Below are 62,246 nucleotides of genomic sequence, written 5' to 3' on the forward strand. Positions count from 1 at the left end.
TGTGTAGAAATTTTCCAACTTTTATACTGATGAATGATGATTGATTTTGTTGGAATTTTAGATCTGGAATTGTTGTTAATATTTTTGACTATCAAATGAAACACATAAGGTTCCATCTGTTTGAACTATTCAAAGATTTACATAGAATATTCCATATAATGTTTTTTGGAACAAAGGTTTTTTTAATGACTTCATCATTAGACTCTATGGTGATAAGTCGATATTTATTTTGTAACAACGACCGAAACAATTCATATCAGCGAATTAGACAATGTCATGTGTTACGAAATGGTAGATCTTTGTATTTGTTTTGGCCCAAACACTTCAAAAATTGTCATTTATAAATCAGAAATATCATTTAAAAAGTGTTAAAAAATTGCTTGTAAGGTGTCAGGTTACAATGAATATAGTAAAATTAATCACATCAAGAAAATCCATGGTAGGATAAATTTTATCCGGTTAGGATTATGACAATGATGATAATAATGTCATGTCAATTTAATATGTAATAATATATGTTTTGTTAGGGCGATTAAGATAAGTAGTCTATACGAATTGAGAAAGATAAGTTTGTAAATTAAGAATCGGACATGATGTTACGGCGATATTATTATGTATCAAGCATTTTATTATCGTCGTCAGCTTCTTTGTTTTTATCAGGATTTCATACTCGAATATTTGAATAATAAATAGTCATCGTGACTTTACAGTGCATACAAAAAGCATTACTTGAATAACCGAAAGAAATATATTTCTTGGATTTATATTTAATTACTTTCTAAATTTTCAACAACGCTTATAAACAAATATAAACTTGAATATTATAAGACTGTATCACGATACCACATACTGTGGGAAAGTGTCAGACATCGACAGGAATGATCATTGCTATTGAAAAAACTCATTTAGAACCATCTTTAAATTAGTGGTGTCATATAAATATGATGAATTAATGACCGTTTAGAAATAGATGAAATTAAATAGTACAAATAGGTTCAGTATATGTGTCATCATAATCTTTTGATCATCCAGTGACAGATATATGTAACATTTGTTAACTGTCGACAAGAACAATAGATAGACAAATACAGTTATCAATAAGTTTCGTGACGATGCATCAAGGTCTCTAGTTTTTAGTGGGATCCTAAATGCGATGAACAGGTGACGAATGCTACTTAGAACTAGAACCAATCTTCAAAAAATCTCTTCTGATAATGAGAAGTTTAATATAATTTCTAATTAAAATATTCTGAGTCCTATGAAACAAATTTTTCTGGTTAGTGTTTTTGAGCAAGGTTTCCTTTTACAGGATGAGACTACTAACCCTATACCCAACCCTCCACTTTTATCCGGCTTGGGGAAGGCAGTAACTCTAGAAGGACTCCACGTGGAGTTATACAAAGACTAAGCTGTTTTGATATAAACTTGAACGAATCTGTCTTTACGTGTTTGTTACCTCACACTGGAACGGAATTTCCCAAACCCTTAGTCACACTGACAATACGACTTCCAAGACTTGGATAAACTAGATATGAATATTAGTAAACCACGATGTGTGTTGGTATAGTTTGTCTGGCTACTCATAAGTAGTTTATCTTTTTTGAAAAATGTTTTCATGTTTAGTTCAAGCTGGGAGTTAATATTTATATATATCATTAATGAGATAACGATTTGAACAATGGTTAATCTAATAAATTCTCGTAATGACCATTTGATTTGTATTACATCTTCCTCGCTGAACAGGCATTAATTATTATGATTGAAGTTTAGGATTTCCGCCCAATTTGAGCACTAATTAATGGTTTGATGCTGGAAAATGCTCACAATTCGCCTGTTTACCAGTAAGAAGGCTTAAAAAGATAAATTCATTTTAACTATTTATTTATTTTATCAATTCGATCCATATAGTTAATAAAGCCCGGAATATGACTTGATGGCAGTATCTGTAACTCAGCATTTACACATATGTTAACCCAACAATTTATGAACCTAATGTATTTATGCCGGCGCAATTCCTGAAGCCGCGTATAGTGGCCAGTTCATTTCCGTCAAAATACTCTTCTCTTATCAGACTTTTTTAAAGAAAAAACTCCAAAAATTTTATGTAGCAGTACAAATTTCCAAGCCGGTATGAATTAAGCCGAATTATCTCTGAGGGTTTGAACCCTTCCTGTAATAATTGTCTAAGATTATTGCACATTAAATGATTTCATTTAAAATATGAGACGATTTAACTTAATGCCTATTCAACTAAATGTACGTGACTATCATATATGATAAACTGAATTTATTAATAATGAAATTATCTTTGAAAATACAAACACAACATTACTTGTAGAATAAATGAACTCCTTCTATTTCAGTAGTTATCTAACATCTGAAGTCCTTTTAAATTTACAATGAATAATATGATGCAAAACAAAAGTTCGATGTCATTTCGTCAATGACCTCGAGATGGATACATGAAAAATGGTCAGAAAATTAAGAGATACAGTTAAAGAAGAGACATTAAACGTTGTATTTGAAATTAATTCATATTTATATGTAGACGTTGAATACATATACCTGTAGAAATAAAGTAACTTCTATAAGTTCCTGTAGTATTTTAACAGAAAACCTATTCAAATCTAGTTGTAAGCAGTTTTTAAAAAAATACTTAATCGAATCCATTCAAATAATATTTTTAATAAAATCAATATTTGCTAATTCGTCTAGGCTTAAGTAATTGTGAGAGACAATTGTCTTCCCACATGTCTTAACATCACCGCTTGAGGGGCAGCACGTCTGAAAGGGATTGATTATGAACTTCTTGGTTTTTCTTATGTAATTTCTATTAACTGATAAAAAATTAAGTGAGACTTTAGAGCGCTATATTAATGAAATCGATAGATGGTTACTTATCCAAAAATGTTCAAGAATCAAATGTACTGTATGCCTAATCATTTAAGATAAATGGCTATTTTTGATCGAACAGCAGTTTAAGTTTTCCCATTTGGAACTAACCTACGTTAAAAATGAGTTCTCAGTTCTCTTCAATGAAACTGTTTTCAACTGCTTCCGGATAAAAATTCTGAAGAGATAGTTAAAGGCTAAGTATTTAAGATTTATATGGGATCATGAATGTTGTAATAAGATGAATAAACAGTTTGCCGTTTTGATTTAGGTAAGTGTCACTTCTGTGATACTCCCTCATGTTTGGTTCATATATACGTAATGTTATTAGCTTCTGAAAATTTAAATATCTTGTGTTTTAGTTGTGGTACAAATATCAGTAATAGCATCAATAACAATGAAATATGGGTTTCTGTTTTTATCGCTAGCTAGTACCAAATATAGAATAAATGTGACCATCGATAATATAAAGCGATCTTTCATGCTAAGAAAAAGTGATTAACTAATATCGAAAAGACTGTTTTAAATGTCATCAGTCCTAAATTTGCTTTGATACTTTATGATTCAGTGTTTATGAGTTTTTAATGCTGGTATGACCTACACTACATCGCATTGAGTTAACTTCTGCTTGGTAACATTAATTTTTTTATGCATGAGTCAATTGTTAGTTGCATCCCTTGAATAGGCTCTTCAAAACTAAAGATCACATTTACTAAATCCAATATAAACCTTTCAGCATTCATAAAACTAATTTGAAACAAATAGAACTCATCTTTAGGATCTACTAGGAATTTATTACCAGTTAGTGCCAAAATAAATAACTCAACTCCAGATTCATCTTTAAGGAAAGCTGACATTTTACATCACAAGACTTAGAGTTAAATTTGATTAGAATAAGTATTTATTCATGGTAGAAGCTAATATGACTGATTTTACCGTAAACTGTTTTAGTACCACACGAATGGAACACAATCAATCATAATTTTACAACTAAAATTCATCGCTGATCATTTTCCTGTTGAATATCACTTTAAAATATCTAAATAATAAAATGACATTCTCATTGGAAGTATTTGGTGGCACATTCCTTCTATGTACCGAAATCTAAAGAATATTTTATGTAAAATCAGAAGATTGGAAAGATGATTGAAACAAAATAAGATCACTCTAAGCAAAGATGGATAGTGGCTAGCAGTGGAATCCAGGACGCACATTTCGTCCTATTTGGGACTCGTCCGCTGGATGTACCTGCATCTCAGAGTTGATGTTCACTCTGGGACTCAAACCCATTATCCCGTTATCCACTTAGCTAGTAAGTCCTGATCATCAATTGCTTGTGCAGTGGGGACGCGTCCTGGATTCCACTGCTAGCTACTATCCATCTTGCTTATAATGTTGTTTTTTGTTTAGGTCACTTAATATCTTTTCCTTAAAATAAATTCACAAGATTTCTAAATGAAATTTTTTCGACTAAACTTTAAAATCTATTGTTATTCAATCTTCAAATTTATTTAGATACTATTGTAAACTCACTATATATTTATTGATTCCTGAGTATTATGACTACCAGATAACATTTCCTATACTGAATGATTCAGTTGTCTACAATAATTTTATTTAACCAGAGACATAAACTATTCCTAGATAACTTTCTATAAATCGAAAAGTGAATTTAAGTTGCTCAGTAGGACGGTACAAATTCAGTGTGGATTTCTTTTTTTCTTTTTTTGTAGCTTACATTCTCATTGCCGCCATCAAAAGACAGAATTTATATTTCAGAAAACAACTAGTATTTGGTTGCTCAATCAAAGTTGTTAATGTGAAAAACACAAACTGTAAACATTACTGAAATATATATGGAAACTAGAAAAGAAGCTGATATAAGATATGTATTTCACTAAGATGGACAAGAATCTTCAAAATATCTTAAATGTAAATGAACATATATAAGCTTATAATGCAATATGAAACAGTCTGATGGTCACTTTATGAATTATCACTACGGTTTAAAAGGTAGCAGCTCAAAATGCAATTTCTATCTTTTATATTTATTTCAACATATAATAAAAACGTGCTAAAGTTGCTTAGTTTATTATCCACTTTCAAGCAAACCCAGGCGGTTGAAAACAACCAACAATATTCTCTCGATTTCAGAGTACGACAAATGAAGTTTGTGTGGAATATGTGTTTCTTATCCAAAATTAAAGATACTTTTAAATCTAGATTGTCCAAGCATGATGAATATTCCTACTAATTATAGATGATAAAGCTATTGACAATCATTAGTTTTTTTGACTATTGCTTGCAACCTGTGGTAATCTAAGTGTTAAAACAAATGGAACATTATGTGTTTCATTTGATAGTCAAAAATATTAACAACAATTCCAGATCTAAAATTCCAACAAAATCAATCATCATTCATCAGTATAAAAGTTGGAAAATTTCTACACAAACAATGGAATATAGACAAACAAGTATGATTTTTATTGTGAAATGTAACAGTTGTCAACATGTCACTGTGTTCACAGTACAATCATGTTCCTCATACACAACACCGTATTTATCACTACGATATAACAAATAAGATTGTCACCGAGCTAGTAAATTATATTCATTTACATATTGGTGACACGAATGATTAATGTGATTGCTTGGAAACTGAGATCATGATTTCCTCACCAAATTATTTTCTTTTCAACTTCAGTGAGAAGAATGCGTTTGAATACTGGTTAATGGCTTTTATTCCGAATTCAATATTTTATCCGTTAGTAAACACACAACCATACGTATACATATATTCTATATGTATTTACATATACTAATTTCTCACTCAACTAATTTCTCACTCAACTAAACCTCTCCTATATGTTGTCCACCACCACCTAAGCAACAATGTGATAATGCACACCGATCACGATGATTAGGATGGATTTGATGGTTGCATTACATTGTTGATAATTTGAATCACGATTCTATTACTAAACGAATGAGAATATTCACACAAAGTAACTTGTTGACAAAATTCCAGACATAATCATTGGGTGAAATGTCAATGTGGAAATGCATTCAATCCATTTCTGCATATGTTTGCTTAAACAACATGGTAGACCAATCCATATTGAGAGGTAGTATATAATGTAATATAACAAAACATGATATTAGGAAATTCGTAGAAAGTGAGGAGAACCAATGATTATTTGATTGGATGACGTGTCACTCACTAATTACGCATTGTTTCATACCACACGAGATAATCCACAACCTGTACATTACTCTACATTACACCTTAGTGACATGAACAGAATAAGCACGGATGGATGTGTGGATGGATGAATGACTGTGTGAGTGAGTGATTGAGTGAATGGATGTATGGAGATGTTGGTTGAGAAATCGGTGAAATAATGTGTTGATTTCTCTTTATTTACTGTATGAAAATTGACTAATGAATTTCAATGGAAATATGTTTTCAACTATTGTTGTTTGTGTGTGTGTGTGTTTGTTTGTGTATGTTGTTATGAGTGTGATCTGTTTTATAGATTTCGTCTGGATTTGTGGAGTGGAGAGAATTATTTGAAGCGAATAATGTTACTAATAACTAAATGTTACTGTTATAATTACACAGATAATGAATGATTTCAATTTGTGTTATACAAAATGAATGGATTATCTGTGTGATGAATGCCAAGCATGTAATGTTCATATTGGGTAGAATAAAATAAAGCAGATCATAATGATAGTCATAAAATTGTATAAATGTGTGTCATAGTCATTTGGATGAATATTTGTCAGTGTGACATACATCATTTTGCTAAATCTTTGAAATTCAATATGATGTTCATTCATTGAAACCTTAAACAAAAATAATCTTATTCTTTGCTTGTTGAGTATATTTCATTTTCCATGTTAATAATTTGCAGCTGTCTATTGAATTACCATGTTGTTTCATACTCATTAATAAATTGGATCTGGAATCTGTTGTCAACTTGTATGACATTCAAAATTAAGGCTTATTTTAATCAACTGCTCAAACCGAAATCATGAGAGTAAATTATTGTCAACAGTCTATGAAGAATAGAAGATATAATGGAATTTCAAAAGATATGATATTATAATTAATATCAGAAGGGGTTTTGTGGATGTTATAGTAATTTTAATAATTGAGATCATGAGTTGATTGAAGCTTGACCACTGTAGATGCACACTGCTAAGGTGTCCCATCATAGGACGAAACGGCCGTTCAGTGCTTCCAGGTTTTCCATGGTGGTCTAGCTTCAATTGATTCATGATCTCAATTATCAAAAATATAATTGTTTGTTCATATTATTTCCCATCTACCCTCTATTTAAACTTTGTACAACTTTTATCTAACTGCGACTAATAGATTATCGGTTTATAAAAAAAGTAGATATTCTTTCAAAACATTTTAAACAATTTTGTAATCATATTTTCTTGATGGAACTAATTCACCAAACTGTAGATAAATCCATCAACTTGCTTGGCGTCTCGTTGGAACTATTTAATTTCAGTCGGTGGAATTTCAACAGTTATAAACTCTTTTTACCTGTCTTCTATATATTTTGCATCAATCTTTTGTGAAACTGTTCATTTAAATGATGTCTAAGTTTCACATAAATGATTTAGTGATCAGCCGATAATCATGGTTAATGCGTCCTAAATATGATACTTGAAATGTAATGGTAGTTTATGTGTAATCGATTATTTGTTTTACTAACGGTTATACGGTTTTTAATACATTGTCTTTGAACATCTGGTCTTGATAATTACTTTTTATATGAAGTGGTAGGTAACAGGATTACATCCACACACTTAAACCCGATAAGAAAGTAAATTTTCCTTGATCGTCTTCAATTCGATGTAGTCTGCCCCCCTTCATAATCATAGTTCACTAATGAAGAAACTTTCGAGAGTATATCTGTCCTTAGATGCTTAACTGAAAATAATCAAGTTACTATCTTCTCTCAAATAAAAGGTTGTTAATACGCATGATTAACTAACTAAATTTTATTCCAACTTCATTGATTGAACTGTAACAACAAGAGAGCCTAGTAACGAATATTAAAAGAAATGGGGTTTGGAAAATCGTTAAAATTTTTGTTAAAACGGACAGCTTTTATAACACATTTTTGGTGAAGTATCGGAAAATTTGTTAAATTTTCATTAAGATGAAGAGTGAAGAAAAAACTAATGAGTGAAATAGAACTGGAGTTAAATAACTAGTGTCACTTTACCCTTTTAAAGTGTAAAATACGATTGCAGAGGTAGAACAAGAGTTTTTTTAAGGAGCTCGATAAACCTAAACACTACATTGAGTGAATGTATAGAAGACGTAATTTTTTTAAAGACATAAACATACTGTAGTTAGTGAGAACACTATTGAGGACAACCAAATGTATTTAAACACAAAATTACAGAATCATTTGGTAAAATATGAGAACTATACAATAAATACTTCATTTGCAAAATATCAATCAATTGTCTCAGACTTGGTGGTTCCTTCGTTTCCACTCCATCCATTCTCTGTTCTCGTTCTTTTTTCTTCAATTTTCATAATCTTCTGCCGCCAGGGATTTCACTTTCAATTGATGATACATACTATTTATATCTATCGACATCAGTAGCACTTACCACACTACAATAAACCATTAATAAACGAAACAAATATTTATTTACGTAATCATCGTTAACATTATAAATTAAATGCACACATATACAACTTTTTAATCGTGGATACAATCGGGATTTTTATTTATTTATCATAGTCGGTAAAAATGACAACTCTAGATTTATACCTGTCGTTTGCGGTATGAACTTAGACTTACTGAAGTTTGGCCATGAAACTCCTATTCACAAATATAAGTTAATCCAATATAACGAACAATTTACGTGCAAGTCTTTAAATTGTAAAACTTACTCTATATCAGTTAACAATAGGTTTCAATTAATGATTTGAATGTAAAGCACTCATTCACACTGAAGTAGTTGGTAAATTAAACTATTATTCAAGTGATCTTGTCCCTAAAAATTTCATGAAATACTAAAATTCACAAAATTTATTCATAGACAGATATCAACTATACCTCTTGTGTATGTGATACCGAAATTAAGTGTAATTAAGTTCAATAAATCAATGAGAACGAAGACTGAGCTTATGTCCAAGCATCATTTCAGTTGCTGCCTGGATAGCATGGTGATAAGTTGCTGACTTTGAAGCTGTGTGACACGAGGTTGAATCTGTAGTAGTCGGTACTATGTCAATTCCACGTAGGCTATTCTAACTTCTGGACAGATTAATCTATTCATTTTTCTCAAGCCAAATTTTTATTTTGTCACTTATTCGCTTGTTAACCCCGACTATTTTTTGTATGATCGTATGTGTGTTAATTACTTACCCCACTCATTATGTGTCTGTAACTTAATTTTGGTCTAACTGTAAATATTGAGTCATGTTTGACTGAATTGAGTTGGCTCACATGCCTTCTCTAATCCGTTTCGCTTCGCTCTATCCTCTTCGCTTCCTACGCTGCATTTTCCTGAGTGTCTATTTAGATCAATGGTTGTATGAAATATACATGTTAAAAATCCATTTTACGTGTTTGATTTATTTTAATTCCCTTATTCACTAACGTGAGCTAAGTCGATGATTATGTACGAGGATTGGAGGCATGTACATAATCGATGACAATTATAATACAATTTAAATGAACTCAGATACATGAACCACTAAAAATCTACCAGGGTGCATTAGTACCAGATTACAGTCATAGCCTACTGATAAGTGCTAATCGACAAAATGTCTAGGTCAAGGATTTTCTGTCGACTACTTCCAACCACCACCTTACATCTCAACATAGTGCATTCGATGTCGAATCACTTAGACCAGTAGACACACTGCAAGCCGATCGATGGCATTCGATCATTACTAAGAGGAACTTGAAATACATGATACACGTCATCACTTAGTAGTCAATTAGTTATAACATAGACACGTAATATAAGTCTGAAACAATAACCGTACATCAAGATATCTAGTCATTTAGACTAGATGACCACATTGCAACATGATTAACAAAATTCAACTGTCACCAACAGTTATACAATATAACATCAATTAATCCCAATTAACCAACTTATGAATAACGTTCATATAATCGATAAACCCTTTGAATGATGAACATATTCGAATGGGTTTATTTTTCTATCATCATATATTATTGTTTTAAAATATTGAATAGCTAATTAGAAAAAACTAAACACTTTCTGTTGTTAATTAAATCGTGGCGGTTAAAAAGGGAGCCTTTAATTTTGTTTATTTGTTCGTTTGTTTTTCTTTTCTTTTTCATCATCATCATCATCATCATCATCAAACTTTTGTTATTCGATTTCTTTGTTAAGTTGTCTATCTAATAAGTAGTAAATTTATCAAACAGATAATAATTCTCTTATTTCATTTATTTTGTCATTATCTTACCTTACATTATTTTCAATCTTACTCATTAAAAAAAAAAAAACAATTTCCTATTATTGTTGTAATAATATATTTGACAATGAATAAGGGAGAAATAAATTGTAATTAGTAAATTAGAACTTTATTGTTTTAATTATTTGAATGAAGAATAAAAGTGATATGGCAGTTTCAAGTTATCTTGTTATTAAAATAGTTAAATCTTTGATTAGGAAATAGACATAATCAGAAGGGGTTTTTGTGGAGATTTAGTATTTGCATAGTTGAAAGCATGAGTCAATTGAAGCTAGGCCACCAAGATAAACCTGGAAACACTGGACGGCCTTTTCGTCCTGTTTTGGGACTCCACAGCAGTGCGCATTCATGACCTCGCCTCGCGAGATTCGAACCCGAGAACCTACCAGTCTCGCGCCAGAGCACTTAACCGACTCATGCAAATAAACATAACTTTTTTTTTCTCTTAAGATAGGAAATGCTAACAGTATGAAAAACAAACAAGCAACAAACAAATCTTACTATACTTGACAGAAATCTGAAAACTTGTTATGACTTAGATTCTGAATTGTCAACAATAAATAATCAACGAATTTGTCGTATAGGTTTAGGTAAGGATTTTTTTGTTGTTGTTGAAACAATGATGGGCAAGAAAATATTTTATAAATGGTTCTATTTCACAATTGGACTTCTAGTAATCGATTTTTATTTGTTTTATTTAGATTTCGTAATTAGATGAAAATAACTAGTGATTTTCAGTCAGCTACAACGTAGGACCAGGCACACTTATGCATCGGTCCAAGTTGCCATACCTCATTAGCACAACAAGATGAACACCGAATTTATAGAAATAGTTAATTTAGTGATGGTAATATATAAAAGAAAGGTTGTATAAAAGAATATAGTACAGGAAGAAAGACAGATATAAAGCAATTTTAATTTCAAGGTTTAAGGGAAGATAAAGAGTGTATACACCTACGCCATTGTCATCGATTCTGAGCCATGTCACCTAGGGTCTCCAACCATTGATTACGATAGCCGCACGGACCCCAACCAAGTAGTCTGCATCTAACGATATGGCTCAGATTAGAGGTTAATGACTTTAAGCTCTGATGCTACGTTTTGGTTTGGCCGCCCTCAACTTTCTTCTAACCATCCCCAATACTACTCAGCATTGCGCGTCGTGATAACCGGTGTTCAGGCATACGTAACACGTGGCCCAACCATCTCAGTTGATTTACCATTATTCCGTAATACCCTGAGTCTGATCTCACTATTACTTACCTGGTAATCCCAGTGGATGCAAGCAATATTTCTTAGGCCGATCTTCTTTCGTCACTCGGATCTAGTTGTATATGGTGTTTCGATAAAAAAAAATTGTGCTACGAATAGTCAAGAGTGTAAGATCAGTAAAACAATACCAGTGATTTTAGTGTAACTCATATTGTTTTACTGATCTTACTCTCTTGACTATTCGTAACACTTTTTTTTCTCGAAACACCACATACAACTAGATCCGATTGAAGAAAGAAGATCGGCAAATGTAAACCTATTTCACATGAAAAAAAGTCAGAAATCGTATCACTGATTTTTATAGACTTATTTAGTGTTCATTAATGGTTATCTGTTGGGTAAACTTTGAGTAAATGGTACTCATTGCTTAAGAAACGATACCTTAACGTTTTAGTAATATCCGAGTTTCTACTTCTGATACTTGACCATCAGAAACCACTACAATTCCTACGACGAATAGTAAGAACATGAAAGAATGATACAATAAATATTTACTGACTCCCAATATACTGATTTTACATAAGCATCATATAAATGAAAAGATACATGGGGTTACAGTAAAACATTCAAAGTTCATACAAACTAACATAGGTAATATAGTTATCACATTGGAAGTAATTTCTCACTTGTCATATTGGACAAAATGTACACTGAATTAATATGAAACATATTGATCTGAGATAATGTTACATTGGAGAAATATAAACTCAGTATCGACTAAACTCAGTACCGACTAAAGTGTTACGCTGAGGTTAAAAGTAATATTAAAATGTCACTGTGAATAAAACTAATGTCATGACATGTTATAATAAGTAAGAAAAAAATATGAACTTGCCTACTACTCTCAACTTATCAGTCTTTGATTTACTATTGTAGTAAGAGTAAAATCATCATAATCAATATGTATGACTGATTTAATAAATCTCTTCACTACAAGAAATATTAGCACTAACGAAATTTACAGTTCTATCTATGGTCAATTGAATATATAACAACAAATCATATGATATTGGTGTAGGTTTGTTCTCTGAGCTGGATGGTTTTGGTCAGCTCAGAGAACAAACCTACACCAAAATCACCCACCTGAACTACAAATCTTCTCAACCATCTCAAAATCATATGATATTTTGTGAAGGACAATATGTTACTCGGGTACACAAAGAAAAGTTTAACAATCAAAGAGTAGTTACATGAAAAGAATAAATGAGTATATTTTGTTGATTTAGCCTCATCAACATGTTTTCTAAGGCTTCGTGACTATTAATAAAATCCTTATGACTATGACTTATTATTATTACTATTTATTATCATTATTTATCACTACTACTATCATTAGTAGTAGTATTATCTAAGGTCAACATTGATGACTAATCTTATTGTGTTGATCTGTCAATATACCACAAATTGTATAAATAAACCTTAAGAAATTAACAATAACTGTAAATAGTTTGTTACTCAAAATATTTATATAATTTTGAGTAAATAAAGGAAATTTAAAGGATAAACAAATATGTACTATCATGGTTACATTTAAACGTAGAAATTTATTTCTAAAAGATTGGAACAATGAGACATAGACAAACAAATGGTTAGTGTAGAGAAAAATTTGGAAGCTTTAAAAGTCAAAGTCAATTAGAAAGTCACTTCTGGTAATAATGAACTGATTGAAGAAGCACTAATCACTTTCTACAAATTTTGATAGTAACAAAAATGCTCAGATGTAACATTATTCCCTAAATCACTGAGTTATGTAAAAATAGGTCATTTAATTAACATCAATTCTCAAGATACTGCATTTATCTCTAATCCACAAGAATACTTTCAGATAAGATTAAACATAAATTATAAACTTTGATAGTACTGAAAATAGTTTTCGACACAGTCAGACGCTGGTTGAAGAATCACTGATAATCAGGAGTACTAGAAGGATATTTTGTCCTAGTACGCAACTCCTCGGCAGTGCTCACCTACAAGCCCAAGTAGTATTGTTTCTACGACTTACTGGTCTCACAATGAGCTTAGCATATTTTGATTTTGGAGTCGAAATCTAATCGTTCATATCCCTAACTTTGCTAGTTTTATGCGACCCGTATCTAGAGTAATCTATAATTTTGTGCTTTACACCAGACTAGATTAACTTTGTATATCAGAACTTACCACTTGAATTAACACTGCTAACGAGTCCACTGAGTTCAACACTAATCTCAGCAACAAGTTCGAATAGCAGAATAAAGAATAAATCTCTGTAGACAGTCTAAAGAAGATTCAAGAAAGGAAGAACAAGAATACAGAAGTTAATAACAGTCGAACAAGAACAAGGAAAGTTAAGACACATGCCGAATACACTGAAGCAAACAAGCAAGTGAGGAGGAGAATTGAGGCTAACAAGTAGAAATACGTAGAAGACCTAGCAACGACAGTAAAAAAAGCTGCAACAGAAGGAAATATCAAACAACTATACGACACAACACAGAAACTAGCAGGGAAATATTGTAAACCAGAAGGACTGGTCAATGACAAACAAGATAAGCCAATCACTGAGACTGAAGAACAACGGGACAGGTGGGTAGAGCACATTAAAGAACTCTTGAATAGACAGACCTCAATGAACCCACCGGACATCGAAGGAGAACGCACAGACCTTTCTATAGCTATCAGTAACAAGAAGAGTTTTCAATAGAGTGTTGTTGAAGCGAGATTAAGAATCCGGGTTGCGTAACGACCGATCATGTACCAGGCAAGCTGTAACAGTAAGGATTAGTTTCGAATGATCAGTTGAATGAAACATCGATATGCATCAACTTCTTTGATTATGAAGAAGCATTTGACAGAATGGATAAGAGAACCGTGTGGAATATTCTTCAACACTACAGAGTGCTGGATGAGATCGTTATCATCATGAAGAACTACTACGAACTTAACTGAGGAGTCGTTCATGAATGGTAGCACATGTATCCATCCAAGTAAAGAGTGGTGTCAAATAAGACTGAGTATTCTTACCTTTTTTTTCAGGTTTTTGATTGGATTATGAAGACACCTCCGTCTCAAAAAAGTACAAAATACAGTGAACCCCTTGGAAACAACTGCATGACCTGAACTTTACGGACGACTTACCCCTGTTATCCTACATAGTAACCAATTCAGACGAAGACTGGCACCGTAGCGGTAGCTTCTACAGAACTAGGCCTCAACATTCACGAGGGAGAAAGCGAAACCCACAAGTACAAAACAGTGAGTACCAAACAAATCACACCTGACGACAAGTGAATACTCACTGCTAAACAGTTCCATACTAGGACGGACAAGTTGTCCAATATTTTTTGGGTTTTACTATTTGCTCAACTAACACTATTCCACAATGCTAACTATGATATTCATTAATCTCCACAACATATGTAACAATGAATTATTTGTACACCCTAAAATTCATTTTCTCCAATAAACCAATAAGATCCATAACCGTTTTAAATGTTACAACGATTGGTTTAGAGATTAAAAAAAACCTGTTTTTCTCTCTCCCTATTCATCATTTAACCTTGAAATAAACTTGCATTAGAAAGTCTATAGAATAGGTAAATTTACATGCAAATTTATGAAAACATATACAACACATACTACATTTCATCAAAATGGATTAGTGATAACGACTTATTCCAGTCTCATCTATCAGTTTAATTAACCTGAAACTCGTCTATTCTATAATATATTTATATTATGAATAATATATGATATAAAATTACCTCAATTTAAAACTTCATCGGTAAATTATTTATTAAGCAAATAGATTGTGGACATATAAAATTATACAAAATCAAATCTATTCAATGAATAATCTTGAACAAAATAATAAAGAATATTTAGATCCATTCAATTGTAATACAGTAAGTATTTGAATTATTTTTTTTCTTAAGATTAAAATTTGCTCTTTTTTTTCTTATTATCATCTTATGAACTTTAATTGAGATCATGAACTGATCGATGTTAGACCTAACAATTTCCACAACCCTATACTGATATTATGAGTTGTTGCATAGAATTACAGATCGTAAGATTTCATCGATATGATGGACGAAACGGCCATCTAATGCTTCCAGGTTTTCCATGGTGGTCTAGCTTCAATTGACTCATGATCTCAACGATGTAAAATTATACAATTGTTAATATTCTCCTGTGGAATATTTCCATTACCATTGTTGTTATTATTACCGTTATTAAATTGACATAGCCTATCTGTACTTAGTAGAAAATCAACTAATACTCATGTATATGACACAATTGCTTAAATAATTATAGATATGTTAAGAGACTTGGATATAACCTGAGTGTATTATACTCTTTCTAATGAAAAGTTATTTACTTCCAGCATAACTGAACAAACGTGAAGTTAAGACAATGAACACCTCGATATTAACTCATTTATTCCAAACTACCCATAAAACCAACGACGATCAGTTAAAAATGTTCTTGCACGTTATTAGTGATGTGCTAGAACGGTTAGGTGTAGAGTCCTTCAAATGTAAGAAGTAAGAATTATAGGGGTTAAAATTCGAAACTCTAAGTTCAAAAGGAACAAGTTCAATTTCTTATATAATTCTGACCATTTTCAGAGCCAATTAGTAGTATTCTCAACTAGAAGATAAACTAGCCTCCCTATCATATACTCATAACTGAAATCTACTTGATTCAGTTTCTATTTTATTGAATAATTTGTGAAAACAACTAATGTAAAGACGGTTTTTTTCATGGATTAACACTAACTGAGGAATTATTGGGGAATCAGACAGTATTTAGTAGCTGCGTTTCCCAAGTGTAAGAACTCTTGATAGTACAAACTCACAATTCCTTAGATGATTGAACTTAGGACCTCCAGTTAACATAGAGAGCAGATCACCTAAATACCACCGAGTTGGAATACAATGGTTCTCATTTTCAACCTGTTCTATTATTATACATTTGAACGATTTATTTGAAACTCATCTCATTTTAACATCACTCAGTTCACATCATTGCATCATATTTGATAGAATGCTCTGTCTGGTTATCATCAAATTATTGATTATCTCTTTTAACGTTGTCCATATTTATTCGGTTTCATAAAATTATCATAGTTGAAAGCGTGACTCAATTGAAGCTAGACCACCATAGAAAATCTGGAAGCATTGGACGGCCGTTTCGTCCTATTGTGGGACTCCTCAGCAGTGCGCATCCACGACCTCGCCTCGCGAGATTCGAACCCAGGACTAAATCTCCACAAAAACCTCTTCTCATAAAATTATGATTTTTATGATATCTATGACCTGATTCAAGCATATATTTGTAGTAGTCATCAGAGTTTAAGTATTCTAACAAACTTATTTTAACAATTGTGATGTATTTCAAAATTGTAACTTTATCGAAAAGCTATATGCTGAGTTTTGACTCATTAGTTGGAACACAGTCATCGCATTGAGAAAACTGAAGGTTATAAGCTATGCCTTTGGGAAGGTAGTGAGTGTGAAATATTCCAGAGTCGTAAACCAGGTTTGAGCGACTATCCAAGCCTCCTTGGTTTCCAATGATCCTCTGGTTGGAGTCGAATTATGGAGAGGACAATCTTCAAGTAATTTAAGCATACGACTGTTTTAAAAAAATAACTTATTTAGTCTGAGATTTTCTATGATAGTATCAAAGATAACTTACGATCGAATTGGTGTTAATGTTAGTTTAAACGTTGAGAGTGGTATGACAGATAAGTGTGATAGATAATCGGTTGCCTTATTAATGTCATTTTCATCTTTAAAGAATGAATGATTATTTAATCATTCATTCTTTAACAAACCTTTCCGATAATTAATATAATCATATGCTCACTAGTGACTTCGAGAAGTATATCTAGGAGCTCTAGTGAGAAGCAGTGACCAGTGGAGTTCAAAACCACGTCTGTTGTGAGATAGGAACTCACTGAAGACAATTGGTGAATGGTTGCTCAACTTCGTGGATCAGTTGAAGTTAGACATTAACACCGTTGGATGCCAGCTCAGTGGTCTATCGGTTAAGGGCTTCGGCTCGAGACTGGTAGGTCCTGGGTTCGAATCTCGTGAGGCGGGTTCGTGGACGCGCACTGCTGAGGAGTCCCATAATAGGACGAAACGGCCGTCCAGTGTTTCCAGGTTTTCCACGGTGGTCTAGCTTCACTTGACTCACGCTTTCAACTATGCAAATACTAAATCTCCACAAAACCCCTTCTGATAATTAAACCTTAAAATGTTGGTAACATACTCTCTCTCTCCCCATCTATAACTTTTGATTTCCGAATGAAAAGGATAAGTTGATCAGCAGTTCCATCTTATGGTAAGTATTCATTTAGGGTTTAGAAATTGCTTCTTCAATTAAATTATTAGTCCTACCATTGAAGTCATTCCAGTACATTTATCAAAACAGTTAAGCTGACGTAACAGAAGATATCCTCAAACTGAATTGTATTATTTCAACAACGAAAAATGGCGACTGAATATATTCGTAAAATACTAATGTTAAGTGCTTACCCAGACACTTGTGTAATAAGTTTGCTGTTATATGTCAATAGTGTTGACTTTTCAATGAAATATAGAATGACGTCTTTAGCCCCTAGGTTAGGACATCACAATAGCCTCACTTAAAAATCAAAAGATGCCTTACCGAGCTAAAACCAATTAAAAAATTAATTTTCATATGGTATTCACAGTAATGAAATAGAGTCTTACTCGGTCAGTCAGTTACAAAATAGGACTGGACACGTATATGTATCGGTCCAAGTTGCCACACCTCATTAGCACAACAAGATGAAAACCGAATTCATAGTAGCAGTTACTTCAATGGTAGTAAAAAATTAACATTTCATATAAGGATATGATACACGGAGAGAAAACTAATTAGTAGAAAGAAAGGTATTAAGCAATTTTAATCTCAAGGCTAAAGGGAAGATAAAGAGTGTATACACCTACGCCATTGTGATCGATTCTGAGCCATGTTACTTAGAGTCTCCAACCATTGATTACGATAACCACACGGACCCCAACCAAGTAGTCTGCATCTAACAATATGGCTCAGACTAGAAGTTCGTGACTTCGAACACTGATTCCACGTTTTGGTTTGGCCGTCCTCAACCTTCTTCCAACCATCCCCAATACTAGTCAGCATTGTGCGTCGTGATAATCGGTGTTCAAGCATACGTTACACGTGGCCCAACCATCTCAGTTGATGAAGATTCATGACCTCATCAACTGATTTACCATCATTACCTAATACCCTGCTTCTGACTTCACTATTACTTATTCGCTGATCCCAGCAGATGCGAGCAATATTTCTAAGACATCTGTGATCAAATACTAATAACTTACGAGTATCTTCTATTCTTAATGGCCACGTTCCGCAGCTGTAAAGTAGAGTCTCACTAACTTAAGTTGTAAGTTCAAGTGAAACACGGTAATAAAAAAGTAACTATGATGAATGCTGATTGAAAAACTTATGACAGATGAATATCACCAATCTGGGTATCACTTATAATTATAATAAGATTTATGATGTAAGCGAATGATTTCATTCTAAAGATAAATATTAAAAAATCCGCTTTACTTTTTAATGTTAAATACTTTATCTCCATCAGTTGAATTGAGAATAGCTAACTAGGTTGCAACTGAAAAACAGTACTTTCCGGCACTTGTTGATTTTTTTCAGGTTGAAAGTAGTACATATTACATCGGACCTGTTGACTTAAAAATGCAATCAATATTCATGAAAGCTAGAATAGATCCAGAAGACAGTAAATTTATGAGTATTTGTGAAAGTTTAAGAAGACGATTCAACTTAAAATGACTTGGATTATCCCGTTGTTGATATTCTGACTGAAGTTTGATCGGTCTTAGTTGGAATATGGGCATCTTGTGCAGAGTGCCTCTATATAGCCACTATGACACAAGTTATTATAGAACAGATGCCAGTCACATTCCACCTACTCTCTATTTGAGAAGATACCTGTATTGTCTTTAAATTCAGTAGTAGTTAGATCGACATTAAATTGTGTTGAGAACTGTTATACCGTCTTTACTCGATTGACTGAAGCTGTCAAGCTAAAAGTTGACCGTCGAAACTAGTCCAAAAAAATAACCGACCGAATATATCGTTAAAAAGTTTTTCACTTAACGTAATGTGACTAAGTTACTCATTACATAGATAACTACCAACGAAAAGTGAGTGTCACGAAGTAACCAATGGATTTCCAGTTCTATCCATTTAAACAAAAACCTCTTTCCTACGTTTTTCATTGTCCATTTCATATAATGTATGCTAACCGATTTTATCTTATTTACCACAGGATTCTTCCCCTTTCTCCAAACCAAGTCCTTTAGAATGTTTACAAAAGTCATGCAATAATATTTTAAAGAATATAAATCCCTTGCCATATTATCAAATTCTGAATGAAGTTTCTCATAAGCTGAGTAGCAGTCTTAATTATTTTGCTAATTACTCGTCAAACTACTCTTGGCTTAAACAGAAACGTAATACAAAATTACGTCATTACAAATCCCCGAGTTCTTATTTATTTCCATTCCCGATCGCATGCAGTTCATCGAAACGAAATTTGGTTAGATCCAAGCATACATTTAGAAACGTTTTACATTCAAAGAAGCTAAATTCAATATTGACAAATCGTAACATTCGAACAAATAGATCTATTCACTCGAAAAATGAAACTTTAATAGATGATAAGATTGCTCCGAACGATCCAACAAAAAGTGGTAAATTCTTATCTTCTTCAAACAAATCAATAACTCAGCTCACAACTGAATCTCCTCAAATTAATGATTCGTCAACTCAAAAACTATGTTCAACACAATCAGTGGCAGTGTCATCTTTCAATGCTAATTCATCTATTTTAAATGGAAATTGTACATGTACCATCTGCAATAAAATACAAATGTTCAATATCTTATTAACTTCCTGGAGTGCAGTGATTAACTTTATTCACAATTTACAATCTAATCTGAATTTAAATTCAAATGATATGAGTATAAATACTACTAACGATTTTGTTTATAATTTAGAGAATTTACTAAAACAAAATAGACCGATTATTACTGAATCAGATGCCCTGAACAATTCATTTACATTACCAGTTAATAGTCAGAACGATTCTAAAGATTCTAACTTAGAAGACGATAAATGCGATTCATAATGTACCTTTCAAATAAATTCACCAAATAATTGAATGGAAAGAACAGAATTTCAAATAAAATTACAGGCAGATTTGTATATTTCTTCAGTTAACTGTGATGACTAATTTTTAATATTTACATTGAAAAGTACCAAAGAATAATCTACCCCATATAACCTCTTTTTATAGGCAAATTAACTAGTTTTCTTTTGCAAAAAAATACTTTCTCGTTTAAATTATACGTGCTTCGTAAAACTTCTTTTTTTGTTTTTCTGTATCAATTAATGTAACATTCGTGGATTGGTTGAAGTTAGACATTAACACCGTTGGATGCTGGCTCAGTGGTCTATTGGTCAAGTGCACTGGCGCGAGACTGGTAAGTCCTGGGTTCGAATCTCGCGAGGCGGGATCATGGATGCGCACTGCTGAGGAGTCCCACAATAGGATGAGACGGCCGTCCAGTGCTTCCAGGTTTTCTACGGTGGTCTAGCTTCAATTGACTAATGATTTCAAGTATATAAAATAATGTAACATTCACTGGAAGATTTATTTATTGGTAAGGGAAAGGAGAATGGTTGATTGTGAATAAAAATTGTATTACGTCTACAAAATAATCAAATAAATTTCTGTAAAGATATATTCACTTTTGAAATGATTGAATAAATATACAAAAGCCGAAGATTGTAGATGGTTCCTTATACAGGTCACAGTTATAGTAGTGAATTATTAAATTGTACATTGAAGTTACTGAAAACTAAGAATTTTACATCATGTATTTATATCTGTTCCATAATTAGTCTTGCGAAAATTATCCCATTCAATTTGTCGAACTAATGAACAATTGATAATAAATAACAAAGTAATTATATCTAATCCATCCAATACAAATTTTGGCATTTTTAACTTTGTTTCTATAACAATATACACAATTATACTTTACAATAAATGACGAAAGATGAACCATCTAAGCGAAGAGTAGTTGATCATTGCCAAGGTTTATAGAATTACTAAACTAAAGAAGTTATTATACCTATTTATAATCACCTACTTGTTTATTGAGAAAAGTAAATTGACTTGTATATGGTGATTTTTATTACCATGTAACATCAGTTGGATGACCGATGACAGTTCTAAAGTAAAAGGCTATTTTATCTGAGTTCGAGATTAATTAGCAGTAGGACATATCTAAAACTAAGTGGTTAAATACATTAGATACAACTAACCACGAAAATAATGATCCCAATGGACATAATTAAAAATGTTCTGTACTTATAAGCCATTAAATAATAAATATTTTCACGATATTGTGCAGTCAATTTTGTTCACTTGGTATTATGAATCTGAGTAACTGTTTCTCAATAGTGTTTTACTCTGTAAGTGGGAAACACTAGATCAAGTCATTTAAAAAGTATAAATTAAACGTTACAGATATGCCACACTGATAGGGGTCTCCATGTAAAAAAATCTAGGTTTAGTGTTCTTATATAGCATCTTCAATTATTCACTGCTCTCTGAATTTTCATAATTTTAATTCAATATATCGTGTTTTATGAATACCAATGTGTTACAGTTTATTGAGATTTCACGTAGTACTCCCCTTTGTAACTTGACGGCAAAACAAAAAACATGGTATTAAAACACCACAGTAAAGTGAAGTAAATATTATTTGTTGACTCGTGACTAGTAAAAATCACTTCAACTTCTCTTGTCGGTATACCTTTTACGTTATTTCTATCGAAGCAAATAACGTATTTGTAAGTAAACTTAGTCTAGAAACACCCTTCAAATTCAGCAAATATACATATGTATTTATTATTAACACTGGACAATGTGCCGTAGATTCCCCAATGCTAGTCGTCCTGATAAACATTTGCAGATATTTTTGAAGCATTATTTGGTGGGTTTATTTAAAATAAATCACTTAGTTTGGCTTTTACTCCGATTACATTACAATAATATGCATTAAGCAGGTTAATGTGATTCTTTTTCCTTGGTTAAATTCAACTACTTATAAACATATACAGAGGATTTGTGAAAAGCTACGACGGAAATGTTTTTTATGTTGATGTTAAGAAAGTTACATTTTACTTGATTTCTAAGCTGTAAATTAAGGTTTGGGTGAAACTGAATATTTGATGTAACAAACATTACTGTTATAAATTATCTCACCTCAATTAAATAATCTGACTGAAGTGATTAATTTTGCTTATTGAAAATGGGGAGAGTAGTGAATAATTAAGGTAGTCTGAAGTAGTCACCTTCCCAACAGAATTATTTATTTATTTAAACACATAAATATTGGTACAAGGAAGCACCAGATAAATATGCGCCTCACAAATCTTACTTGATTTGTGTGAGGGCTGTGATACTGCCCAGGTGCCCAGACTGAAGCAGGTGGTTCTCTTAGGGGGCCACACCCGGAGCCTTTGACCTAAAGGTCTGATCCACAAGGCAGTGGAGCATCGTAAGGAGATGCAGTCCCATGGTAGACGGTGACCAACGATTGATTCATACGCCATTTGTTCCTTCAGGATACTGGAGCCCATGTGCACCATTGGTTTGGAATCAGGGTTTTCCAACTCCCCTAGGTGGACTTTCCATGTTCACCAACCCGGTTAAAGCGCCGGATATTTGCTTTTCGTCCTCTCAATTTAGTAAACAACACCCGTGGCATGAGAAGGCAGTGAGTAGGACTTCCCTGGCAGAGGCTATATATTCGCGTGGCCATGTGAGAGCATTTCGAGAGGGAGAGCGGACTCTCCCCACTCTCAGCCGTACCAGGGCATTACAATAAAAATCATTAATTACAAATTAAAATGGTAAAAAATCTTCCCTGAGAATTTACATCATCTCCATTGAAGAAAATCAGACCGAAACACTTAATCAACATAAACAAACAGTGATGTAGGATAATTGGATGAGATATTTGATATTGAGTATATTCAAAGTTAACCGAATGTACTAGCCTTCTCAATTTCGTCACATTACCACATATATGGTTCACCTTGTTTGCTCATTTCTCTAAATAAATTCCTTCTTTAGCGAATCTATTATTGATCAGTAATTAATGAGGGGGAGCGAATTCAGTGTATTTATGTACAAGGCCTTATTTATCGAATGCACTAAACTTACCCATTTTCTGGAAAAATTGTGGGACTTTTACTAGGAAACAGAAGCCATAAAGCGTTATATATATATATATTATAAGTCAATAAATTAGACTTGTATGCGCATTGAGGAATGAAGAAAACAAAATCTTACTGAATTACTGTAGTATATATTAACTTTGAAAGAAGTTAACCCCAGACTTCGTAGAAAAACACCATCGAATCAGTTGGTGAGTACAAATCGTTACCAGAAAAGATAAGACTATTCTAACGAAAATGGTTATATAACTCATGAAATAACAAAATAATAACCTTCGTTGTCGACTTTAAGGTTTAACAGACCTTTAGGTAACTAAACCCAATCAAAATAAGTAAATGAACACAAGTATGCAGCTGATGTGTCATAAGAAAACAATGCTTTCAATTATGATACAGATTTGCTAGTAGAATGTAACAGTTTTAAATAACATACCGAATCTTTCCTATTTATTGTTCACTGCTTTTATAATGTTTTTTCATCTCCAAGTACCTAGTTTTATGTCTGAGTTTTATTACAACAAGATCAACATACCACATTTACATACTGTAAGCATTCATAACTAGTGAAAAACTAAAAATTTGACGGCAATTTCCAACGCCATAGAAGAAATAATAACTTATTTGATCAACAGATGGACTCAATCGCATATCGCAGAAACAATGTCAACGATAAGAAAAGTATTATACACAAAATATAGTTGTAATTTATTTTTATTTTTGTCATTATAAATTCATTTCTTGTATTTGTTACAACAATAGATATTCTATTTAACAGAAGTGATAAAAAAAATATACAATGTAAAACATAAAATAAACGCATCTAAAGTTTTAATTTATTTAATGCCATACACCAGGTTGATTTGGATTTGGAATTGGAGCTAATTTCTGAAATGGAACTGTACATCCGTGAAGGGACCCTTTAGCTAAACAAGAAGAAAAAAGAAACAAAATAGTCATTAAACTTAAATGATTCTTAATTAGAAGTGAGATAGAAGTTTTATATTGAAAGGTACCTTTTGATTACACAGCTAAATTTTCGCATACATAAATTTACGAATAACTACAGGAAGAATGATAACATTAAGACTGAAACAATTCTACGTATTTTGTGCACACAGTGTTAGCTGATATCTTGTGTCAGATGAGAATCAGTACTTTTGATGAAACAAAAGTTAACTTATCAATAGATTAAGGGTTATCACTAATAATCCGTTATGTTCAATGTAACATCTGGTACATATATGTATCGGTTCAAGTTGTCACATCACATCAGATGGGTAACAAAGATTTACTACCACATCAGCCGATTTCTCATCCTTAACTAGTGCACTGGTTCAAATCCCAGCATCACTCACTCGGGGTTCCTAACACACACGAGGAATGCTTCGGAAGTGTCTACCATTGAATATGAACGAACTACGGATATTCCATATTTTTAAAGACTAAGTTTCACAGCCGTGAAGTCAAACATAGTGGACTGCTGAACAATATACTCGTCCTTTGGTTGATAGACAAACCTTTCGCCTACATCAAAAAATCACGTTAGTTGGCAAAAGCTAAACGAGTTTTCTGAATATGTGCCGGAACAGATACACTAAAAAATGTTGTTTCATTATTAAGCTTATAATACTTATGGATGTAGACACCAGAATATTACACTTCTAAGTATCTTTTTCTGCAGAATGAGTTCAAGAGAAAAACAACGATGAAGGCTATATTCATAACAATTACAGTGTACAATAAACTAAATATTGCAATTATCAACTTTACCTAACATTTCCTTTATTATTCCTAGAACCCTTTGTTGTTTATTTATTTATTTAAAAAAAAAAAACGATGTAGAGACCCAGAACATACAGTTGTCATGTTTATTTTAAGTTTTTCATATGGTCCTAACTTGTCTACATCTACGAATAAGAAAGCCGTTTAGTTAATAAATTAAATCATTCTTTTGAAAATGAAAAAAAGGAATTATGATGTACTTACATTTTTGTAAGCTACAATTCTTACATAATTTCAAATAATTGGCCAACATATACATTTAGAGAATCTACTGTACCAATATTTAATTTAAACTACATAATCTTATTTGCTGTGAAATAATTTCCGTAGGGAACTCAAATAAGACAGGTTTGAGAAGCTATATACTTCTGGTAACCACTGCTTAATGTAGTTAACTATTAAAGGATTCACTTGATAGAATACATCACATTGACCAAAACACGTGTGTGAATAAATATTTTCTGCTGATGATGATGATGTATTAAATCTATCGAAACCTCTTCCTCACTCTATATATGACAATATATAAAAAGAACAGGATATATATAATTTTCTAATGCGTAGAAAATTGAATTTCTGGTGTCTCATAACTCAGTGTAAGCCGCTTCTTCACTAGAAATCTACCCAATGCTAAATTATCAAAACAAACCTTAGTAATGATTATCACTGACTACATAATGATGATTATGTTTTGAGTTTTTATTAAATGAACATTAAGCTGAATAGAAACTTCAGTATATTTATTATATAAAAATAGAAACAATACGATGACACGATTGAATTTCTCAGCATAAAATAAAAAATCAGTGCATATTCTTACGTAGATTAGTGTTTGACGTTTGTTCAGTATGATCCATAACATGTTCATTTTGTTTGATTTGAGTTGTGGAATTCAATAAACGAATAGGTGAGGCTGATGATGAGACAGATGATGGCTTCAGTGGACCTGAAGAACATGATTTTAGTATACAATTTGATAGACTATTTTGTCCATTAGGTATTGTAGCACAACGACTACCGTCTGGACTAATAACTGAAACTGGAAGCCATACACCAAGATAATTAGCTTGCCAAAGCCGTACACAACCATCATCGCCAGACGATGCAAGTAAAGAACCTAATGAATGAGATGAATGTTTTTCCAAAAAAAAAGAAAATTCATTGACGGCAGGTTGGCAAAAGTTTGTGATTGGTGTCAATATTACAATATTTCAAGACAAAATTTAGTGTCGTGATTTATACATTCGACCTATTCTAGGATATTTGTGTATATATGATTTTTCTAATTCACATAAAATCTGGTACAACTGGGCATCAAAAATATAATGCGCTGTACAAACATATCTACATGTGGGCTGGAATACTGCCTGAGCGGCAACACCGAGACAGGTAGTTTTATTGGGGGTCTACTTCTTAAAAATTTGATTAAGACAGTGGACCAACGTCAAACTTGTTATTAACGCCCACATTTCGACTAATATTCTTAGATTTCAAACAAAATCGACGAATGAAAAGGTGGACATATATACAAACAAAAATGTGCTGCAAAATTTTAATGAAGCCACTTGTCACTGATTTGTAAATTGGAAAATTGCATACAATCAAAGAGTATCACATAACTGATCAGTTGGGTTCTTAGATAAACATCTTGTTAACTATAATAAACATTGTTAAACTTTACCAGTTACATTCCAAGAAACATGCCAAACTCGTCCTTCATGATGATCGAAACGTGCCATCATTCTAATTTCATACGGATTACGTATAGGTAGATTCGATCTTGACAATGACAAATTATTAGAACTAGAATTATCATCTATTAAGCAGCAAGAAAAAATCGTAGGAAAGTAGTGTTTAGTTATGAAGGTTAATTTAGGGACTTTGTATTATTAATTACACTTTCTTCTAATACAAAAAGACATTCAAATTTGTTGAAAAAGACGAAACATTTCTACTGTATGGCTAGTGAATATGACTGACCACAACTTACCGACTATATAATTTGTTTTCTTTTTTACCATTGATTTTCACACTGGACTCGCTAAGTGTAAACTGCTTACAATTGTGTTGAATAAAGTATTGTTCAGTCTTTATTCTGGTTCTCTATGTTTGGTCATGAATCGTGTATCTAGTCTAGCGGTAATATAATATGGGTTACCGGGTGCATTATCATATTAAAGTAGCATATCGTGGCAAGCGGAAAATATTTTAATTATCTCGTTATATAAACTTCCTTATTGTTAATCTTTTTCAAATTAATGGACTATTTTCATTATAGATCAAAATAACAAGTATGAAATAGAAAGTTATAACGCTGAGACTTTAAAAATACTATTCACATCATGTAATTTAACTTATTTACACATCTATATACTCGATTTCAAGCTAGTGATATTAACCGGTTACCTAGACCGAAGTGGAGTAACATTTAAACTTAACCTACTGGTTTAGCCTCTAGTTTACGGTAAATCTCTTGAATGCTGGAGTAGCCACAACTAAATTAAGTAAGGGACAAAAATGTGTCAATTGACATAAGTTTAATAACAACGTTTAGAAAAAAATTAATAGTTAGAATGAAGGGTTCTTTCTCCATAAATGATCATTTAAAATTTATCTAATTTTTTATCATTTTTCATTATCCTATACATATAAATATACATTGAAAGAAGTGTTAATTTAAAGTGGAACATTTTCAATCGTCGACCAGAAAGAAACAGAAATATAAGTTATCACAAGTTTAAGAAAATTGATGAATTCTAACTAGCAGTGTAGTTCACAATGTGTCTTTCATTCTAACTGGAACTGACAAATTTAAAAGTATGAACTATCACATGAAGTTATGCAAAATTATATCTCCAGCTCTAAATGATAGTTAAAATGATAAATAGATAGAATAAGGTATTTTAAAAAAACACTTATGGGCGAACCCAGTTCTTAAAAAAAAACAGTCTAGTAAAGTCATGTATAAAAAATGTGAATATTTAACTTACTTTTCATCATTGAACTAGACGATTGATTGGAGTTAAACGGTCTAATTCTTAATATATACAATTCTTTAGATCCAACAGCTAATGTATGATATGATTGACCCATATGTGGAGCGAATGAAACATCGTAAATAGGATCATTCAGTGCATGTACATCTTCCACAAGATACCAATGCCTTCTAACTTCAGAATATTCATAAAGGATAAGTTTGCCGTTCACTAGAGTATTTGTTGGATGCGTTGTTGAATGAGACATAGAATGATGTGCTGGTAAACCGTCTGAATTATCCGCAGTATCTGGATCATTAGGACTAACGCTGCCAACAGCAATTAAAGGTGGATCAAGACGTGACTAAAAAAATATTGATGAAAATGGATTGATTACTTTAAGAAAAAAAACAATCTAAACATTTGGATACTAATGAATGTGTGATTATCTATATCTACGACTTCAATTATAACACTATGCCAAATGATGTTAAAATAGCAGCATACATATTGTAACACCATAACTAAACGGAAATTTGTATAGTAAGAGATAAGAGACAATTTTATTTAACGAAATCTGACATTTTCTACTCTTACAAATCCAAATACAGAGAAGAGATTTTAGTGTACGAATCTACTAAGTAGATGATAAGCTACAGTTGAAAAATAAACAACTAACAAACTGAATATGATCAGTAACCTACTACTTTCAGTTGACTTTATAGAATTAGCCAATGACAACATGAAAACTGTTTTACTCTACTGATTAATGATTTAGAAATTATTTTTCTGAACAATTAGTTTAAATTCTACGACACGCAATTTAGTTAGGCTATTTGTTTAGTTCGCGTTATCACCTTTCTCTCACAATGAATGTGTTTGAACGATGAGCATACACGCATAAACTTTTGCTTAATTACTGGGTTGTATTAACACTGGACAATGACTAGAGAGACAGGACACTAGTCAAGAGCTTAATCAGTAGTGTAAGCGTATTGGACTGAAAAAAACGTAAAATGCGGGAAAAGTAATTAATCAGTAAGAGCGATCGGTAACTATATACTTTTCAAGTATATTCTATATGTACAATGATGGTAATATAAAACCCTTTATAAATACACCTCGTATATTTATCACAAAATATAATAAACAAGACATACCTGAGACCATGCTAAACATGATCCAGCCATTTTTGTACCGAAATCAAACTGTAAACGCCATTGACTTAAATTCATAACATCCTTTAATAGAGTCAGATAATAAGAAAAACGGAAATAGGAATGAACAAATCCCAATATTTTATGAAAAACAAAACAAATGAAAATAAGCTAAGGATTTTCTAATAAGGAAATAAAAATTATCTTAATTTTACAACGGTAAGTATTTTGCTATTTTTTTCCAATTAACTGATCTGTGAACATACCTCCGGAGAAGAGTTTATTTGTTCAATAAAATCCAACACAAAAACATACCACTGACATTCGTAACACATTTTGGATTTTCCAACACTAATCACATAAAGACTTACGAGTACATTTGGAATTCTAAACAATAAACTGGTTTGCACGATTGAGGATTCATGACATTTGCGTTGAGTTCAGTTTTGACTGCGATTAAATAATGTATTAGATATATATGTATATATGTATTAGATATAGGATTCGATTTACATACAACATTTTTGTTTAAGCCATTTCTAAAACTCAATCAATTTTATTTTAATAAATTTAACTGATCGGACCCAATTAAAATACCAGAAGGTTAGATATAATCTAAATAACAGGCTATATCTAGCATATTGTATAAGTTTTAGTCAGTTACCACTAGAATAAATGTCATAATTTGTGGTCCATTTCAACAACTAATGTATATTTCTAACATTTGACCGGTCAAACTATACGCCTTAGATGAACAGTCAACGAATTTATTGATTAGTGTTATGCTTCAGTTAGATGACTTTGACGCTTATTCTAGACAAAAATATTTTTTTTAATTATATGAATAACGATAAGAGCAAAGATAAACGAAAAATACAGTATTCATTGGTGATAACTGATAGGATTTAAGAATAGATTTAAGAATTTGAATGATCGTTGGTGAACGATTAATGTAAAAAATAGGACTGCTTTAAAAATGAACTAAGCTACTTTATAGCTAATGTGTATGCTTAACTTTATAAGGTTTGAAATCCTGAACTGCATGCAGAAAAGTGCTATATTAACTTGAACATTTAGTAAGTATCAAAGAGATTGAAGAGATCTTTGCCGCTTTTTCTTATCTAATTTTTCTAAACATTCTGGTTATCGTATTACTTCCAATGAACTCAACAGTTAATTATAAGAAAACCGATTAGGAATTTTCGAAATTGCCATTACAATAATGCTTGTGTAGTCTAAAATGTAGTGGAATCCAAATATTAATCTGACAAAGATGCAAGCTTACCAATGCTTCATAAATTCGCAACATGCCATCTGTAGAAATAGCAGCCAACTGAAGACCTAGATGTCTTGGAGCAAACTGTAGACCAGTCACAGAAGTACGTGGATCAACAAGGTAGGCACGTCTTATCCAATTAGTGTTTGCTGACTGACTTCCATATGCAACGTTTGTTACAGTTGAAGGAGTTTGATTATTACCACCATCATTTTCACCACCACTAGTTATAGTCTAGGTAAAATAAAAAAAGTAGGAATCAAGAGAAGGTTAGATCAAACACAAACGGAACTGGTACTTAAGCTTAAAAACAAGAACACTACAATTGTAGATACTTGAACGAGTAATAAGGAACTACAACTTACTCTTACAGTATACAGTTAGGCTATTAATTTTGCAAAAATTTTATTTTTAACAGTCAATATGAGGAAATAAAACATTTAGGTGACTATATAGTTTTATTACATGTATGTGCATAAATGACTACAAAATTATAAGGAAAGAGTTAATTAGCTACAAACAGATTATAGAAATACTGTTGATCAATAGCCAAAAATTCTATTACGTAATGTTTCTACTTTATATAGTCTGCAAAAATCTTTATGAATACGTAAAATTACTTACTTGAGTGCCTGCTATTTCCTCCCATACAGCTATTGTACGATCGAATGAACAGGTAGCGATAACCTGACCGAATTCAGGATGTGCCCAAGTAACACGCCATGCTGATCCTAAATGACATCGCCATGAAGCAGTGCATACCCATTCTTCATTGTCTTTTAAATCCCAAATCTAAGAATTTGTAAAAAATATTTTAACCATTAATGTAGAAAGCTTAAGAAATATTGCACTGTTTCCCCTACTTTAAAATATACCAATAACTGTGAGTAACCCTTTATCAGTAACAAAGTTGAAAATATGATAATACTTAACATAATATACACATGTGCCAACTACTAAGATATACGAGATGACAAAATGACGTATGGATTAAGGAAGAACATAAGATCATACATAATGTTTTCAAGAGTTGTCAATTCTTTCCGACTGCGAATTACCGTTTGTACCATATTTTTGATATAATCACCCGTATTTTGAATAATATTTAAAATTTAAAGTTGATTTTTAGTGTGCTGAAGCTGTTTAATTAGTTAAATGATTTTTAGCCATCCAGCTTTTTTATAGGCTTTGTCACCAGAGATATAAACAAACATGAGGAATGACAATCAACTTCGTGAAAATACTACAAATACGACAGAACATAAATCCCCACTGAAGGACTACAACAGAGCTTATTATGCAAGCTGAATGGGTAAAAATACATCTAACATTCCACCCTCAAAACACGCAAACCAACTCAACAGGCGAAACACAAAATCTCACAAATACACATGATCAAATAACACAAAACCATAACATAGAAACAACAAATAAATTACATCGGTGCCCATACAACGGATGCAAAAAGCAACTTTTAACAAAGAAAGGAGTAATCAATCGCTGCTATATAGTACAGTGATGGTCAGGAATTACCGGACATGAAATAAGACCAAGAACAAGACAATCAAGTGCAGAAACAACTATTGCGACCCGGTAGTTGTGGGGTGCTTTCAGGTATGTCTCTTCTGCAGAAGAGCTTACCGGCTTCACCAACTATTTTGGCTGGAAGGGTAAGGCCAAGAATAAGTGATACAACTAGGATACTAAATATACTAAAACGATATTTTGAAGAAAAATATCCAGATGGTTGTTGATATAGGATCCGATCATCACTTTCTGGTCAACAAGATGAAACTAAAACTCGAGAGACACTGGACAACGGGGCGGAAAACATCACAAAAGTTTAATGAGGCCTTTCTTCGAAATACTGACAGACTCAGCAAATTCAAGACAGCCCTCAGCAATAGGTCTCAGGCCTTTCACAATCTACTCAGTGGAGAAGGAACTACCACGGAGAGCAACTGGAGAGTGATCAAGGAGGCAATCACTTCAACGTGTCAGGTTTTGGGCCACAAAAATCACCACCACAAGGAATGGATCATTGTTGATACACTGGATAAGATTCAAGAAAGGAGGAAAAAGAAGGCAGCAATCAGTATCAGCCGAACAAGAACAAATAAATTCAAGGCACAAGCTGAATACACAGAAGCAAACAAATAAGTCAAGAGGAGCATCAGGACCGACAAACGTAAATATGTGGAAGATCTAGCGACGACGACGGAAAAGACCGCAAGAGGAAACATGAGACAATTGTATGACATAACAAAGAAGCTCGCTGGAAATTACCGTAAACCAGAACGACCAGTGAAAAGCAAGGAAGGTAAAGTAATCACCAACATTGAAAAACAACGAAACAGGTAGATAGAACATTTTAAAGAACTCTTGAATCGACCAGCTTCATTGAACCCACTCAACATCGAAACAGCACTTACGGACGTCCTAATCAAAGTTGGCCCGCAAACAATTGAAGAGAGCATCATGGCAATCAGACAACATTCTAGCAGGAGCACTGAGAGCAGACGTAGCAGTAACTGCAAGGATCCTCCATTCTTTTCAGCAAGATTTGGGATGAAGAACAAGTACCAACAGACTGGAAAGGACTTCTGATCAACATACCAAAGAAAGGCGATCTCAGGTGTGAGAATTACAGAGGCATCACTCTTCTCTCAATACCAGGAAGTCTTCAATCGGGTATTGTTAAACAGAATGAAGGACTCCGTAGGCACCCAACTTCAAAACCAACAGGATGGATTCCGTAAGGAGCAACTTCAGCAGCAGTAGGTTTCAACATGCACAAAGGGAAAAGCAAGATTCTCCGATACAATACAACATGCAAAAACAAAATCACACTTGATGGAGAAGCTTTGGTGTAAAAACCTTTACATATCTGGGCAGCATCATTGATGAACACGGTGGATCTGATGCAGATGTAAATGCACGGATCGGCAAAGCAAGAGTAGCATATTTACAACTAAAGAGCGTCTGGAACTCAAAACAGCTGTCAACCAACACCAAGATCAGAATTTTCAATACAAATGTCACGGCAGTTCTACTGTATGGGGCGAAAACTTGAAGAAGTACGGAAGCCATCATCCAGATACAGGTGTTTATTAACAGTTGTCTATACAACATACTTCGGATCGGTTGGCCAGACACTATCAGCAACAAGCTACTGTGGGAGAGAAGGAACCAGATTCCAGCGGAGGAAAAAATCAGGGAGTAGCGCTAGAAGTGGATAGGATACATACTGAGGAAAGCACACAATTGCATCACAAGACAAGCCCTCACTTGGAATCCTCAAGGTCAAAGGAGAAGAGGAGGACCAAAGAACACATGACGCCGAGAAACGGAGACACACATGAAAAGAGTGAACAAAAGTTGGATAGAACTAGAAAGGAAGGCCCAGGACAGAGTGGGTTATAGAATGCTGGTCGGGAGCTTATGATTCATTAGGAGTAATATGCGTAAGTAATACCTAAAGTATCTTGATCGAAAGCACAAAATTGTTTCGGTTTTGTGCAACCGACAGTCTTTAAAATATCAGAGATTTACAGAATAACATGGAATGAACAATTTTGTCATGAACAACAGTCGTATTTTAAACCAGTCAGTCGTAAATAACGCATTTGATAGCATGAGTGTGTACTGGTCCAAATTATTAAACCTCCATCAATACACTCAACTTGTTGGTTCCGTGTTTTTAGCGAGTTAATTTCCTACGGGATGGGGTCGCTGACCCCATACCCAACCCTTCTCCTTTACCCAAGTTTGGTGCCGGCAGTAACTTTAGAAGAGCTACAGGCGGAGTTGGTCCCACCAAACGAGTAATGATTGAGCATAATTAATTATATATGAATTATGAATGACCACATACTTAAACAGTGTAATAAAAAGAAACAAATCAATAGCTAAATAATAAATGATGAATCTGTTCAAAGAAATATTAAAAATGAATCTATATATGACCCAGACATAAAAATGGGCAATAAACAAGGATGAATAAGGATAGCATAACTCGATGGTTGAGGCTTTCCAAGTGGAGATAATAAATATGAAATATAATTCAACCACTGGAAAGTTGTGTCAAACCACTTATTTAAAAAAAACATTGTAATAAGTTATTATCAATAATGCTTAGTAGTTGAATTATGACAAAAATATTTGTAAGATATGGTTACTATAGCAGTAAGTTCCTCATTCATGCGTGATAACAATAACACAGGTAAGCGATAATAAAGGGAATTCAAAAGAACACTCCTTACTACCATGAAATAAAAGGTCAACAAAACATTATTAGTATAAACCACAAAAACAATGACAATAAGTATTAAGGAACAATTACGTTGAATAAAGAACTATTCAACTTATATTCCTCATGTAACAATAATAATAACAACGATGATAATAACAGCAATAACAATAATAATGATAATAATAATAGTAATAATAATAATAATAATGACAATAATAATGGTAATAGTAACCTATGGAGGATTCAGTAATCTTATCAACACCGCGATATTATCATGTGAAAAGGGAAAAAATTACAACATAAAAACAATAAGTAGTATGATGAGTCAGTAAAATGATATAACTATTTAGAAAAATAAGCTTAAATACTTAATGCTAAATTCAACACTGCTCCTTCTTTGATGCCCTGGTACGGCCGAGAGTGGGGAGAGTCTACTCTCCCTCTCGAAATGCTCGCACATGGCCAGCGAATATATAGCCTCTGCCAGGGAAGTCCTACTCACTGCCTTCTCGTGCCACGGGTGTTGTTTACGAAAGTGAGAGGACGAAAAGCGAATGTCCGGCGCTTTAACCGGGTTGGTGGACACGGAGGGTCCACCTAGGGGAGTTGGAAAACCCTGATTCCAAACCAATGGTGCACATGGGCTCCAGTATCCTGATGGAACGAATGGCGGACGAACCTGTCATTGGTCAACGGCTACCATGGGACTGCATCTCCTCACGATGCTCCATTGCCTTGTGGATCAGACCTTTTGGTCAAAGGCTCGGGGTGTGGCCCCCTAAGAAAACCACCTGCTTCGGTTTGGGCACCCGGGCAGTATCACAGCCCACACACACAAATAGTGTGGCGCATATGTACCTGGTGCCCTTTTGTACCAATATATATGTGTTTAAATAAATAAAAAAATAAACAAACAAATAAACACTAGTTGAAAGAATAAACAATTATACTGTCATATGAAAGTGAATCAACCAATAAACTACTCTCTACGATTTTTTTAAAATTTTATTTAGAAAACGTTAAGCAAGAAACTGAAATAAAGAGCGATGATTTCCTCATTTTGTGGGTAATAAAATATGTTAAGCAAAATATTTTACATAATTATTCCGAGACTTATAAATTATAGTGTTGAGAAAGAGTTTTCCTCTTGCCTTGAATTTAACTGGGTGGTAACCTTAATCACAAATTAAATATCACCATCATCAGCGGAGATATACAAAAAAGTGAAGTAAAAGGATTTCAGATGAGTGCTTTTACTGAATAGTTGCACTTAAATTCAATACAAATAACCAAGGAAGACAGGCATGAGCATATGATATGGTACAGATCTAACGGAAGTGGTAACAACCAGAAAAACAAATTTTACAGAATCTGCGGAGATTGATCAGAATATGAAGTAGTGAATTTTCAGTGAACCACGAAGAAAAGTACACACGCCCTGAGTGTGGTCCTCGAGATGACAAAGACTCTCTCATCTCTTGCATGCTTTACAAATTTTTTTAGCTCTACTGACCTTTTCATGTAACTGGAAAATGTGGTAACTTGAACTGATGAGTTTCAGCTAAACTCCATTTATTGATTTATGTAGTCGATAGATGGTTTAAAATGGAACTCTGATTTAAGCTATTGATCTTCTTTCATCAAATGACTTACATTCAAATTGTTATTTAACTTTGTCTAATTATGCTTAGAAATAATAAGCGAAAACCTGGTCAGACTATTATTATACTGGTTGTACCACAGATAAAATAGTTAAGTGTTATGAGATCGGTTTGAAAACTAAATTGAAATTGATAAACACGAGAAAACAAAAACTAAAAATCTTCCAAACGATGCTCTCATCTACATTATGATATACATTGCTTGAAAATAGAACTTGCATATGTCATTAAAATTCTACCGTTTTAATTTTAAAAAAGGGAAAATTATTTTATAAATGTTATGGGATGTAGTGTCATTATTTAGGAATATGTGTTCAGAGCTTTTGTTCAATACAAAATAATTTGCAACTTTTAGAGAGTATATGCACGAATTTCTTAGATTCATGCCCCCTATAACCAGGTAAAGTAGAAGTCTTTAAAAAGCATTAAGAAACATGTATAGAGATGGTACTTATGTGAATTTATTGAACGTCAGACGGGAAAGCCGATTGGCAGGAATGATTGCTTTCTAGAAAATTAACTACTCACAGGACCCGACAAAGTAGTAGTAAATGGAAAGGATAATACGATGATTGACACGTAGTGTGAGCAGTATGAATGGTTCTAACCCATTAGTTCGACTTTTATTTATTAAGTTCCAAGTTTGAACCCCGCTCCACTTGTGTTTGGGCGACCGGATAGTAGAATTAGCTGTCAAACTTAAAGTGTAGTTCATACACGAGTACATGGTTATTCTATACTTTATCACAAACTTTAAGAAACTCTGAAATGGAAATACTCAGTGACGTTGATTCAGTCCCCAAAATAATTAGGAAATCAACACGAAACCAAAGAATAATAACAAGAACTTGACCTGATAAGAAGTATATAACAGACGGAAAACTATCTATGACTTAAAATACGATGAATCTGAGCCACTGAGATCAATAACAAGGGATGCCTCTTGGGATATTCAATCACTGACTCCTAAGAGCCTATTCAAGAAGTTTCCTACTCAAAACAAACTGACAACCAGTGATTATGAACTGTACATATAACGAATATTTATTTAAAAATAACATTCGAATAACTAAACTTACTGATGATCCATCTTATGAGATTATACACTAAGTCAGATTCAACTAATATTTTGTATGAAAGCAACCTGCAGTTTGAACAATGTTATATTTCTAGACCATTGCTCAAATCGTTTATTATTATTAAATAGCCTGGTAGGATGCCCGACAATTAGGCCTAATAGTCAGATCTTGAATGATTAGAGAATGAGTGATCTACAAGCTCATTTTCTTCATTCGCCTGTGATATTTTACCATGTTTATTTTGTGTTCATATTATGTGTACAAGCATGTTATCTTATTACGTAAAAATTTTATCTACTTATCTGGTTATTGGTCTTGTTTATGATTTATAGTCGTTCGGGGGTTCAAGTCAATAATTAATTCTTTTGACTAGTTATCACTTGGTTACACCTCATATTATTGCGCTTATCAATCGACTAGTGCTCTATGCACTGATTTCGGAAACTTAAAATTTATCTCATTAATCATTAAAAACTGCCTACATGACATAATCCTAATAAAATAGTAACAAATTTTGTATAAAATCATAAGAATTTCTTAAAACAGTATACACGTACTTTAATCATTTGATCACTACTACAAGTTGCCATACGTCGACCATAGAAATCATAGGCTACATCATGAATTAAATCAGCATGATTAGCATGAATACTGCTTGACACAAACATTTTTTCTATTCAAAAAAAAAAATCCTGAGTAAGACTAGTACTGAGTATGCCACAAAATAGAACTAGATAACAAATGAAGAGTATGATACAATATTATGAACGATAAACATCAACAATCGAATCAAGACAATATGTTAAATAAACCATATCATGAGGTCATATAAGAATGCACACTGAAACCACTAAAAACCTTTGACGAAAATACAAATGTGTACAACTAAAGAAAACCAGTGCATGCATAAGTGCACATTCTCGAGATATTTTAGGTGAGAATCCTTAAACAGTGAGGTAAGACTTCGAAAAATTTATTCAAACAGATGTTTAAAAACAACGTAGTATTGTGCAAACTCAAGACTTTAAAACATGAAAAAGTGCATTATAACTTGTCATATTAAAAGCTTATTTTGGTGCTTTACACAATTAAAACTCGAAAGTCAAACTACGATGAGTCAAGTTCAGAATAAATAGGAAATACACATTCAAGTTGAAGTATCCATTTCATAAGGATACGAGAGCCCAGTGACAGTTGAATTCATAAAATTATATATATATATATATATATATATATATACTGCCGAGTTTTTGGTTGAGGACAGTCAAATCTCTCAGTCACAATATTGCATTTGACTGTCACTAGGTTGCATCCACGTTTGCTGTCATCGATTGTGGACATTATTTCAAGACCGCTCGCGACGCTCTTCAACATGTCCCTTTCACGCGCTCAACTACCTAGAGACTGGAAAGACGTTATAGTTAGTCCTATATTTAAGGATGGTCAGAGACGGATCGTATCTAACTACAGGCCTGTCAGCCTGACCAGCATAGTCGTTAAGTTACTTGAAAAGATAATTCGGGTTAAGTTACTGAGTCACATAGATGCATATAATCTGTTAACTTCCGAGCAATACGGGTTTCGGAACAAGCGTTCATGTTTAACTAACTTACTCATCAGAACTGATTACCACAAGTGGCGTTCGTCAGGGCTGTCCACTCTCCCCATTCTTGTTTAACTTTGTCATTGACTTACTTTTAGAGATAGCACTTTCATCAGCTAAACCTCCAGGAGTTGAACTTTTACCAGGAGACTCACTTGTCGACTTAGAATACGCCGACGACATAGTTTTACTCGGTGAAGACGCTGACAACATGCAGAGTCTTCTGACCACTATAAGCAACTATGCAGGCATGTTCGGAATGCGATTCTCTCCCTCGAAGTGCAAAATGTTACTTCAGGATTGGGTTGCATCGACACCTGAACTAATGATAGGGAGTGAAGTAGTTGAGCGTGTAGACCACTTCACTTATCTTGGAAGTCTCATCAGCCCTTGTGGTCTGGTATGTGACGAAATCTCAGCACGGATACAGAAGGCTCGTCTAGCTTTCGCCAACTTGCGTCATTTATGGCGTAGGCGAGATATCCGTCTAGCAACCAAAGGACGGGTTTACTGTGCAGCAGTTCGCTCCGTCCTACTCTATGGCAGTGAAACATGGCCAATAAGAGTAGAGGATATTCGTAGGCTACTAGTGTTCGATCATAGGTGTCTTCGAAGCATTGCTCGTATATCCTGGGACCACCGGGTAAGTAATGCAGTTGTTAGGAAACGAGTACTAGGTAGGGATGGCAAATCGATTGATGAAGTAGTGAAACTTCATCAGTTGAGATGGCTGGGACATGTGTTACGTATGCCCGACCACCGACTGCCCCGACGTGCAATGTTTCACGGTGTAGGAGTAGGTTGGAAGAAAGCTAGGGGTGGCCAGACCGAAACGTGGCACAAATCAATGAAGTCACTGACAAGTGGACTGGGCCATGTTGGTAGGTGTAGACTACCTGGTTGGGATTCGCGAGATGACAGCAACCGATGGTTAGAGACCTTGAATGACATGGCTCAAAATCGTTTGCAATGGCGAAGATGCATCCACTCTTTGTGTTCTACCAAATTCTAATCTTCTGAATTCCTCATGTCTTTATCTTTTTCTCTTTCCAAATTTATTTCACTGTACTATACTCCTTCAATAATTTCTTGAAACCCCTAATCTTTTGGATTTCTGATTATACTCCTACTACTTCTACCACTATGGGATTTGAATCGACAACTGCATCTCTGTGCTAATGTGGTATGGCAACTCGAACTGATGTACGTACGTACGAAGTTCTACGTTGTGACTGACTGACTGACTTATTGCGAGAGAGGATTGGACAGCAGCCCTAGATAACGGCCTGTCTGTCAATGTGATATTTATAGATTTGACAAGGTTTCACACTTAGGTCTTATGCACAATCTCTCGAGCTTTGGAATAACAGGTGCTGCACAGGAATGGACAGGAAACTTCTTATGTGACCGCAGACAGAGAGTGAGGGTCAATGGAACGCTATCTGAATGAGAGCCGGTCAAAAGTGATGTATCCCAAGGCACAATATTAGGCCCTCTGCCCCCAAATGCCCTGGTACGGCCGAGAGTGGGGAGAGTCCGCTCTCCCTCTCCGAATGCTCTCACATGGCCACGCGAATATATAGCCTCTGCCAGGGAAGTCCTACTCACTGCCTTCTCGTGCCACAGGTGTTATTTACGAAAGTGAGAGGACGAAAAGCGAATGTCCGGCGCTTTAACCGGGTTGGTGGACATGGAGGGTCCACCTAGGGGAGTTGGAAAACCCTGATTCCAAACCAATGGTGCACATGGGCTCCAGGATCCTGATGGAACGAATGGCGTATGAATCAATCGTTGGTCACCGTCTACCATGGGACTGCATCTCCTTACGATGCTCCACTGCCTTGTGGATCAGACCTTTAGGTCAAAGGCTCCGGGTGTGGCCCCCTAAGAGAACCACCTGCTTCAGTCTGGGCGCCTGGGCAGTATCACAGCCCTCACACAAATCAAATGAGATTTGTGAGGCGCATATTTATCTGGTGCTCCTTTGTACCAATATTTGTGTTTAAATAAATAAATAAATATTAGGCCCTCTACTTTTCCTTCTCTATGTCAATGAATTACCTCTATTGCTTAAATAGTCGACATTATTGTTTGAGGATGATTTCAAAATCTGGAGAACAATAAGGAGCGGGGCTAATCGTTGTCATCTCCAAGCTGACTCAGACGAATTAGTTAGATGGGCTCATGATTGGGACTTGGAAGTTAATTCCAGGATTAGCGTGCTCATGCACATCGGGCACGGTAATAGTTACCATTATACCATTAATGGTATATCTCTTCCTGGCGTTCAAGAACATAAAGACTTAGGAGTAACTATAAGTCACGACTTGAAAACTACTACGCATTGCAATGCGGCTGCCTCCAAAGGTTATCATGCGCTATGGTCACTTCGCCGAGCATTTAAATGCTTTGACGAGATTTTTCGAATTTTATATCCCGCCTATGTAAGGCCATACTTAGAATACTGTATCCAAGCAGCTAGCCCATGTCTGATAAAGGATACTAAATCACTTGAGCGTGTCCAGCGTGTGGGGACAAAATTAGTGAAGGGTCTTTCTAAACTCCCTTACGATGAGCGTTTGAAACGTCTAAACCTTTACCCCTTATCTGATCGTAGGACACGAGGTGACCTTATACTGGCATTTCGTATCTTTAATTATGATTTGAGTGTTAATATGTCTTATCTTTTTGCTCCCTCCAGCACTAATAATCTCCGAGGTCATAGCAAGAAGGTTCACAAACCACGATCTAATAAACTAAAGCTGGGGTCCCGTTTTTCTCATCGAGCGGTCAATGACTGGAACGCATTACCCGAACAAGTGGTATCAGCCCCATCAGTGAACATTTTCAAGAAGCTGAACCTACACTGGTAGGAAATCTGTTAGGATTAACACAGGTTCATCAACCTACTGTCCTTACTACTGAAGACACCCGGATAAAAAAAATTCGGGAAATGCAAACGTGATTCACGCAAATGGTTCGTTTTCCTCATATGAACCATTCTTTAGAGCCGTCACAGAAAATTTAGTCGCTCGAGGAATTTAAAAAGAACTGACGAGGTACTTAGGCGATCGTGGACTAGTCAGTGTCGATTTCAGAGAGTAATAAACAATCCGTGCGGAAACTATTCAACGTACATTTAGGCTAGAGGCATGTTTCGTGGGAAGTAAACCATTTGGTGTGAATGTAGGGGAAAATGAGGCAACTTGGGGTTATTCTGGAGGGGAATTTAACTGAAGACTAAGGTTTAAATTTCAAGATATTTCCCCTCAACAGGAAGATGATAGAAAAACTTTTACTAATTCCCTTAGGATGAGGAACAAAGGAGACATATTGATACTTTTTGAAACTTCACCATTATCTTCCCTTTTTGATTTATTTGGGTACCTAGGTGATAGATAACTGTTTTACTCAGACGTGACAATTTAATCAAGACCATTAAGTCTTAGGCAGTTGCCGTTTTAAAATTTGCTGTTAATTAACTTACGTGCAGATCCTGAAGACGTGACCAACTTTATTGGGTAGGTCCCTAGAAAGCCATGAGTATCAACGAAGCGCGAATGTTTAAAAAGAGCACTGTCAAATAGTTCAAATGGTTCAAATGGCTGTGGACGGAATAGAAGCGTTCGCTTAACGGGCTTCCGTGTCTAGTAGCAGTGGATCACCAAAACCTCAAGGCAAGAACCAGGGTATATTAACGATAATAGAAAAAAAAGAAATCGGTAAATCATAATAATATGTTATCCATAGTCCTTAAGAATAGGTCAAGTTTCCTCTTAAAGGACTCCTGGGAAATCGCTTGGACCAGCTCAGTCGGCAGCAAATTTCAGCATCTGACAACTCTTAAGGAGTAGAAGTTGTGTCTACAGTTCGTTCTGCTATGTTGGATCTCCAGTTTATGGGTGTTACCCCTTGGGTTAGTATTGTGACTAAGCTTAAGTAGATGTTTAAGGGGATCACCAGGAGTGTTAAGGATACTGTAATTTGGCAGATTATTCACAGAGCTGAGTCGTTTCTGCTTCAGATGGTTGAACACTGAGTAGTTTATTTTCAAGATCAAGGCCGATCAATATGGAATAACTGGTCCCATGCTCTTAACCAGGCAACTGTTTTGTGGCTTTCTTCTGTATCTCTCTAGTTTTTTCATAGACTACAATAATTTTGTCAGATTTCACTTGTTAACTGACAGTTACCACTGGACCATTTCATCTAGTTATTGCGAAGTGAGACGAGCCGGGCTGGGTGTTAAACGCAAGGTGACTTCGATGTCGCTTAGGGAATCATGCCATTCCCGTTCAACCAGAGCAGGCCTCACCATCATCATCTTCAGTCTCCAGGTCCAATGATATTTTGATCCAACACTACGAAACTGTACTGAGATTAGGCTCTTTTCAATATTATGGTCAAAATATTTTACGAGTATAGCCAAGAAAAACTTGCCAGTGGTCGTGGTGAATAGCATGTTTTCAACTCCAAGTAAATGTAGATGACGGTGAGATTACAAGACATTCTTGTAATGACAGCTGAATAAAACTGAATCCTAAATGAACAGAGAAATCTCTTGTGAGCACATACCTTGGAAATGATAGTTATGGTAATGTAAACTCACTTTGGTCACCTAAAGTTTTGGAAGTAGCGAAGAGGGGTTGTAATACTCATATACTTGGTAAACAAGGTACCCGAGAGGGTGGGAATACCGATCTTGTTCGATCGAGACAATATCAAACCTTTTGGCACCTAAATCTCCACATTGTCACTTCGGCACTGGTTACCTATGTTTCTGGATTTAAAGCTTATGACTGAAGTTTAGAGTCGATAAGAATGTCTGACGAAAAGAGCTGTATTCAACATAGTTGTCAGTATTCGCTGTATCGGTCAATGACTTACTTACGCCTGTTACCCCTAATCAAGGGACATAGGCCGCCCACCATAATTTTCCATCCAACTTAGTCCTGGACAATTCTTTGCGGTTCTTATCACTTTCCACTCATCCTTTTCATGTCTGCTTCCAATTCTCGACATTGTGTGTTCTCTGACCTTCCTCTATTCCGTTTCCCTTCAGAATTCCAAGTTGGTGTTTGCCTCGTGATGCAGTACAGTGATCTCCTCAATATATGTCCTATCCAATTCCAACGCCGTCTCCTAATTTCCGCTTCATTTGGAAGCTGGTTTGTTCTCTCCTACAGTAGACTGTTGCTGGTGGTATCCGGCCAACGGATACTAAGTATCTTGCTTAATCAACTGTCTATAAATGCTTGTGCCTTTTTGATGATGGTTGTCGTAGTTCTCGAACTTTCAGTTTCATACGGTAGAACTGACTTGACATTCGTATTGATTACTGTGACGCTTATATTGGTTGACAGTTGTTTCGAGTTCCATATGTTCTTCAGTCGTAGGAATGCTGTCCTTGCTTTGCTAGTCCTCACCTTTACTTTTGCATCAGATCCTCCACTTTCATCGATGATGCCACCTAGATGGGTGCGTGAAAGTTTCCACCTATTCCAGAGCTTTTCCATGAAGTGTAACTGGGTGGTGCTAACAACAAAGACTATCACCAAAGATGTCAACAACTCAAACTAGAACCTCTCTGGATCGGGCGTATCAAATTAAACCTTATCTTTCTCTACCGGCTTCTTAACGGTATTTCTTACTCTTCGCTATCTACCCCTTCATACTCTATGATACGTCCCACAATCTACGCAATAAGGAAAATATTCTAGCGATTCCAAAAACCCACACAAATTTACGTCAGAATTTTTTCGTAATTCGCTACTCAACCATATGGAATAGACTGCCAATGAACCTCCGATGCAGTGAAACTATAACCCGGTTCCGAAGTCTTCTTGATGATTTTCTTTCCGAAAGTGGATTGTGTCACCTATTGAATATCAACGTGCTTAACAATGATATATACAAAAAAGGTCCGTCATCTATCTAACTAACTGAAAAGCAAAGTGAAACCTTTGAAACTTTTCATGTCTATTCTATTTCACTTTTATTCATCTTAATATATGAAGTCTGCTTATGTTCGTATTTATAATTATTACTGTTATTATTATCATTATTGGTCTCTCGACACATTAGATATTCTCTTCATCTCTTCTTGTCCTTCTAAACATATTTTATTCCTAAACATCCAAAGTCTACAATTAAAAACAAAAAACCCTATGTCACACTCAAACAAATAAATTCTCAGATTTTTTTATAGTCTCCACAACATATATACATAACATATAGAAATTTATATTTAATTATTCTTTGCAATTAATTGTGACTATGATAGCGTTATTCTAAATTATTATTATTGCACCAATGTTTATACTAATACCCGGTTTCACTCTGTATACTGTTACATAAATCTACACGTATTTATCTATCCGTAAGGGTTTATTATTGTTGTTATTATTTTAAAATTATTCGTTCATCTAAAAAGTCTATATCCATTACACTATTATGATCATGGTTGGACCCTTTCACTATGTGTCCATTTCTTTTCTCTCTTTTTTTCCTTCTAAATAAATATTATTCTTAAGATTATGAAGCTTTGGATTAAGACAATAACTTGTGTTACGCTGAATTCAACTTATCAGACTCGTTTTATCTTTACTATGTATATACACCTCATACATATTGATTATCTTTTGCACTTAATTGAGACTTCCATAGCATCACCCAAAACTATGACCGTACACGCACAAACGCTTATTCTAACGTCATATCTTACCGCAATAATAAATTATTTACTGATTAATTTATTTTGTTTTATTTTAATTTTATTACTCGTTTTTGCTATACATACATAGTTGTTTATTCTTATTCTGCGTTAAGATATTAACGTATTCCGCGACTCCTTTATTTCTATTTCCTTAGTTTCTTCCTTTCCTCCTTCAAAATCAATTCAAAATTCTTGCCAATTACGCAGAACCTGATTTATTATTACTATTCTATTATTAATATTTTATTTTCCTTCCTTTCTCAAACATGGCAAATGTAATTGAAAATGGTGTATTATTGCATTTTTGAAGAAACCCGGAATGGTTTCTTTACAGCACTTATGTACCCATAAGATGTTTGTGAATAATAATAATAATAATACGTGCTGTACTTGTGAATCGTGCTGTTTTCCTTGTACACTTTTAGGCCTACTGATGCAGAGGCTTCTGCTACACTGGTTGTCTTCATCCGCATTTGTTAGTGTGTATGGGATAAAAGAACTAAGTCCTTGGAAAAGTCCAAATCGTCTAGTTGTATCGAATCTGCTCATTGTATTCTGTGCTTTCCTCAGGGTGTCTAGGTCTTCATAAACCACTCAACCACTGGGAAAAAGAAAAGGAAGGAGAGCAGAAAGCCTCATCTGACTTCCGTCTTCACTTGAAATGCGTCTGTCAGCTTTACTCTATGCACAACTCTACAGTGTAGTCCGTCGTATGAATTCTGTATGATGCTGACGATTTTCTTAACTACTCACTCTATTGAGTCGAGAAAATTTCGATTATGTTCTCTTGTCCACACTGTCAAACGCCTTCTCATAGTCAATGAAGTTGATGTATAGTGACGAATTCCACTCAACTGATTGTCCAACGATGATCCTTTATGTCACAATTCGGTCTGTGCACGACCGTTCCTTACGGAATCCAGTCTGTTGATCTCGATGTTGGGCGTCTACTGAACTCTTAATTTGGTTTAATAACGCTGATAGAACTTTTGCTGGTACCGATGGTTGTGTGGTGCCCCTGTAGTTCTCACATTTGCTCAGATCTCCTTTCTTTGGTATCTTGATGAGATATACTTCCTTCCAGTCCATCGGCACTTGTTTTTCCGCTCAAATCTTTTTGAATAAAACATTGAGCATACTTGCAGTTACGTCCATGTATGACGGGGTCTTGCTTCTGTGGTATGGGGTTGCTTACTCCATGTTCAACCCTCATTCTTTGTGTGGGCTTGGGACCGGCAGTAACTTTAGAAGAGCTACAGACGAAGTTACCAGTCAATGAACGCATCCTAATTGTCAAATTGAACGAATTCCCGCGTCATTATTCACTCACTAGTTCTTGTTTGACACCAGGGGATAGTTAATAACACTGTGTTTCATCCTTGATCATTACGTGGATACGCCGATCCCAACACTGGTCACATAATATCATCATATTTCATATTTTACTTACCGCCCTTTATGTAAGTAGCATTATTATTCATTTGCGAAATCCCATCTATAGAATCTTCTAGGCGATATCCTTCTATGCACTATATAATGTCCTCAAAAATACAAGGCATAGAATTCTAGCCATCTATAAAAGAACCGGAGAATTCCGTATATCATGTTGTGGTAAACAGTTTTTGTAAACAATAGCCTAGTAGTCTTGTAGTAGTGTAGTGGACAGAACCCGAGTGTGAACAATCGAATTTATTTAAGCACTAATTACAGACTATCTCACTAAATTCTGTTAACCATACAGTAAACAGTTAATTTGCAAAATAACAGTCAATTGTCTTAATCTTAACTGTTCTGCAAATATCAGTCCGTCTTCTCTGATTTCATCGTTCATGAATTTCCGTAACGAGCGCACTTCATTCCTATTCGTTCCTTATCGATTTTCTGCCGAAACACATTCTGTGTCTGACCATAGTCATATACTAATTGTGTGGATATAAGTATACGACACCACAGTAGTTCTTTTGTATGTGTTTCCAAGTGCATCTTTAAAATTTTGACAATGATATTTTTTCAACTTATGTGAGGTCATCAAGAAGGCTTCAGAATCTTATATCTACATTCTCGGGTTGATGGATTTATGGGGCCTCTCATATGCGTTTTTTTTGCTAATTTGGCGTGTGTGAAGTATGTTCTTCGTACATTCCACATGCTCAGTCTTAACAATGTACATAATTCCTCGGAAACACTTTGTCTCTTCAGGACCTATGGATTAATAGTGATATAAAAGACTATGAAAAAAAATAATTTTGACGCACTAACTCGTTTCCATCCGTAACACAGAGCCGTAAAGGTGGATAAATCCCTGAAATAAATTGTTTCATAAGTCTTTCAGACTGATATTAGCTTCATTCGTTCTATCAGTTGCATCGCTAGTCGAAAGTGCTTGATTAATCAGTGCATCTTTCCTGTAAACCAATCATTTGAGATACCACACATCTTCATTTCTCAGCTCATCATTTAAATATTCCTTTAAATCCTATCACCACCGACTCCTTACACTATTGGCGTTGAGATATGGACCAGAACATAGTCAAAACCTGTCTATCTGTTATCCTCTTCACTGATGAGCTCGGCATACTCTGGTGCACCAGAGTACATTTTTCGCGAGTTTGAGACTCCTTTATAAATTGAATCTTTCTTATATCGTGCCATTTAGAAACAGAACCATCTACATCGTTTTGGGGGTTTAGTGACCCACTACTTCCGATACTCCTTACTCACAGTTTACTGTTTTACTGGATCTCAACTACATGATCATCGAAAGCGAATGCAAGATAACTGAAGATCAAAGATGGTGAACGCTGGGACAGAATCGAAATAGTATGACTCTACCATTCAGGCGTGATCAACGTGTAGCTTATTCCTTTTCATATTAAGCATATTATTCTATCCCTAGCCTAAACGTATTTTTCAGAAATGCTTAACTGCATACTGCTGATTCCAGCACAGTGATAGTCAGTATAAACAGTGGTGTGACTCCCATGCAAGACCTTGTAAATGGCGAAGTTAATGAATGAAATTAGGCCTAGCAGCGGTAAATGCACTCCTATCGACTGAGACCATTAACCTTATGTTGGTGAGACCGACCAAATAAACGCAACTTGTTATCGATTCCCATATTCATTTTAATCTTATCGATTCGTTCCTACTTGTGTTAACCCATTACTCTACTGGTCTGCTGGTTGACGCTCACTTGGAAAGTATCCTGGCTTGTAAAGACAAATCAGAATGTTCACTTATAGTTCATGGGTTCCATAAAGTTATGACTGAACAAGTAGAAATTAAGCCAGCTCATAATGCGGGTCAATTGTGATACATTTCGAACAGACTCAACTTCATCAGTTATTTGTGTCAATCGAGTAATAAAAAGAACCAGACCATTACGCCTCACCCTATTGCCACTTCCTAGATTATTCCACGTAATACTGGAGTCTCCGACTAGGGTGACAGCCGCTCTATTTCTATATAACAGTTCTAAAACCTTTGTGAAAGGAGTAAGAATTTGAGAAAGTGAACACAGAGTTGCTAAACAAACTAACTGAAGCAGAGAACGGCCTTTCTTAGTCGTTTTGCAGTTAACTGTTGAGCAAACCAATAGCCAAGAGTTCGACACGGCATTTTATCCCACTACTACTGATGGTTTACACTTATGTGCCTCGATTCAGATAGGTCATTCCGACTTTACCATTCAGAGTGCCCACGGCAGCCAGTCCTCTAGAGGTGACTTGATACTCAGCATTACGTAATGGGATTTTGGTCCGACATCCACATTGGTATACTCATCTATGATGCTAGCTTAAAAAGCCTGATCTAATGTTGTGGATTTTCCATGATTTAAAGGTCTAATCTGTACAGTCTTACATAGACGTCTGTGATGATTTGAGGTATTTAAATTAGAGTATGAACCAGTAATCCCAGAAACAACGCAATTTAATCAAGAAGTATTAGATGTGTACGCCTGGTCCTGCTGTGTTAGTCAGCGGTATTGCTTGTAAGAATTCCTGGATGAACAAATTCAGGTCGACGAGAGAGTAACACGTTTATTATAAAGACGGAGGTACATCAGGTTACTACACCCGTATGTCTGAGTCATTCAGTTTCGACAAATCTCCGCGCGCTGATCTTTATTGGCTTTCGCTATCTTTCACCAAGTATTGTATGTCTAGCTTCAAGGATGACCTGTAGTAACCCTACGATGTTATTCCAAAGTCCCTACAACCTTACTCAGTATGACCTGACCCATATCTCTTTTTCTCCGAGATTATACCTCTCCCATAAACTACCTACACACTAATATAAGAGATGGCCAACTTTTGCCTTCTGACCTGCGGCTATTTCGTGATGACGGATTAAACATTGTAGGTGGTGGGCTTGTGTTTTATTTATCCACCTTCGTCACAGCTCATGAAATTTCAACTCCCAGGATAAGTCACTGGAATGCTTTATGGTCCAGAATGAGCAGTATATGTGACCTTTGCCTGGCAGACATACTCTACATACTCTACATACTCTACAAATCACTTGACCTCACCTCGCCAAAATGGACAGCCAACGAAATACGCCCTCCGTGTATCTGGCGATCTTGGAAGTCTGATCAGCCCTAATGGGTTGGTATCTGACGAAATCTCAGCACGGATTCAAAAAGCTCGTTTGGCTTTTGCCAACTTACGTCACCTATGGCGAAGACGAGATATCCGTCTATCAATTAAGGGACGAGTATACTGCGCAGCAGTTCGTTCTGTTCTACTTTACGGCTGTGAAACATGGCCATTAAGAGTAGAAGATACTCGTAGGTTACTAGTATTTGACCACAGATGCCTTAGAAATATTACTCGCATCCGCTGGGATAACCGGGTAAGTAATAGTGAGGTTAGACTCAGGGTATTAGGGGATGATGGTAAATCATTTGATGAGGTTGTTAATCTTCATCAACTGAGATGGTTGGGCCACGTGTTACGTATGCCTGAACACCGATTACCACGACGCGCAATGTTGACCAGTGTAGGGGATGGTTGGAAGAGAGTAAGGGGCGGCCAAACCAAAACATGACATCAGTGCTTGAAGTCACTAACTTCTAGCCTGAGCCATGTTGGCAGATGCAGACTACCTGGTTGGGGTCCGCGTGACTATCGGAACCATGGGTTTGAGACTTTGTGTGACATGGCTAAGAATCGATCACAATGGCGTAGGTGTATACACTCTTTATCTTCCCTTAAACCTTGAAATTAAAATTGCTTCATAACTTTTTTCCTTCCTATACTATATCCTTATATACAACCTTTCTTTATATACTACCACCACTAAATTAATTACTTCTATGAATCCGGTGTTGATCTTGTTGTGCTAACGAGTTATGGCAACTTGGACCGATGCATATATGTGCCTGGTCCTACGTTGTCGCCGACTGACTGACTGACAAACTACTAGGAGTCTCAGAATCCTTGAATAATTCATTCTTTCAAGCCTTCAGAATGGATCTAGAAATGAATTTTCCCCAAATTTTATCAACAGATACATTCCTTACCTGTCCTAACTAGATTGTAATTTTAGAATAACTGGCTATTGAAAATGCAGCTCCAGTTGCTTCATGGGGGCCGAACTAACATGCCTCCAGGTTGGGCTGCATTTTCACCAGCCGTTCATTGATAATTACAACCTTACTAGTCTAGGACAACGCTATCATATTGTCTTGTCGTTTTTAACCATAAACGTTATGTCTGGTAAGTGTACTTGCTACAAAGACCACAGGACTGACGACGATGCTATTAGGGCCGATTCCACAGTGCGATTGTACACTAAACAATGAATTGGCCTTCCTACCTGAAGTCTCGTTAACCAGATTTGATGTCGCTTTTGGTGTCTCCGGAGGCGGAGAGGGCGTAGTTCTGTGGACACCGTTGCAAGGCTGGACGAGGAGTCGCTGCCCGGGGAGGTCTGGTGCAGGAAGGAGACATCGAGTGGAGTTTTACGGCGGGGGTCGTTAGCTGTGACGGTTGCTGTCGACGGAGAAAAGCAGTGGAACGTACGACTGTTCGGAGGACATCGGATGTAGATGGCTCAACGGGTCTCTGAACCGCAGGTGTTAGACGTCCGGTGTGCTGAGTGGACATCAAATTCAGATGGCCCGACAGGTCGACAGAGATACGAAAGTCAGAGCACCAGAGGACTCGGCTTTTTGACGAGGAGCGTGACACGGACTGTGGTAAAGAAAGTGGCATGGCGAACAGAGAGACCTCAAGAGTGACTGGTGAAAGGGGAAAGAGTGTGGTGTGTGCTACTTATGCTTGCACTTATAAGCGGTATTTAACACTTGTTAAAAGAGTAATGCGTGCCAGTAGAAGAATGAGAAGATCCAATTGAAGACAACAGAAAGGAATCGTAATAACAAAAGAATTGAAGGAATCATGAGGCATGTAAAGCACAACCGATAAAAGACGTGCGAATTATGTATTTAATGTGTGGTTTTCATTCTGTTGAAAGCACTCTGCAATTTCGTATTGAACAACACATTAAACTTCCCTAGCAGAGTTCTTTTTCAACCTCGTAAAGTTGGAGAACTAACATCAATTTACCATTCAGGACGACTGGGGATCGCGGGTAACTGAAGTGTGGCTGAAGGTCAGTTGAACTAATCTCTAAAGTGTTCTGCCCATCGATCCAATCTCCTGGATTGAGAATGAATGATATATCCATCTTTATCTGGGATAGTTTTGCTGATAGTCGGGTTCCTAATACCGGTTTCCCTGCAGTGTCTTTCCTACGTCCAGTAAGACGCAGACAGATACGTGCTCGCACTAGAGCATGATCTGAATCTACACATGTGCTCCAGAATGAGCGACAGTCTTCTATCGAGCCCCTCAATCGGTGGCTGATAGCTATGCGATCTAGTTGGGTCCAACGTTGGGACGAATTTGGGGGTCGCCATGTCAAAAGATATTTTTCCTTATGCTCAAAATTAGTACTTACAAGAAACAGGCGGTTATCTGAGCATAGCTGCAACAGACGGTCGCCATTATCTGTCCTTTTAGCCATGACATCATAAGATCTACCCGGGTCTTTCCCTTTCTCTTAGTTTACCTCTTTGACCATTAAAGTCACCAGCCACTATTACTATATCAGAACGCCTAGCTTTCCGGAGAAGGTCAGAAAGTTTCCTGTAAAACTCATCTTTTATATCGTCTGAGCTGCAGTCAGTGGGAAGTAGGCGGAGACTGCGAAGAGGCAACGATGAGTGTCCCTATCTTTCCGAGTCCTTACTGATCCGTTTAGTCGGACAGCACATAGACGACTGTCTACTGGGACCCAGTCTAAAAGAGCTAGTTCTGTCCTAGGACTTAATGCTATACCTACGCCAGCGAGGCCACGGGAGGCAACATCGGGGCTTCCAGATACACGGAGCGTGTATCGAGATGGTTCTTTATTTTGATATGGTGAGGTCAAATGAATGACACTACTCGGATCTTGTATGTGCGTTTCGGAGACACAGCACACATCGATGGTGCGAGATTCTAAAGTCCTTGCTAAGGGGCCTGTTGTCCTACTTGGCACAATTTTCGGACGTTAAAAGTTCCTACATGTAGTTTAGAGCGTGGTTTCAGGAGACTAGGAATAACGTTCCGTGTACTTGAATCGTTTGCCCTAGCGGTGTGAGGTGATAAAGGGACGCGAGAAGGGTTAGTCGTGGAGATAAGAGAGTTATTAGCAGGTGTAGGAAGGATTTGAATGTGACCAACTTGGTTTCGTGTGCTGTTACGGGTATGAGGGCTAATATCACTTCCCGGCTACCCACACCGGGGAATGGTATTTCTTGAGGGACCTGAAAAGGAATTTGGATTAGTGTTGGTCTTAACGACCTGAGAGCGTGACCGCAGAACCCAAAGTACAACTGCTTGAGGCCGGTCGCGCACGGCCTTTTTGTGGGGGGATTTTTGACGTGTTAGTTCTTTTTAGGGTTGACCTTTTCTAACCCCACCCCTCCTTGTGGGAAGGCAGCATCGCTGTCATGCTGGTTGTTTGAAGGAAACACCTTACTGCCTTCATACCTCTGTACAGTCGACAGCACGACTTCGGACCTTATGATTGCTGCTTTTAGTCTTACCCCTCTTCAACCAACCTGTCTGGCATGGTAGGACCTTGAGGAACGATTGTTCCAGCCAGTATAGCTTGACTGGTTTATCACGATAGGCAAGCCTGACCACCACGTCAAGGTAGCAGCAACGGTCGGGATGAGCAGTCCGACGTTGTTTATGATTAACTGACTGGATTCTATATTAAGGTAAATTAAGACAGTCTTTTGATTCATCTCACTCACAAACGCATACAGATTTGGATGAAATCGATTATCTGAATGATTACTATGTGGCAGCAAACAATCCGATTCATCTAGATTACCCAACTTTTTCGGCATTTTATCTAGTTGTATGTCATTTTCGACCGATCAACTATATACTGTACATTTAAGATTCATTTCCATAGTTAATCATAAATTAAAAAATCACCACAAATAATCTTCCTCATGAACAAATAATGTTTAATTTGATCTATTTCTTAGGAAGTGAAATACGAAACCAAAACCTGTATCTGACCCAATGGAACAATTCGATAACATAAAATATACCGGGAAATTATTAAGCTAATGCATCCTAAAACACAGCATTAAACGACCATGATTTGCAAGGAGTGCTTCTTACTCTCCTGGATTTCTGTTATAGGATATCATCAAAATTAAAATACAAACCAATGTATACTATAGCAACCAAAGCTATGTATAACGATTCCAGCAGAAGGAGAGTTCTACAGAAGGTAATTTGTTGTACGACTGAATTAACGGGGATCAGACTCAATTCTTGTAAGATCAAATAACCTTATGCGTAACGATATCGGAAATACAAACTATGAACTATATGCTCTACATACAGGTTCGAGGGTAAAAGAGCAAGATGCAGTAAAAAAAGATACTTGTCAACGTTTTATAAAAATACAGTTTGAAGTTGTACATTAATATGTGTTCCGTTTTTCAGACATGAACATATTGAAATATACATGAAGAACAAATACATTGTTCAATCTCTTTCAAATTATGATTTTCTACCAGGAGTCATATCTTCCATACACAAGCGCATCATTATTTTGATGGGTTTAGATGGATCGGCGAACTGATATCCTTTAGACCAATCATAACCTGACGCATAACAGAACACTTGGCCTTTAGGATCAAATACACAGCAAGTGAGTGGTTGATCTGGAGAATCCGAAGAATGTAATTTAGTTCTAGCATCTTTATCCCAAAACGAATAACATCCATCAGATCCCACTGTGGCTAGTGTGCCATGCACTGGATGGAAAGCCATATCATTTACCTAAGGAAAGACGAAACATTAGGTAGATTACAATATTTTGGTAATAATATTGGTAATTACTTCCGAAAATATAATGAGAAGGAATGCTTCTAATTTACTGACCAAAACTATAACATCAAATTATCACATGACTATAAATAACGCACGTACAAGGAAATTGGTGATGAAAAAGTAAAATAATAACGCTCGCTGATAAATCCATTTCGCTGATGACGACTGAAATTATTATTCTGCGCTGGTTTTTAGTACACTGAAACTCAAGTATACGCAGCTGGATTTCATAATAAGATACTATCAAACAAGATCGTTAAAGAATATATCAATCAAAATATCTATGGATGAAATGATACGATGACGGAAACTGATTAATTTGAAAGAGAAACCAAAAACGTAGACTGGTTAATAATGCAATCATCGAAATAGATAAGTCGAAATTTCAATGAGGAGTTATCAACTATTGATTTGATGAGGTCAGAAGTGATGTAGATCCTTATGTTTGAAGTTGATAATATGAACCATCGTGCTTTAACTTAGTGGCTGTATGGTATCATGATGTGATCTGAGGATCCTGAAATCATCTCAAAATAGGGTCGTAGAATTACTTTACAGCTGAGTCTCAATCTGATATAAAACAGAAGTCTAATGTCTCTTGGTTTTAATTCTTTCATCAGGTGGAAACAGTTTATGTGATAAAAACTATCTAGAAAACAAATTGCATGTTCCAGAAAAAGAATTGACTAAACATCTAGTATAAATAAGTAGTTACGTGCAAACTGACTTCATAAATTGAACATTACGTTTACAGTACTATCAGGTAATTCAGAATGTGATATAAGAAGTGAGGTTGAGACGTACAATCTATTGAATGTTAATAGAGTGCAGAAACAAATTTTTTTTATTAAGCTTCATTTCATACAGAGATTGAAAATATTACTTAGTTTACTTATATCATTTTCATGAATGTGAATCGCACAATAAACAATACTTACTGCAAAAATTTCATGGTAACCGTTGACCGGTGCATTAGAACGATGACATTTAAAAGTGAAATTATCTTTAGGCGTAGTTGGATTTAAATACTGTATGGCGACACGCCCTTCAATGCTTCCTAGGGCAAATCCACTGGGATTTTGTTTTTGTTTGTCCATGAATATAGATATACAACGACTCTGTTAACATAAAAATTTAAGACGAGATATATAATTACGAATTTCGTGAAAACTGTAGAACAATCAATGAAGTTTTAATTTTAACAAAAGGATGAAGTCTACTCACAGAAAACTATAGAGTGAGCACGAAAATCGTACTCAATAAATATATAAACTTCTCAAGCCTGATATAATTTCCCAATACCACAGATGAACCCATAACTATTTTTCCTGCCCCCCCCTATCACAACCAGGTAATTCGTATTTAAGTGACTGGTGAAGAGCAACACATGATCTTTTACTTTAATTCAAACATGACAAACTATTCCTTGTCGAATAATAAACTGATTCTGTCTTTACCAAAAGAAAAACCAGATGAGTTATCCTTTTTCGTACTACAACAAACATAGAGCTTAAAGGTACATTTTAGTGAAAAAGAACAATAGCATGGCTAAAAAACTATTTTTTCAATTGTGTAGCGTTTTGAAAATCAGAGCATCATGCGAGCAAAGTAACAACAGATAGTGACAAAATAAGTCCGAATGAAATAGTAAAGAAAGTAAATAAATCTTTTTAAGGTAATGAATCAAATTATATGATTTAAAACTAAAACGAAACAAATTCAGAGACAGTGGAACAATGAATAGGTGCTTGTCACGAAAGATTTATCTGACAATCTGTAGCTTTGTAAGACAGTTAATGAAATATTTTTACGAAAAAAACTACACTGGAACCTAATGTATACAATAACTTAGATCGATACTCGCGTCAGGTTTCTTGTTGTCTGCAACCGACTGAATTCACCAGAGCCATGATCATCGATAAATGGAGACTGAAAACTATATTCGGAACCAAGTTCCAACAAATATACATAAGTATACTCTAACAGTAAAGTAATTGACAGAGCCAACATATTAACGTAGAACAGAGCGATGGAAAAAACTTGCTGTTTTTTGGGGAGTTTGACTTGATGAGTAGTTTTTTTATTTTTCTTGCTGACCAAAATTTTGCCGTCGTCAACAAGTTTTTGATGTTGAAGTAAACACCTTTGACATAAGCTGAGAAGTAATTAGTTTACTAATCTGCCACTTTTGATCACGAATTCCAGAACTCGAAAGTTTAAGATAAATCTAAAGACCGAAGCGTCAGGAAACAATGCTCGGGTAACCAACTTTGCTTTCTAAAAGGTAAAATTTGCGAAATCTACGGAAATCCCTAAAGGAAAGGTAAAATGGGAGTGTCTATTCACTCTACAATGAAATCTTATCTATCGTTACACAGTGTCTAGGTAATTCATGTGGCAAACCCTAGGGTATACATCTGTTACTAACTGCCATAATAGTGAGCGCATACAGCAGAAATCGTGAAAAAAACTTGTGAGAAGTTTAGTTTCCTTTTGGTTGTGAATACAATAATCACATTTTTGTCTGCCACGAGAAACCTGGGAAGTATAATTAAAACTGTGAACAAATAACCGTTTTACTTTCGGATAACAAGGTTGCTTCTTATTTATTGGACAGAACTATATTCTGGAAATATTTGCTAGGGTAAAAGATGTTTGGAGAGTCTAATAATACATTAAGATGATTTCAGTTAAAGTATAGGATAGCCTCCTTGCATTATTTCAAACCACCAAATGCCCTGGTATGGCCGAGTGGGGAGAGTCTTCTCTCCCTCTCCAAATGCTCTCACATGGCCATGCGTATATAGCCTCTGCCAGGGAAGTCCTACTCACTGCCTTCTCGTGCCACGGGTGTTGTTTACTAAATTGAGAGGACGAAAAGCGAATATCCGGCGCTTTAACCGGGTTAATGGACACGGAGAGTCCACCTAAGGAAGTTGGAAAACCCTGATTCCAAACCAATGGTGCACATTGGCTCCAGGATCCTGAGGGAACAAATGGCGCATGAACCAATTACTGGTAACCGGCTACCATGGGACTGCATCTCCTTACGATGCTCCACTGCCTTGTGGATCGGATCTTTAGGTCAAAGGCTCCGGGTGTGGCCCCCTAAGAGAACCACCTGCTTCGGTTTGGGCGCCCGGGCAGTATCACAGCCCTCACACAAATCAAATGAGATTTGTGAGGCGCATATATATCTGGTGCTCCTTTGTACCAATATTTAAGTGTTTAAATAAATAAATAACCACCAATGAAGTTAATTAGGGTTTTACACCTGTGAAAATCTCTCTCCAACTTTCCTATTGATGATACTTTAGAAAGTTTTAAAAGGATTGAATGGTGAGAGTGAACACCTATAAACTAAAGAGACTTCAATGTTAAGTATGAGGACAAGATAGTTTGACCATGAGGTGAAACACAAACTACTTAAATATAACTTAATCTGTTGGGTATCAGTGTTCCCAAACGTGGTGTACAGCTTGTACTATAGAAGTGCAACATGATTTTACGATACGGGCAAGAGACTACCTGTGCACAAAGCGTTAGTAGTGAGTCACTGGAAATGACAAAGAATTTCGTCTATTTTGGCATTTGTGAGAGTTTTATACTTATGATGCCTGCAAAGGATTTTTGACAGGTGTCTGCACTTAAGAATGTCTCTGGAAAGTGGACACTTGGTGTCCATAATGTGTAAGCAACTCTTAACTAAAGTGATGTTATATGTAGTTGAGATTGTCACCAATGTGATAAAAACTAAATGCTCTACATCATTAGAAAAGATAGAAAGCTTATACAGTGAAAGTTATAAATTTCTCTCATTTCTCCTAATTATCAATCACTTTAAAAGGATACCAAAACGAATAGCGGAACAAACTATTAGACAAATAATAATATGACAATCCGTAGGAATGTTCGTAAATTATCTATCTACGTTGGTTTTAAATTATGTCCAACCACCTTGAGAGCTATTAGAAAGACAAGAGGTTATGAGACACACTGACCTGAAATTTAAGAGGAGACTCTAATTGGCTGAACTGAGTAGGACCGTTTTCTAAATTATACACAAATATTTGCCGACCTGCAGTCCCGACAAGAGCAAGTGGATAATGAACGTCAGCACAATAGATCCTTTCCGGCAAATCCAAGTTTAAAATAGGCTGAGATTGTCTTGTATCCCAGAATCTGTAAAGAGATTAATTTGTCTATAATTGAAAGATGACTATTCACTGAAACTGCCTTACAAGTTACAAATATTAACATTTTTAAGGATCAAGTCTGCTAGATCTACCTTAAAAGCTCCTGAAGGTAAAGTAGTAAGATATTAGTTATACGACTTTCTAGTTGTTTATATAAAGTAAACTGTAATAAGCATACCGAATAATGTCCATGAATGAAGTTCTGGTTTTCACGCCTCGACAAGAAAAATAAAAATTTTCCGAAAGAAATCTGTCAGGACATTCATAAATTGACAAAAGGTGCTAGAAAGAATCCGTAAAATCAACTGTGAGGAGGGGTGGTAAGCTCAGTTTATCAATTATCTAAGCGGTATAAATACAAAATTCACTTGCAAGTCATGATACTAGTTAAGGATTTTAAGTGTATGACTAGTTTATCGAAGTGTAGTTTCATTTTCAAGTAATGTATTATGAATCACTGGCACATTTAGCTTCCAGACTGATCAAAGTTACAAGTCTATACAAGAATATATCATTGTTATCAAAAGAAAATTGATATCCCTTGAAGAAAATGCTGTTTTTCTTCCCTCTACAGAATATTGCAACACTGCAAATCCATTGATTACAAGTCTATAAACTGATGAGTACCAAAAATAGCTGGCAGTGTTATACTATGGATCTTCAGTAGCTGAAATTATTTTAAAAAGTGGCTTACGTACAAATATGTCTCGTCGAGGAGAAAGGAAAAAGATTAAAAAGCCAGATTACTGGGGAATCGTATACGTAGTAAAATAAGTTAAAGAATTTACTTGTCGAATGGCTGTCGAATTTAATCGTCTATTTTCCATAAGTGAAGAGAAGATGAAAGGAAACAGGCTATCTAACTCCCCTTGACGTCTGAGGAATAATTACAATGTACGAGTGCTAGGATAACCAGTTATTTCAAACCCTCTGGAAGACATATGTATAGGGGTTTGATAATGATTCTATAGAGACCATCTACTCGTATCATAGACACAGAATATAGTTCGGTAAAGGAATTTAGACGCAGCTGTCGCGTTGAAGTTATGATGGAAACGTAATGAGTTATTTCCTTTATTATAAGACCTACAAGTACTTTGCTGTTTGAGTTAAAATGACTGCAAAATTAACTGAATTTTACTGAACAGTTTTTTTAAACAAAATATTACACTGAAAATCCCAGTTAATGTAGACTATATTAAAAAAATTAGTCAAAACAAACTGAATTAAAGCTTACATAACTTTCAGTAATACAATACTGGCACGACTATCATTAGGAAAATTATATTGGATTGTTTGCATAACGAATACAAATGGCTTATCAAAAATGTTTCGAGGAATAAATGTTAATTTTGTTGTTCTCTGTTGTACACATGTCATCAAAACCCAATTAGTGAGAATACAACAAGTGCTACAATAAATGATAATCAAGATTTTAAAGCACAGTTTGCAGTAAGACAGCGGGATGTTGTTTACGAAATAGAGAGGAAGAGCGAATGTTCGGTGCTTAAATCGGGTTGGTGGACACGGAGAGTCCACCTAAGGAAGTTGGAAAACCCTGATTCCAAACCAATGGTGCACATGGGCTCCAGGATCCTGAGGGAACAAATGGCGCATGAACCAATTACTGGTAACCGGCTACCATGGGACTGCATTTCCTTACGTTGCTTCACTGACTTGTGGATTAGACCTTTAGGTCAAAGGCTCCGGGTGCGACCCCCTAAGAGAACCACCTGCTTCGGTCTTGGCACCCGGGCAGTATCCCAGCCCTCACACAAATCATCCGATTTGTGTGGAGCATATCTACTTAGTGCCCCCTTGTACCAATGTTTATGCGTTTAGGTAAATAAAAATAAATAAGCAATTACGATGGGACTAAAATGAATGAGACGTACAAACATACTCTCACCGTTTAGAAACCAGGGTTTACCACCAAGTAACCTAAACCTGGTAGTGTAGTTGACTCATACAAAGATTGGTAACAGCAAATGCCACCTATAAATCTGACCTGAGACTCAATATTTATGCATAAACCAACTAGACTCTTCTTATATACTCATTTGATCTTAGTAGTTTAAGAGCTTACTCTACCTTGACAAGCATTCATAAATATATAGTACCTGCTAATCACTGGGAATAGTGGTAGCTTCCGGATCAGAC

The 62,246-nt window shown here is 35.3% G+C and overlaps 3 protein-coding genes across 3 annotated transcripts in view; 1 reads left to right on the top strand and 2 right to left on the bottom strand.

The window, feature by feature from the left end:
* Positions 1–15,486: 15,486 nt before the first annotated feature.
* Positions 15,487–20,855, top strand: Smp_146040 (hypothetical protein; the record flags this gene model as incomplete). Its single annotated transcript, XM_018789762.1, has 2 exons — positions 15,487–15,543; positions 19,995–20,855. 2 exons carry the CDS (start codon positions 15,487–15,489, stop codon positions 20,853–20,855), a joined length of 918 nt encoding a protein of 305 aa, XP_018655173.1.
* Positions 20,856–24,817: 3,962 nt separating this feature from the next.
* On the bottom strand, positions 24,818–43,324 carry Smp_060180 (nucleoporin seh1 (sec13-like protein); the record flags this gene model as incomplete). Its single annotated transcript, XM_018789763.1, has 9 exons — positions 43,253–43,324; positions 38,720–38,835; positions 31,795–31,962; positions 31,180–31,404; positions 29,898–29,978; positions 28,753–29,101; positions 27,444–27,578; positions 26,583–26,879; positions 24,818–24,903 (listed from the first exon to the last, which is right to left on the bottom strand). The coding sequence occupies exons 2-9, from the start codon at positions 38,828–38,830 to the stop codon at positions 24,818–24,820; spliced, it is 1,452 nt and encodes a 483-aa protein (XP_018655174.1). The 5' UTR covers positions 38,831–38,835; positions 43,253–43,324.
* A 12,233-nt stretch (positions 43,325–55,557) lies between these two features.
* Smp_060170 (mRNA export protein rae1-related) overlaps positions 55,558–62,246 on the bottom strand; it is a gene marked incomplete at both ends in the record, with an annotated part of 7,239 nt that continues 550 nt past the window's right edge. Inside the window, 3 exons of the mRNA XM_018789765.1 lie at positions 55,558–55,839; positions 56,829–57,008; positions 59,892–60,072. Coding sequence (XP_018655175.1) covers positions 55,558–55,839; positions 56,829–57,008; positions 59,892–60,072 — 643 coding nt within the window. The remainder of the gene's footprint in view (positions 55,840–56,828; positions 57,009–59,891; positions 60,073–62,246) is intronic.

This window comes from Schistosoma mansoni, chromosome W, assembly GCF_000237925.1.
Source record: "Schistosoma mansoni strain Puerto Rico chromosome W, complete genome".
Lineage (NCBI taxonomy): Eukaryota > Metazoa > Platyhelminthes > Trematoda > Strigeidida > Schistosomatidae > Schistosoma > Schistosoma mansoni.